Here is a 72089-nt window from a genome sequence, read left to right as displayed (position 1 = left end):
GTCAAGGATATATATTATTATTTATATTGAAGATTTGGAAATTAAGATGTTGGTTAATTTATGAATTTATTAATATTTATTATTAATATATTTTTATTTATTTTATAGCTGCGGTACGACTTAACAAGAATGCTCAAAACTGTACAGATGTTGAAATAATAAATGTTATAAAAGCATGGCTTGTTAGGAGCAAGGATCGATTTAATAATAATAATAAAAATAAAGAAGTTGATGAAGATACAGAAACATTCAATAATGAAGAAAATTCAGATGTATATATTTCAGATGTATATATATATATATATATATATATATATATATATAAGGCAATGTTGGTAAGAAAAATTTATTATATTATATATAAATAGGTAATAGATAGGCTATTCGAACCGTCTTCTTAATATATTCTAATATATTTATATTTTATAATAATTTTAGTGAAAGGAAGAATTTTTCTTACCAACATTGCCTTATTTTCTGCAGAGCTTGTTAGCCAATTTTCTAATTGAGCTAAAGACTCGTCATTTACTGGAAATAGTTCTACAATATCAGGAACTTTATTATTTATAGCTGGATTTTGTGATTCATCTACTTTATTTTTTATTAAGACATTTGTACTTTCTAAAATATCATCAATTTTTAGACTAAGGATATGTAATTCTCTTAAAACTCGTTTTTCAAATTCTGTAATGTATTTAAATATTAGTCATAATTTTATATTATATATACAATAGATACAAATTAGCATTTTAAAGCTTATCCTAACAAATTTGTATGGATGCATAACCATATGCATAAAGAAAATTATCCAATTGCATTTCTATCATAAGAACACGTAAAATACGATTGGATAATATTTTTGTGCATATAATTATGCAGCTATGCAAGTTTGTCTGAATTGGCTCTTAATAGTATATTATATTATACCAAATATATCTTACCAGTATTATGTCCAAGAACCAGAGGAGATTTATGCTGCAGTGTCGCTTTTACTGTAGAAGTAGTACAAGACGAGGTAGAAGCAATTGCTGAATTATTATCAATTTTACTTGTTCTCTCTTAAAAAAAAATATAAATTATAGATATAACTCTTTTCATATAATTAAAATTTTCTTTTATACTAGATAATGTGCAAAAAAGCATAAAAAAGTATTCATAAAAAAATTAATTTTTTGAATTATTTTTCTTTATACATTCTTCTATATTTTCTGTCATAAATTACCTTTATTGTAAACATTAGCCTGATGATTAATAGATTCGAAGTTTTCTTCTATATTTGTCTCCTCTGTGTAATAAAGCAATAATGTATCAATAAATATATTATTTAATATCAATATTAACAATATTATAGAATTGTCTTTGTAATGTAATATAATGTTTTTCAATTCTCTTTTAATATGTATAATAAACACGTACCATTACAATCAACTTTGTAGATAATACTATATAATTACCAATTATTTATCTACTTACTATTACTTAATTGAGTTTCTTCAATATGAGGATATATTGTATCATCTAATGAAGATATCTCTGTCTCAGAAGACAATTCATATTCACTTCCAAATCTTTTATGATGTCTTTTTCTTATCTGTTTCTTACTTCTACTCTTCTGTTTTAAATTTTCGTTGTTGGAAGAAAGATTATTTGTATTCTTCGCTTTATTAGCTTTCTTCTGTGATATTTTATAATCACCTGTAAAAACACAAATCATAAATAAGTAATTCATCCCATTATGTAAATTTATTTACGTATTGTTTTAAATATTCTATTAATACTAAATGTGATCGTTCTAAAGCTCCATTAGCTTGTGGATAAAAGGGTGTAGTTCGATATTGTTTGATTCTAAATTGTTTTGCAAATCTTTTCATTAAATTACTCATAAAATTAGTACCCTGATCAGTTAATATGGCTCTAGGAGCTCCAAATATACAAATAAAATATTTTAATAATGCATCAGCTATACTTACAGTAGTAGTGGATTTTAAAGGTATGGCAAGAGAAATTTGGTTAGGTGATCTTGAATTGTTAATATATGGGAATGTCCTTTTGAGGTTTGAGGTAGTGGTCCTACTATATCCATGGATACTTTTTCAAACGCAGAATATGATGTGTCAGTTATTAACATAGATTGTTTAGTTTTGATTCTGACTAATTTTTTAGTTTGACAAGGTTAACATTGTCTTATAAAATTTTGAATATCAATTTTAAGATTTTCCCAATAGAAATTTTGTCTGATTCTATTATAAGTTTTTGTAATTCCTTTATGTCCCCCAAAAGTTGAACAATGATTTTCTTCTATAATATTTTTCCTTTTCTCAACTTCTGGAATTTTAACTAACCCATGACAAACTATTATTTTTATTTGAAATCCTTTCATTGCCTCTCTGATATGATTTAAAATTTCTTCCCATTTATAATTATCTATTTCTGGAGTTTTTGATACATTTAATATTTTAATTGGATTTTCTGTAATTGTTTTTCTTAATTTAATTGATAAATTTTGTAATGTTTCCTTTTCTAACTTTTCTTCAATACTATTTTTACAAATAAAAATAAAATGAAATTTATTTCCTCTTTTAATTATTACAAAATTTCCTAGTTTAGCATTTTTAATTTGTGGTACTAAATTTCGACTTTTTAATTCTTTTGACCCATTGTCACATGGTTTTCCATTTGCAGTTAAAAAGTATAAATAATTATCTTTTCTCATAAAAATTTTATCACGACTATTTATTATACTATGTTTTTGTGTTCTTGTAATTATTTGTTTTTCACTTGATTTATCTATTTCATCTATATTAATTTCGTTAAATGTTTCATCAATCTCTTTATCAGAATCATTTTCACTATCTTCTTCTTTTTCTGAATTTTCATACTCCTCCTCATCGTCATCATTGAGATCGTTGTTTGGTTCGTCATTTGATGTTTCCTCAATTCTGTAACTTTCATTTCTTTCATTATTATCCACATTTCCTGTGAAATTTTCAAGTATTTGTAAAAGACTAGATGGTATAGTTATTGATTTATGAAAGTTTCATTATTTGAATTATTTCCTACTTCTGAATTCGAAGTTGCATTAATATCATTATTTTCAATATTATTTTCTGAATTTTCTAATATATTTTCATAAGACAAATATTCTGTTTCGTCTTCATTTATAATTGGACAATTATGTATTTCTGCCTCAATTACATGTTCAGTAAATAATGGTTCTTTTAATTCTTTCCTTGTAAAGGGTATACTTTCTCCTTCTGATTTATTTGTATTACGCGTTTGAATTCCTAAAATTGCTGGTTCTAGTTCTTCTGTCATTGTTCCTTGACGTGGTGATACTGGCAAAGATCTTGGATTTGCATTTCTTTGTCTTGCTTCTTCGTCTTCCGGGCATTCCTCAATTTCATCATATAAAGGATAAATTGGATATATATTTGTTGTAGGATTTCGTGATAAAGCATCAGCATTGGCGTTAATTTTTCCTGGTTTATAAATTATTTCATAATCATACTCTGCTAATTTAATTCTCCATCTTGCTAATCGTGAAGTTGGATCTTTTAATTTATGAAGCCAGGTTAGTGGTTTATGATCCGTTATTAAAATAAATTTATTTCCATAAATATATGGACGGAAATGTTGTACAGCATAAACTATCGCTAATAATTCTTTTTCTATCGTTGAATAATTTTTCTCAGCGTCGTTTAATACTCGCGAAGCATAGCTTATTGGATGATCTTTCCCAATTTGTCCTTGACTTAAAATTGCACCGATTGATGTTCCTGATGCGTCTGTTGTTAAAAGAAATGGTTTCGTAAAATCCGGGTATTGTAATATTGGTTCCTCACAAAGTGCATTTTTTAATGTATCAAACGCGTTTTGCTCTTTATCTTCCCATTTAAATTCAACTTCCTTTTTTAATAAATTAGTTAATGGTTTAGCTATCCTTGAAAACCCTTTCAAAAATCTACGATAATATCCCGCCAGTCCTAGAAATTGTTTCACATTTTTCGGGTTTTTAGGTTTTGGAAAATTTTCTACTGCTTCAATCTTTTTAGGATCTGGCCGAACTCCATCTTCTCCTATTATATGTCCCAAATATGTAACTTCTTTTCTCAAAAATTCACACTTATCTGGTTGCAATTTCAAATTTGCTTCCCGTAATCTTGCAATTAATTTTTCAAATTTAATTTCGTGCTCTGTAAGTGAACTAGCATATAATACGATATCATCTAGGTACACAAAAATTTCATTCCCTTGCATTCCGCTTAGTACTAAGTCCATTAATCTTTGGAATGTCGCTGGTGCGTTTTTTAACCCAAAAGGCATACGATCAAATTCATAATGCCCATGAGGTGTTGAAAAGGCTGTTTTATGACTATCTTCTGAATGCATTTTTATCTGATGGAAACCTGAAGCAAGGTCAAATACTGAGAAATATTTCGCACCGCCCAGCTGGTCGAGTATTTCTGTTATGTTTGGAAGTGGATACGCGTCACCTACTGTCTTATCATTTAGGTCACGGAAATCTAACACCATTCTCCATCTCTTATTCCCCTTCGAGTCTGCTTTCTTTGGTACTATCCACAGGCGTATTATACGGAGATTTTTATGGTTTAATCATATCTTGACTTAACAATTCATTTACTTGTTTATTTATCTCTTCCTTATGAATTGTTGGAAATCGGTATTGTCGTGTATGTATTGGTGTTTCATCTGTTGTAATTATTCGATGTTGCAGTACGTTCGTATATTCGAGATTCTCTCCCATTAAATGAAAGCAATCACTTCCTTTTTCAATTAGTCTTTCAACATGAATTTTTTCTTCATTGTTTAAATGCTTTAATCGTAATGCATCAATTATTTTATTTTTCTATCAATTTGTAAATTCAAGTTTGATTCTGAATTTATTGATTCAGTTTTTATAATTTGATTTGCCTTAATATTTAAAACTGAATTCAGTTCTAAATTATTATTAGAGTTTGAGTTTGAATTTGAATTAGTGTTTTGATTTTGATCTGAATTTATTTCAGATAATGATTTTGAGTTTGTATTTAGGTTCAAGTTTGGATTTTGTCTCTGAATTTGATTTTTATTTGTTTCAAAATAGTATATTTTGATATTAGGAATATATACTTCGTGATCTTCTTCATTTGTATTGAATACTTGTAAATATGCTTTTCCGTTCCGAACAGTTACTAAAGCGTTTCCTAAATAAATTCCTTTAATTACATTTAATTGTGGAACATATCCTTCTTTTATTTCAGAATTAATGACATTTATATGCATTTGAGATATACTTCTACCAGGTATAATTAATGTTTCATTTAAATTTTCTTTTGGTTCAAAAAATATTTTAATATCTTTCCATTCTAAACAATTTTGTTGGTAATTTACATTTACTTGAAATTGTTTGAAAAAATCTGAACCAAGAATACCGTTTTGTGGAATTGGAAAATCGTCTTCAACCAAGTGAAAACCGACTGGACATCCTAAGATATCTATCTGTGCCAGTCCTAAGGTGGTCACATGATGCGCCGTGATTCCACTTAATTTCAATATTTCATTTCTATCCACTACGGTTTCTTGTGATAGAGAGTTTGATTTAATTATATTTGGCCCTGATCCACTGTCTACCAAAAACTCTAATTTTCCTTTAAAATCTGAACTGTTTATTTTTACTGTCGGAACTTCTTCTATATGAGCTATATTTACTTTTCTAAATTTTACTCCATCTCCGCAGAAATTATCCGTGTGGGGCGTGAATTTATTTTTCCCGGGGTCGCCCCTGTTCTCTCGGGAGTCTCCCCGTTTCCCTGTGTTAGTGAATTTTGTCGAAGATTATTCTTTTCCTACATTCCTCAATAGTATGACCAAATTTTTTACAATAACGACATGTATTTCCTATATTATTTTGATTTTGTTGAAATTTTGGAGATGCATTATTAAAATTATTATTGTTATTGTTATTATTTGATGATGAGCTGGGATTAAATCGTGAATAATTTTGATTTTTATTTCCTTGAAATTTATTATTATTTATTAATCTGCATCGATCGGCCGTATGACCCTTCTTTTTGCAATATTGACAGCTAACAATTTCTCCCCCAATATGCCGTACTGAACTTTGTTTTTCTTTACTCGGTTCTTTTTCTGCAAGGACTACGCGTCTAATCATATTTATGGTTTCTAATTCTTTTTCAGCATCAATCGCTCGACATTCTATTTCTTCAATTGTTCCTACCTTTGATATTATAATTTCTCTGTTTAATCCGCGTAAGAAACTCGTTTTTAAATGTTCATTTATTGTTTTTCGAAATTCTTATATATTAAGAATCTCGGGCTCAATTTCAACGTCCGAGCCCATTTCAACGTCCGACTCATCTTCTACATCCACTATCACCTCATCATCACTATCATCAATAATTATAACCTCGTGCTCCATTATTAACAGTCTTAATATATATATATATATAGTTAGACAATAATGAATTTTTTTAATGTCAATAGGGACAATTCTCTTATAAAAAAATATACACCAATCGATGTACATTTTGTTATATATTTCATCAACTTCGTATGTATACATATACGTGCTAATGTGCGTATGTGTATAATATGCCGTTGTCGTCATCCGAAAAATATAATGTGTCGTTCGGTATACTATACTGTTGTTGCCGCAATGTGTATACTTTGTATAAAAAAAAAATTAATCTTGTTTACATCCCGAGCTCGATAAAAGTCATCTATATATATATATATATATATATATATATATATATATATATATATATACAGGGTGTTTCAGTAAAGTAAATTTTTACAAAAAATCCGCAATAGTTTCCACGTCACCCATGATGAGGTACAGGCCTATTCCACTAAAAAAAAATTAAGAATAATTTAATAAAAAAATTGTAAAATTGTTACAATGTTTAGTTATTTTTTTACAATTGCATAATTAATATTTATAATTTTATTCGATATAATTTTTTTACTATTATAACGACACACGGTCACAAATATTACGGCATAATGTAGAATGAAAAAAGAATACATCTTTCATTTTTTTACCTATATTATAAAATTGAGATTTTTTTCCGACACGTGCTCTTATACGGAAGAAAAAATATAACACATATACCCGAAATATATTGTCTTTGATATACGTTTAAAAAAATTATATTTTTATCAGTTCTCTCAATAGACTTATTCCACTAAAAAATGTAAAACAAATAAATTATTTAAAAATTATTTATTAAAAATGTGTTAAAATCTTAATATACAATGTTCAAATTTTTCAGCATACATATGAAAATCGGAAATCCTATAGATTCTATTAGTAGGATAACGAGTGAAATTGGACGATATTGAAGCGCTTTGTAATACGCCGTCGAAATCGCTAAATGTAATATCGACAGCAAACATATCTTCTACTTTAGTTATTTCATCATTTGAAATCGTTGTATTTCGATCGTCATAATTTTGCACTAATACTTTACCGCATTTTATATATCGTTTCCCACACACACTTTTGCAACATACTCGCAAAAACAATTTTTCGTTATTAGACCACTTATTACCCCAAACACCAAAAATTAATGAATGTTTATTGTTAAAGACGTGATAAATTTTACGTTCCGGTTGACTCAATACAAGACCTTCTTTTCGTGCAAGTTTTATTAAAGATTGTTTATTCGTTGGTTAATCGATTGGTTATTCGGGTAAATTGTTATACTTATCCAATGATAAATTGCGATAATCTATATAAATAATTTTTCGACCTAATTTCTTTTTTCCTACATATATAATAGTGTCACATTCAAAATTACGATTTAATTGATTATACTTAAAATCATTTTTAAAATCATTTTTAATTCGATTTAATACAGTTTTAGAAATTATCATGACACGATTGTCGCCATTCTGAAACTCTATATTATTATTTTTACAATTATATTTTATCGTGCCTAGTACACCGTTTGGAATCATCGTCGCGTACTTTTTATATACCGAAGTATTAATATATTCTAAACAATTTAATACATATTGTTTAAACACATATTTACATTTTATCAATTTTTGTTTCACATTATCATCATAATGTTTGGCCTTTTTATTATTATCGAGTTGAAGACTGTTCGACGTACTTGTATCATTTTTATTATCGCTCTCGTCGGATTCATTATCGGACGATGAATAAGTATTATCGTTATAACGATCCGCGACACTTTCGACGTTATTTTCTTTTACAAGTGTGACATTTACAACATCATTCGATATAACTTTACAAAATGACGAAAACGTCGAATGTGACGGTTGCGGCGAACCGTTATCGGCATTGCAATTATCTCTGTCGCTGTTCTCGCCATCTTTCTCATTATTTTCTTTTTTTTGCTCACTATTATCATATATTTTACACTCATTAGACGAGATAGAATTTTTATCAATATATTAGTTATATTGTTGGAATATAAATTTGTTGTCGTATTCATTCGCGATAGGTTGATCCGTTGTAAATCGTCCAATGTCTTTTCCCGCTGTGACGGTTGCTGTTGCTGCATCGATAGATTCTTGAAAGACACCACCGGAAGTGTCGAATCCACGCGATGTAAATTCAACATCGGCAGGCCCGGTTTCGGCAATGTAGCTACTACGATTGTCCAGTAAGAATTCGTTTGTAGGAAAAAAATAATCTTTATTTAGTGTTAGCATATTTATTAATATTAAAAAAACAGATATGTCAAATTTTTATTATCATTTATGTTATTTTACAAATTGAAAAAACACATTTTCGCAATATTGACAAATATTTTTTTTAATTTTATTTATTCGCAAGTTTTCAAAAAAGTCTAGATAAATTTATTAATATAAAACAAACAAATATGTCAAATTTTTATTATAATTTACGTTATTTTACAAATTGAAAAAACACATTTTCGCAATATTGACAAATATTTTTTTTAATTTTATTTATTCGCAAGTTTTCAAAAAAGTCTAGATAAATTTATTAATATAAAACAAACAGATATGTCAAATTTTTATTATCATTTATGTTATAACCAATCATACCATATTGATATTACGTTTTAATTTAAGTAGAGCGTTTGAATGATAATTTTCTTTGTCATTTTATTTTCACATTCATTTATGTTATTTTACAAATTGAAAAAACACATTTTCACAATATTAACAAATATTTTTTTAATTTTATTTATTCGCAAGTTTTCAAAAAAATCTCGATAAATCGCGCATATTTGATATACCTGACATACGATATAAAAATTATTATTAAAAATACTTACTACCATTTAACGTTGTTGTCGCTGTCGCGGCTGGTGTTGTGGAATGTTGTAACAACGGTGATAGCGTTGATACCGCAGGATTCATATTCGACGAAGATATAGTAGCGATCGCGGTATTTAATTCATCTATCGATGACTGATTAACGGGCGACGATGAGTTCGAACGTAATTTTTTGGTACACACGTATTCCGACGTATTTACCGATGTTGCTGCTTCGTCCTCTCTTTTTCTCTTAAGCGTTAAACATAATTCATTTTTCACTTTTGACTTGTCAGTAAAGGTGCACTGTTGTGACTGTTGTTGTTGCTGCTGCTGCTGCTGCTCGTTCGACGATTGTTGTTGAAAGTGATTTTTATTTGTTTTTAACCATAACGATGTTTGAATTTCATTAAATATACAATGCAGTTTTTTTCCTCGTTTTTCTAACACTTCGTGACGTTGTTGAACAAATTTATGAAATTGTTGAACATCGTCTCGTAATTTTATACATTCTTCGGATAAGTTGTTTAAATTTTTACAAAGTTGAGAACACTTTTCGTTATCCATTAATAATTCCATCATTACGATAATGTTAATCACAAAAACACTAATCTATGTATTAATTGTGCAAACGAAGAAATTTTAATCACATTGACTCGCTCTGTCACTCGATCGGTACAAATGCTCGTTTTTCATTAAAGGAACTCCTCGCACGTTTTTTAGCAGCGGCGAATCTTTCTATGCGTATACGTAATAGAAAATTTGAGGAAGGGATTATCTTAATGTTTCCTTATCAAGAAACTCCCTCGCGTGTTTTTTAGCAGCGGCGAATCGTTCCATACACAAACGTATCGAATTGCAAAGTGACGAGCGGTGAATTTCTTCATGCGCGCATACATATCAAATGGAGAAGTAATTATCTCAACTGATATAAGTATTTTTTTTCAAGAAACTCCTTCGCGTGTTTTTTAGCAGCGGCGAATCTTTCTATGCGTATACGTATTAGAAAATTTGGGGAAGGGATTATCTTAATGTTTCCTTACCAAGAAACTCCCTCGCGTGTTTTTTAGCAGCGGCGAATCTTTCCATACACAAACGTATCGAATTGCAAAGTGACGAGCGGTGAATTTATTCATGCGCGCATACATATCAAATGGAGAAGTAATTATATCAACTGATATAAGTATTTTTTTTCAAGAAACTTCCTCGCGTGTTTTAGCAGCGGCGAATCTTTCCATACACAGACGTATCAAATTGCAAAGTAACGAGCGGTGAAAGATAAACCGACGATCTGACAGACGAGAGAAACATATCCCGAGACAGTTCCATCGTAAAAGTAAAGAATAAATACAGAACTTGAGAAGCAAACAGAGATCAACTCATAAAATTCAAACTATAACTCATTATATTCTAAGAAGTTAAACTATAGTCGACGGTTCTCTAAACGAAACCGACAGTCGAAGACTAATAAAGATTAAGAAGAAAGATTAACAACGATAACCGAACCTAAACAATTCTCGCCTGACAGTTCGTCGTTACGCGATATCTGCCTGATTGTGAGATAAATTCGAGAGGGTAATAAAAATATCAACCTCACTTGACTACAACAAATTCTTCATTGGTCGAAACCTAGAGTCCTAAACAAAAGCTCTAACCAATCGTGGTAATTGTAAAATTAAAAGAGACGCCTCCGGGACCCAAAGGGGCGTCATTGAAAAATTTCCTATTCGTCAGGAAATGTTAATAAACCAATGGTTAGGAGGAGCAAGAAGGTTGATATACCCGCGACATTCCTCGGGAGAGCAGATTTTACTCCGGACTCTTGAGCATAATTTTCCGCACACGACTTATCCGGGCCTCATACTTAGACCTTTTCAGACTTTTCGAACACGATTCATTTGAAAATTCGGACTCGCTCGAACGCGGATTTCGACGCTCGGTTTGTGTGTGAATAAAAACAGAGAGTTAGTGCAACAGCGACAGTGAACAATAGCGAGTTCAAAAAAACCGGATACGGATCAAGCCAGATCTCCACCTTGGCGCTCGACTAGATGCAACTCCGTTTTTTCGAATATTCCATCAGCGCACCTCATATAAGAAGTAAGTTATCAAGTGTGCTACATTCCCACCTCTATAATTAAAAATAATTCTGGGACTTCAATTAAATTATATTTGTTTTCTTCTTTTTTTATTTATTAATTTATTACTCTCTCTCTCTCTCTCTCTCTCTCTCTCTCTCTCTCTCTCTCTCTCTCTCTCTCTCTCTCTCTCTCTCTCTCTCTCTCTCTCTCTCTCTCTCTCTCTCTCTCTCTCTCTCTCTCTCTCTCTCTCTCTCTCTCTCTCTCTCGAAATCACTCTGGATTTCCCGCGATAGCGGAGCAATCCGTGATTTCTACCATCCCCTCATCTCTCGAAATCACTCTGGATATATATTCCTTATATATTATATTATTAATAACCCATATATACATTCTACAAGAATCTTGAAAAGAGCCATTTTCCTTTTTTTTATTTTTACTTTTTTTTCGTTCTCTCATAGTCACTCGCCCACCGGTTGTAAAATTAAAAAAAGGGGGGATATAGAAAAATGCCGGTATACCATCGCCTCTTGTGGACTCCTGATATAAAAGGAGAAGAATACCACGGACCCATCGATGGAGTAAGACCGAGTGACTATACCGAAGCATACGAGTACCTCATGGAACTCAAATGTATAATTGCGCTAGAAGAAAAGCTTTACCAAAACATTAATAGTAACAACAAAATCTGTACCACGTGTTATGACAAAACACCAGACGAATAGAAGAACACATACGTATTCCTGGCAACACACAATCTAGTACACAAAGACTCAGCCGACGATCAAACTCATTGCGTCTATTGCGATAAAAGAATTGTACAGATAAAATCCGCACACGAATGTAGAGGTTGCATCGAAGAATACCTGCATACTCCCAGAGACTACCTAGACGAAGGATGGGGATCGGAAGTGATTCAACGATGACGAGAAGATATTTGAAAATTCGGCCTCGCTCGAACGCAGATTTCGACGCTCGTTGTGCGACAGCGACAGTGAACAATGGTGAGTTCACAAAACCGAATACTTATCAAGTCAGATCTCCACCTTGAGGCGCTTAACTCGACGCAACTCCGTTTTTCGAATATTTCATCAGCGCATCCCATATGAGAAGTAACTTATCAAGTGTGCTACATTCCCACCTCTATACTTAAAAATAATTCTGGGACTTCAATTAAATTATATTTGCTTTCCTTTTTTTTGATTTATTAATTTATTACCCTTGTTTACTTCTAACTCTGAAAAAATCTTTTCTCCCTCCATCCTTATCTCTCTCTCTTTTGAAATCACTCTGGATTTCCCGCGATAGCGGAGCAATCCGTGATTTCTTTCATCTCCTCGTATCTCGAAATCACTCTGGATTTCCCGCGATAGCGGAGCAATCCGTGCAGACGTATCAAATTGCGAAATTATTCTTATATTTTATAAAATACGTAAAATTTGTATCATTATATTATACACAGACGTATCAAAGAAAGGAAAATTATTTTAATCGGTATAAACATTTTTTCAAAGAATTTCCCTTTCTCCGATACCGCCGGATTTCTCCATACATAAAGACAACAATTTCATTACCACTTCAACATATTAAATATCTACTACAGAAATGGAGATCCAGTACATCGAAACGGAGTTCCTGACTCGCAGTCGCCTAGAAGTGACAATACTGAGAGCGGATTCACCACTCCTCTTCTGGGCACAACTAAAAAACGGCGAAGCAAACCTCCAAGAGATGGAAGAGGAGCTCAAGTTTCGAATGGACAGGAGAGCAAAATCGTTATATATTTTACCCGAAAACCTAAAAGCAGAAATGGAGGTCGCAATCAAAGAAAAAGAAACGTGGAAACGCGGCTTCATCAGAAGCATCGACAAAACTACCTGGATGGTCCAGGTAGTACTAGGCGATTGGGGCAGGATGACCTGGCATCACGCGAATGATGTCTACCTCCTGGAAGATAGATTCAAAGAATTACCATGGCAAGCCATTATCTGCGGGTTAGCCTATACCGAGGCCCTCGCCAACAAAACCATCTGGCCCAGGAGGACACGACACTTATGTCAACTCCTTCTAGAAGAACAACAGGGATGGATTAACATCGTACATCCCTTGAGACAAGGAGCAGCACTCGTAAAACTACACATGAAAGCCGACAGCGAATTCAACAGAGCATACAACGTTAGAGACGTGCTTGTCAAACTAGGACATGCAGAGCTGCATACAAAAATCACAGCCGACGTCGAACCCGCCGTATAAATGAAAACATATATATATATATATATATATATATATATACGCATATATATATTCATCCGTAATCTTAAGTTAAACTATTGTATTTTCTTTATAACCTCGTATACTCTATATTATTCATATGTTATATTTCGTTAAATACCTTCCCTTTATACATATATAAAAACAAAAAAATTATATATAACCTTAAGTACATAAAATATTTTCATAATAATAAAAAAAAGGAGAAGGAATTTACTATATATCATCTTATTATATACATATAATTATATAATATCCACCCTCATGTTTTAGTTTAATATTCCTCATAATCGTGAAGGTGGAATGGTTAACAACGGTAAATTTTATCATATTTTTTTCTGGTTTTTTTATGATCTTAATCGAAGAGAAAGAGAGAGAGAGAGGTAGGGAGAGTTATAAATTGAAGCGTCGCACTGTGTCTATAGCAAACCGGAAATCTAATTCGCGTCGAAAATGTTAAGAGAAAATTTAAAAAAAAAACACGAATTTTTTTATTTTTACAGATAATGATAATCTTCGCTAATAGTATAAAATTTTGCGATCTACAGGAGGATGGATAAATTATCATCGTTGTATCGAAGTAATTTTTCTAATAAGACGCTCTGTGTTCGTAAATCCATTACTTTTCTTTCGCCATCGGGTAAAAGGCTTCTTTTTTTTTCTTCAATATTGTGCTTTAGCGCAGCTATTATAGCGCGAGGCGCGAAGCGAAGCGGAGTGGCCGAAGCTCGGAGCCACGAGGAGGAGCGAGGAGTGAAGCGGCCGCAGGTCCGCGGAACGACCGAGCGACGAGCGAGCGGCGTAGAGCGAAGGCCGACGAAGCGCAGCAGAGGCGCCGAGCGCGATCACATTTTTCTCGTACGTATCACAATTTTGTTAATTTTTATATTATATTTATATACATGGTGATCCCGAACGTTCCAGCCAGACTTTGAGATCTTATAGGAAATTTAATTCTGAACAAAAAATTTCCTATAACATGGGTCGAAAAATGCTTCCTTAAGAAATTATTGTTCAAAAACCTCTGATAAAGGAAGAGCAAAAGGTGAAAAGAAAATGAAATTTAATAAATTTCTTGAAAAAAAACGATCGATATAGAAAATAAAGATCTTTTTCTTTTATGAAAATAAAATAAAATTTTTTAAACTAAAATAGCACGTAATAGTAGAAAATGAATAAAGACGTGAAAAAACTAATTGTTCTCAAAATGCCCCCCTCCCCTAGCTCCAAACACTTTCGGGATCGAGTAATTACCGATCTAGTCGCTTTACGGATTTCCTCCTGATTCAACATTAATCGATCAAAAGTCGTATTTATTTGTTAAATCAGATGTTCACGATGAGACTCGATTGGCGTTGAGTAAACTTTATTTTTCTCCACTCTTCCCCACAAGTAAAAATCTAAATGGAAAAATGTGCTTCACCAATTTTCAAAACTTCCCGACTTACGTAATTCCATTTAAAACTCCCCATTACCTGAACTTATAGAGAATCCTCTGAGGAGGAATAATTGTTGTAAGTATTTCTTTTTAATTTTAAAAATTATTAAAATAATAAAAAATTTTCTATTACGCAGGAGTCCTCGCCCGGTCGCCTCCAGCGCCTCGCAGCAGCCACACCTATACTCTATATTTTTTTAAATTTATATTTATAATATTCTTTTATATTTTATATATTATGTTCATATTTCATATTGTATTCATATTTTATATTTTTATATTATTATATATTGTATTATATTTTTATATTTTATATTTTTACAACATACACACACACATTTTGTAAATACACACACACATACAAATGTATTACACATATATAATTAAAAAGTATTATATTAAAAACATGTGTATTTACTTTAGGATAATTCCTCTCCTCGCATCCCTAATATTAAGAATAGTATAACAAATATTAAATTATTATTAAGAATATTAAGTATAAAAAATTTTTAAAAAATCTCTCTTGCGAACGCCTCTCTCTTTGCGCTCTCCTTCGTTGCGTTACCTCTCTCGCGTTATCTTGTCGCTATCTCTTTCTCTCTTGCGCTCGCATACGTCTCTCTCCTTCGCGAACGCCTCACGTCATCATGTCGCTGCGTTATCTCTCTCTTTACTCGCAACATCTCTCGCTATTGCATATATATATACGCCTTTCTTGCGATATCTCGCTCGCGTGCGCCTCGCGCTCTCCTTCGCGTCATCTTCTCGCTGTGCTACCTCTTCATCTCGTACTATCTCGCGACCGCTATCTCTCTCCTTCGCGTCATCTCTCCCCGCGAACTCCTCACCCATCAAGCTCTACGCGGTCTTTCGCGTTTCTCTCTCCCCGCGGACCCCTCGCCCGTAAAGCTTCACGCGGTTTTTCGCGGATTCCTCTCTCCCCGCGGACCCCTCGCGGACCCTAACATCGCGGACACTTCCCCCCTCCCCGCGCACAAACGAATATTGAATTATGAAATAATGAGAAATAAATTCGAAGAGAGACATAGAATTTACATTATTATTATATATAATATAGGAATGGGGTAGTTGAAATAATAGGATGCCGTAGAATCCTTCCCTAATTGGGGGAGGATTCCGATATTTTCGCATCCTATTTTTTTCATACAAGGGCTCCTATAATATCGCCCGAATTTTGAAAAATATCGTAGCTCGACACAATGGACATTGTGTCAGCATGGAAGCGCATTCAACAAATCGCATGACAGCAAGGTAAAAAAATCATATCTTTCACCTGATCTAAACATACTACGCAACAACAATTTTCGCTTATCTCGATGGTGGAGGAAATAATAGAATTATTCTTGTTAGAAGTATCATTATCGTCGCGTCCTTCCGATCGAATGTTGTTATCGTGACGCCGATCGATACTCGGTTGCACTGTAGGTGGAGGTGGTGACGATACGAATGGAAGACTCAAGGATAGTGGGATTTTTAAAGATGATCTTAACAATTGTAACTGACCGGCTATACAATTGCATTGTAACCGATTCGTGACGTTGACAAAATTTATCTCCATATTTTGTTGATTCCACCACACGGTATCCTCAACTTTTAATATTTTATTCAATTCGTCGTAATATATTGAAATTTTGTCGTTATACTCGAACGATTTCGCATACCGTGCTCGATTCTCCAAATTCTCTACATCGCGCGATAATTGATCTATTAACGTCGTAGCGTCTTTTTGTAAAAATTCATCATCCGCGTAACGCAATATATCCAACTGTTGTCCTACTCGTTGTTCAATTTTACGACAGCGTGATAATAAGCGATGATGATGACGTTGAAATTTTAGAAAATACATTACTAACTGATCAAAGACCAATTGTTCGCGAAAAACAGTTTTTCTCACATCACGATAGCGATTATATATGGCGCACAAGTGAGATGTAGCGCGACACGGCACTACGGTTGTCGTAGGTACAAAATTGTTATATTGAAGAAGAGACGATATTGTGTTGGACGGTAGCTTATTGTTAGATGTTATCGTAATATTCATCGAGGCAAACTCGCTACTTTTACGATGTATAAAACAACATTTGCAATTCCACGCGTAATGTTCCTTTAAAGCATGAGCTACATTTTGCATATTCCAGTCACATAAAGCAAGACCACAGTGATAACAAACTGTAACATTGCGTATACCTATGTGAAAAAATCCAGCACTCGATAATTCGAACGCCATACTCCACGTGTAAAATGTATTTTCGCGAAAACTGTCAAATCGATCGCTCGATTTGATGATAATAAGGATAACGATCAAGCATGATACGTATATTCTTATTTAATCCTTATTATTAATACATTCATACATATAGATGAATAACAATTTTTTATATAAATTGTTTTTTTAAAAATATTTTTAAAAAATATTTATATTTAATAAAGACATTTTTGATGAAAAATATCTGACAATTATTATTAACATTTTAAAATTTAAATACAAAAAACTAATAATGTTCGGCGCTTAAGCTGCGCTTCGTGGGCCTCTGCTCTACGCCACTCGCTCGTCGCTCGGTCGTTCCGCGGACCTGCGGCCGCTTCACTCCTCGCTCCTCCTCGCGGCTCCGAGCTTCGGCCACTCCGCTTCGCTTCGCGCCTCGTGCTAACTGTGGTAGAATAATTTTTTCTGATCGAACGCTTCGTTCATACATCTTTTAATTTAATAAAATTTTGCGCATTCTTAAACTTTTCCAATTTACTCTGGTGCAACTAGCGCGAGGAACAAATTTGTGAATATAAAGCGAAATTTTGCAGGAAACAAAAATGCAGGAAAAAGCGCCAAATATACTCGACAATAAAGAGATACAACTTATAAACAATCTTATATAATTAGTAAATATACGGCAAAAAAAAAACAGTTTCGTATTACGTGGTTATATGTTACACAATAAAAGAGTAAAAAGAGCGATTTATGAAAAGAAGAAAAACAGTGACATTTAAATTGATTAATTTTTTCATAATTAATATCTCATTAATTATTGCAAAAATTGTGAAAAATAGTAAAGTATTTTTTACTAAATTTAAATTGAAACTACATGTATTTAACTAATGGAATGTGAATATCATTTAATTAGTAAAAAATATAATATACTTAATTATTAAGCGGTACATATAATAGTATCAAAAATAATATTTTCACTTATTTTTCACATGTTTAACAATTTTGAATATACATTTATCACAGTATCCAATCTTATATCACCCGTCAAAAAAATGCAACTTTTTAAAAATTATTTTTGCGTATAAAAAACATATTTCTTTACACGATATCACGCATCGTGTATAATTTTTACATTATAAATTTTTTATTTTATATTAAATATAAATAAAATATATGAAAAATTATTAATAAAATACACAGTTTTATTAATTATCAATAAATGTCTTAATTGTTCATATTTACATCATCTTTTCTAGATTTCGTTATATCGTGCCGATATTCGACGATCAATAATATAAAGTAATAATTTTTAATTCCATTTGCACAATTTTTTATTATCTTACATTCACACACACACACATACTCACAAATAAAAAATTAATCGTTATATATTTTTCAATTTCTCAGAAACTTTGACAACTATTTGCGGAGTTTAAAACCTAGAGCGTGGGTACAGATGGAGAGAGATGTCGCGAGAGAGACGTTCACGAAAGAGAGATAGCGGTCGCAAGATGATGCAGCGAAGGAGAGCGCGTGGTGTTGCAGCGAGGTGTATATGCAAGAGCGAGAGAGATAGCGGTCGCGAGATAGTGCGAGGTAGCGCAGCGACAAGATGACGCGAGGCGTTCGCGAAGGAGAGCGCGAGAGGCGTACGCGAGAGAGATGACGCAAGAGCGAGAAAGAGATGTTGCGAGATGACGCGGCGAAGGAGAGCGCGAGAGCTGATGCAGCGAAGGAGAACGCGAGAGGCGGACGCGAGAGAGAATTTTTTTTTAATTAATATTTTTTTTTTCTTTTAATATTTTTTTTTTTTAATATTTTTTTAAATTAATAAGATTTTAATAGGAGGAAAGGAGAGAGGACCTATTCTAAAATAAATACATTTATTTAATATTTAAAATAATTTTTATTTTTAAAATGAGTATGTGTGTGCAATTATACAATTTTATGTGTGTGTGTGTATTTACAAAATGTGTGTGCGTTTGTGTGTGTGTGTGTGTGTAAAAATATAAGAATGATAAAAAATACGAATATAAAATATAAATTAATATAAAATGTAAAATATAATAATACAATAATATAATCAAAAAATAAAAAAAAGTATATAAAATTTACGACAGCAACACATGATTAAGCAAGGCCTGTCTGAACGAGAGTGTCTGGATATGGTGAGGCGGCCGAATGCTAGGTGCTGCGCGAAGCGGAGGTGACGGCTGGGCGGGGACTCCTGCATAACAGAAATTTTTAATTAATTAATTTAATAATTTATAATTAAAAAGAAATACTTACTAGTTCCAATTTTCCACCACAGGTTCTGGTGGATATGGCTCTAGGCCAAACAGCTCCCGAAGAGCATATACATGTTTTCCCATAGCCCATTGTAAATTGCATCCATTTGCCGCGCCTCCGCAGTTTCGCACCACATTTCTGCGAACATTTGCCGATGTTCCCACCTCAACATTCTCACCCACTCTCGTTCAGTTAAGCCTTGCTCCACCATGTGTTGCGGCCGTAAATTTAGCACAATGCTATCGATTATCTGAAAAATATGAATATTTAATATATATATCTAAACATATTGCAATATTCTGTACAATAGTTTTAAATAAATTGTACAACTTACTATTTCGGGGAGCGTACGGCTCAGAAAACCTCCAGTCATTTTTCACTATTTTTTACACTAACTTCGATGACTGCTCGAGACTTTATGACAAACGTCGCGGAGACAGACCCGCTCACGTTAAAAAGAGTAGGGGATGTATGACATAAGAATTAGCTTGAACGCTTACTTGGTACATGAGATAAGAAAACAGATGGTCCGAGACAAAGATGATGAGATGCGATAGGTATATATATTAGATCATATGTGGGATGATACTGAGGAGGCTCGCGAATGGGAGAGAAATAACCCATGGTTTCAGGAAGATACATTCTGTCTTCGTCCACTCTTTCCACTGGAGCCATATCCCGAAGATGTGGTGGAAAATTGGAACTGGTAAGTGTTTTTAATTTTAAAAATTATTAAAATATATAATAGAATAATTAATAATAAAAAAGTTTTGTTATGCAGAAGAGGTCCATCAATCCTCCATCGCCCAGCCGCCTCGCAGCCGACACCTCACCGCTCTATTTATATATAATTTATATTATTTTTAAAATTTATATTCATTTTTTATTATCTTACATTCACACACACACACACATACACGCATATACCCACATATATATACAGGGTGTATTATTTCCATAATTCGCGAACTACCCGTCAGTTGCAGGTAGAGGATGTTGAACTGAATAGAAAAGTCCTCTACCATTTTGCGATTTTCGCAATAATGAATGAGAAATAAATTAAAGAAGATCAGCCAATTCGCGTGACGACGGCGAGAAAAGACAGCCCAGTTTCATATCATTACTAAGCATGCGGCGAAAAGAAACAGTATAATGTTACACGGTTGCTAGGCGCGCGATGAAGCGGGGAGGAGCGCTTTACAAAAGACAGTAACTACATACGAGTAGCGCTAACTCTGGACCCCCGAGTGGGCTGTCTCTTCTCGCTGCACGTTTATCATCGCTCGAATTGGCTGATTTTCTTTAATTTATTTCTCATTAATTATTGAGAAAATCGCAAAATCGCGGCAGAGGACTTTTTTACTCACAATCAGTTTAACCTACTCTACCTGCAACTGACGGGTGGTTCGCGAATTATGGGACACCCTGTATAATTAAAAAATTTCATCATTAAATGTATTTATTTTAAAATTCCTTCCTCTCCTTACATCCCTAATATTAGAATAGCATAAGAATTATTATCATTAAATTATTATTATTAGAAAAAAAACTCTCGTGAACGTTTCTCGCGTACGCCTCGCGTTATCTTGTCGCCTATCTCTCTCACATGCGCTCTCCTTCGCGTTCTTCTCACCCCGCAGACTCCACCCTACGGCTCTCTCGCGGACGCTTTCATCGCCTCGTGTGACGTCATTCCTCGCAGCAAATTTCTCTCGCCCCTCACCCCCCTCTCAGAGGACCTGGATGAGAATTGGCATATTAACATTACTATATTTTAACACTGTAATTTTTATGTGAAACATTTTTTCTAAAATGCATTATAACTATAAGATATTCCGTTTCCGAATTTTTAAATCGCTCCAGATAAGCGAAACAAAATTTAACATATGCCTTGTCGTACATAATATTTTTCTATATGGTACCGTAATACACACACATACATGAATTTGACTGACAATGAGGATCATACGTGTATATTGAGTCAAAATACCTATATTTTTACATGCAGAATCTTCCGGGACTAATGGTAGCACAGAAATGACTCGTATAAAAAATATAATATTACCACTTGTAAGGGTTTCAAGACCGACAGGCATAGGGCCATTCCCACGCACGTAGAGAATCGATGGTCATAGGGTCGCTTGAAACTACGCGTGCGGACAGTATATAACTCGGCGATACTTTAAGTGCGGCGCGTTGTCTCTTCAAGAGGTTCGCGACACTCAAGACGCTGCGTCCCGTCGACCCGGCCTGCGTTTGTTTATGCACTGACGATTTCGGGTGTAGAGTTAGTTAATGATAAAGAGGCAGTTCCACGCCTGCCCTCGAACAGAACAGTTCGACTAAGCTAACAAGTAATCGAACACCCTGTATTATAACAAGTTTTTCAAGAATCTGCCGCATAAAATAGATTGTTACTGTTTATAATCATATCATCGCCTCTACATTTTGTCGAAAACATTCATGAGAGAGAGAGAGAGAGAGAGAGAGAGAGAGAGAGAGAGAGAGAGAGAGAGAGAGAGAGAGAGAGAGAGAGAGAGAGAGAGAGAGAGAGAGAGAGAGAGAGAGAGAGAGAGAGAGAGAGAGAGAGAGAGAGAGAGAGAGAGAGAGAGAGAGAGAGAGAGAGAGAGAGAGAGAGAGAGAGAGAGAGAGAGAGAGAGAGAGAGAGAGAGAGAGAGAGAGAGAGAGAGAGAGAGAGAGAGAGAGAGAGAGAGAGAGAGAGAGAGAGAGAGAGAGAGAGAGAGAGAGAGAGAGAGAGAGAGAGAGAGAGAGAGAGAGAGAGAGAGAGAGAGACAGAGAGAGAGAGAGAGAGATGGATGTCAAACAATTAAATAAATTTATTTTTATTAATTTGTATATATGTATCACATGCGTTATTAAAGATATGTATTTTAACGCTGTAATTTTTATCTGAAACATTTTTTCTAAAATGCATTATAACTATAAGATATTCTGTTCTCTTCCTTCTTCTTCCTTTCACACAGCTTCCTATATTCTAATCTCCTTTTCCTATACTCCACACCTTATTTTCCCATCTTTCTCAATTCTCCCAGTGCTCTCATCACTTTCCTTTTTTCGTTTCTACACTCTTCGTCCCACCAAAAATATTTAATTTTTAATGCCCCGACCCGGGCACGCCAAGTTTTTGTTCGTCATTTTAATTGTTTCAATATCGGGTCTAAATCGTTTTAACTGTGCAAATGCATCATTCTTAAAAAATACAAAGATGATTCTGTGATAATTTTTATATTAGATCAGATAATAATCTGCAAAATACACATTTATATATATATATATATGGCTGAGTAACTTTTTTTTAAATATTTAAAATAATAAAACAAATAAATTTGTTATTAAACATAAATTTTTATTTATTTGGCGCAATTTTTTGATATCATAATTTTTTTTACCTTATTTTTAAAAAACATGCACATTGAGAAGATCGATGACAACGACCAAAACTTGAGTCAATTTTTTAGAAAATCAAACTTTACATTATAATATCTCCGTTTACAAAGCACATAGAAAAAAAGTAACGACATTTTTATTATATAATTTGAACTCAATCTATCGATTGAGCTCAAGTAAGAACTCGATCGCATCGTGTCAGAAATATATATGATACTATCAACTGTCCGACTCGCGTAAATAAATATACATACGGCGTGTCTCGCAGTCGCTACGTAAAAGCTACGCTCAGTTGTATGCGCTCGGTAGAATGGTGCGAGAACAGGCACACTCCGTTCTCATTGCGGATGTGAGTCGACGTTTCCTCAGGGATCCGTACCGTACGAGAGGTAGTGCCCCAGTGCTCATCAAGAAAGCTTACGTGATTCCAGCTATGCAAACGTTACGGGCTCTCTAACTAAGAAGGATGGCCCCATCCTTACATTTTTCCGTAAGCTTTTATTCTTGGCCATCTACAGATGTTCTATGTGTAAGATATGGAAAATTTTATATGGAAACGATACAAATATTTTTGTAATTCCCACCCTCCCTTAATTTTGTACGTTATACAGAGTATTTTAAAAATCTAGAACAATTTTAATTTAAAATTATTTTCAAAAAAGCATTACTTACAAAATATTCGACTGTATCTATAGATTTTAGGTTCACTTCGTTTGTTATACTTTACAATTATATAGATTTTTAGTTTTTACGTAACACATATGTTATTACATTTTCGTAAATTTATCGATTATTTCAAGTAACGTTATTAGTTACGTATAGCGAATCTCAAAACTTTTTGTAAATGCATAGATAAAATTGGAAAACAATATCTATATATACTTTATTACTATATTTTTATCTAAGCTATTTGATAATTTTAAAGTTTAATTGTCTCAATTTTCAAGATTATGTATATATTATGCCACGTATTGTTAAAAGATACTACTATATAAAAAACCGAAAAAGTGAAGTAAAATAACACTTATCTTGGACAAAGATAAAAAAATAATTAGAAGAAAAACAAATGTCCTATCAAATATCGAGAAACACCAAGATTAAAAGATCCATCCTGTTGTCGATCGAGAATCGCTTTTTTAGATAGTTTCTGCAATATATAATAATATTTTGTATGTAAATATATAAGTATTATAAAAGAAAATTCAATATTAATATTTTGTTACGGAAAAAACTGAAAAAGAAAATATTGTTTAACTTACCGACAAGGCATCGAGAAATTTGTGTATTTCTAAATTTTAACGTGTTCCTTCGACCTGACCAAGAGTACCGTACTGCTAATAATTCATTGAACATAAGAAACGCAATGTGGCTCTGGTGAATTTGCAGGGATCAGATCATCCCCCCAATTTATCTCGCGAATCTGTTAAAATAAAGACAAATACATCATTTTTATATTTACAAAACATTCTAAAGAAAAATAAAAGACAAATAAGTTGATGATGGGATAAATTATATGTATAATAAATCGTAATAAAATAAAAACACAAATAACAAAATTAACGCATGTCAACATTTTTTAAGCAAACTTACAGGTTATATTTTCAATGTTAGGCTGTGTCGAAAAGGTCCCGATTTCGAAGGTCCAGATTTTAAAGATCCATTATACGAATCAGATTCTGGTTTCGAAAATTCAGCTCAACTTTTTTGAAGATTCAAATGTAGATTTTGAAGATTCTGGTACCAAATTTTCTTTCAATATTTTCATATCAATACTTTGAACGTTTACGCAATTATTGACATTTTTTTCGAATGTGTCGATGCTGAAACAAAATTATATAATCTAACAGTATCCTACATTGTCCTAATAAATAAGAGTATAATATAATATAATGTAACATAATGTAACGTTATATTATAAAATAATACAATACAATATATAAATAACATTAATTTTTATTTTGTTTTTTGCAAAATGGTAGCGTAGCAGCTTTTCCAGTAAATTCATGTACATACACGTGTCAAATCAAGCACGATTGAGTTTGAGAAAAATGCTCTTCGCAGAATTAAACATGTGTACATAAATATACTGGAAAAACGCCAACATTTTGGAAAAAAACAAAGTAATTTTTTATATCGACTCGTGCAATTTATGCGGGAGTAACATACAATTATATAACAAAAATATATTTCACATATAATCACCTGATACATTATTTGTCTCCCGTTATGTTTACTGCGGTTCCGGCAGTTTACAGCAATAATTGTCGATTCATCTACTGATTCATGTTTATCTGTAAATTAAATTAATAAGAGGAAAGTGTGTGGTAGCACAAAAATCGATTTACTTTTTATTAACATTGCATTATATATAATAGTGTTCTTATATAAGAAATTTTATTTTGTACACTTACCTATATTCCAATGATAACAATACCTTATTCAAACTGATAAATACAAAAATTAATTTTAGCGTAGTAGATTTTTAGATTCACCTTGGAGGGGGGTTTTTCCAATTTGATCACCGGTTAGTGAAATAACGTCTTCAACCTCATATTGAGGGATTCACTTCGGATAAAGAAATAAGGTTATGGCATGTAACATGGCCTCGAACTAGCCTCGAAGAAAGAGAGATAGAGAGGCGACAACTGGTCATCGTATGTGACCAGCTATGGCAGCTATTCAGAAATGCTTATCGCGCTGCAAAATATAACGCGACGACCAAAAAACGAATAATTTTTCCAGAAATCGTAAGTTTATTAACTATCCATCCAAAGAGATATAACGCTGAACAATTTTTTCTAAAATTTAATACAATTTTCATATTATTATTTTTTATATCTTGTTTACAATTTCTTTTTTTACATTTTAAATCTCTAGATAATTCTTATTATTTAATTTTTCTTCTTTATATTCATTATCCTCTTCACGCTTTAATTTTTCTGATTTTTTTTCACATCCATCTCTTCTCTTTTCTTCATTCGCATCCACTTTATGACAATTATTTCTATTCTTTTCCTCAAGAATTCTTTCATAATCTACTGCTGCTTTCATTAATGATTTATCCCAATCATCATTTAACACTGAAATATTTAAATTATAAATTATAATAATAATTTAATTTTTAAAGAATTTAAAATTTATATACAAACAAATAATTAATTTTATTACTTACTATTTCTAATTTCTTCAATATTATTTAATTTATTTAATTCATTTGTATGATTTTCCATTTTATCTATTAATTTTTCAAAATTTAGCCTCTGCAAAAATCTGTCTCGCATCAGTGTATATTTAACATTAGATATATTAAATCAATAAATTATATAATTCTGTAAAATACGACAATAGATTCGCGATTAAAAAACAGACAAACGGAGAAAAGGGGGAAATTATATTAAGAATATATAGATGCGAGAGAAACATTAACGCATATATTTACATAGTGCAGATATATGTGTTCACTTACGAGCGATATAATTTTTTACGTCATTTGTAATCTGCTATCCACTGAACTACTTCTCAGGTATACAATAACAAATAATAAAAAAATAACAGTATATTATAATGTCACAAATATTTTTATACACATGTATTATACTATAAATACATATTACGGTTTTAACTATGTTTAAATTTTAATAATATTTTTAAATATTTATTCAAAATATTACTACAACTAGAATATATATAATTTATATTAATATATCATTAAACTTTAATCATATCTCATGTCGGCTTAATTCGCTGAACGTAGTAGTAATATAATTTTTGAGGTTCTATGAAGATGTGAGATTATTTACAGATTGGTTGAAATAAAAATTATTAAATTTCTTGAATTTGAACAGTTGAGAGGATAAAATTTTAAAAAAACGTTAACTGGAACAGCAAAAGGATATCTATATCCAAAAACATACCAGGCAATAATAGTATTTGGATTGGCATTTGTTAAAAATTGTTGTAGAATATTATAATCAATAGGACCTGGACCAATTGTAAAATAGCCTTCAGGTATTTCTTCAAATATAGGAAATTGATTAAAAAATCGAGCTTTTGATTGTTCATATGATAACTCCGGTTCTTCAGAGCTATCATCACTGATACAAATCATTTCATTCTCCAATTGTTCTACATCTTCGAGAGAAATTGGAGAAGAGGGAGATGAATCTTCTTCAAGAATGATTGTTGAAGGGACAGGAGATGGAGATCTGGGTGAATCGAATTGTTCAGGAGAGTGCGAATGAGGTACGAGTACAGGAGATGGAGATCTGGATGAATCGAATTGATCGAGAGAGTGCGGATGAGGTACGAGTACAGGAGATGGAGATCTGATGGGTGAATCGAATTGGTCGGGAGAGTCCGGATGAGGTACGAGTACAGGAGATAGAGATCTGGGTGAATCAGGTAAATCAAAATGGTCGGGAGAGTGCGGATAATGTACGAGTACAGGAGATGGAAATCTGATGGGTGAATCGAATTGGTCGGGAGAGTGCGGATGAGGTACGAGTACAGAAGATGGAGATCTGGGTGAATCAGGTAAATCCAAATGGTCGGGAGAGTGCGGATGAGGTACGAGTACAGGAGATGGAGATCTGATGGGTGAATCGAATTGGTCGGGAGAGTGCGAATGAGGTACGAGTACAGGAGATGGAGATCTGATGGGTGAATCGAATTGGGTAACGGGAACACTCGAAGAAACGGAAGAAAGCATTTGTTCAGATTCTATGATTTTGGAAAATTTAAGATTCACAACGGACTCATTATCACGTCCATCTGACACCGAACCTCGAAGCAAAGCTTTTTTTAATCGTTTATTTCGACGATTTCGCCAATGTTTCACAGCAGCCCGTGAAATCCATTTTTTACAATTATCCAATATAAAAATAAAATTATTAAGAATAATTTTTTAGATTAATATATACAGAGTGATTAATTTTAATCTTAACAGGCAAATATTTCGAAGAATGTAAGAAATACAAAAAATGTTTCGTATAAAAAAGTTAATTGACTTCGATGGGGGGGCATAAAGCATCGTGAGAGATTGAAATAATTCGAGAGCGATCGAGATGATTCGGAAAGTAATAGAGACAATTCGAGAGCGATCGAGTAATTATAGGCAGGACCAGGCGCGAACATTAGACTTGAGTCGCGTGAGCGCAAAGAACGACGTCAGAATAAGATATATTCTTTTTGTAACGTTTTTATTCATCCACCATTAAAATACGTTAAAAACTCATATATTGGCGATTGATGAAAATCATTATCCTTCATCTCGCTTACTATACAAACTTATTGGGAAGGTGGGGGGTGGCTCAGCCGGAATACGCAAGAGTGAATATAAAAAAGAGAAAAAAACGCACGACGATAAACGACAATAAAAAAAATCTACAATGGTACACAGATGATACGAGGATAGATAATATGACGATATGCCAGTTAAAAGATGAATTAAAACGACGAAAGTTAAAGAGATAACCTGTAATAAGGCGGAATTGAGAGAACAGCTTCAGACGCGGTGATCCATGGAAGAATGGGAAAACAATGAGGATGAGTAACAAAACGACGGTTGCGATGAAAATCGCGAATTTGACGATAATCTTCACGAGCGCTCATGAGAAAGGTAAGCGCGTCAGAATAATCACTAGTACAGGCGGGAATAATATTTATTAACATTTACAAACGTTGAGGAAACTCCATCGATGTATTTATTAGTAACGATGGCGATAAAGATATCAAAGCGTTGAAACAATTTCGAATATATTTAATAGGTATATCACATTTAAAATTGTGACCTATTGCCAGACATTTACGCAAACCATAAAAAAAAAACGCTAATGTTTGCACAAGAATCGCGCGATAGACTTTGTTCCTGCAGCATTTTCACAATACATTGTCAAGCATCGTCCGGGGGAAAGAGTATGCGTCATGTCGATGTACTCAGCCGAAATATTTTGGCCAACCGCAATGCTCATAATGGAATATCAAGAGGATATTCTCGGAAAAACTGCAAAGAAATCAAGCGGAAGACGAAGAGTTATCAAGCATTCAAAAATCAGACGATGTATAATCAAGAAGTCGAGTAGTACGTCGTTAAGAATGAACTACTACATAGAGTGTTGAACGGAAACAATTTAGTTGTTGTTCCAAAGCTAATGCAAAAATAGTATTATACGACAGACTCGCGAACGCGACCATTTCGGTCCAAATAAAACACTGAGAAGTTGCTGAAGATAAACTATTGGTTCAAGGAGATGCGTAAGAAGATTGAGAGGGTCATCCACAATTGTATTAGCTGCATTCTGACTGTGAGAGAAAATCTGGAAAGCAAAAGGGTTGCTTACACCCAATCCCTATAAGGGCGAGAATTCGTTCGATACGTATCACATGGATTACTTAGGTTCTTTTCCATCTACGAAAAAAAAAATATCGCAATTTGCTTATCTCGTCATCGAGGCCTTTACAAAGTTTGTCTGGCTATATTCCACGAAATCCACAAAAGTACAGCCGAAATATTAGATAGATTGATACAACAGAGCGCTGTTTTTCGGAAACCTAAAAAAAATAATTTTCGATCGAGGAACGGCATTTACTACGCATGATTTCGATAATTATTGCACGGATGAAAAACATTGAGCGTATAACCATTTTGTTACTGGAATTCCACGAGAAAAACAGACAAGTCGAGATTGATGTAAGCACCGAATCCCGCTGAATGGCATAAATATGTGACACCCCAGGTAGAACATAAAACTCATAATGACGTCATTATGACGTCACTAAAATGTCATTTTGAAAAAATCATAATGATCTCATTTAATACATTTTTAGCAATGTTTAGATGACTTATTTTTGATTTCATATTGACTTTAATATGACCTTTAAAAAGAAGAATATTATGTAAAATTGAATGGTACACGAAACTGTAGCTTTATTTGCATTACAAATTACATAATTATATATTATTGTAAATCATAAATAAACATTGCACAAAATGTTAGCACTTTAAGAGAACACATCATGTTAATTGTAAAAATAAACGCCTATTATTATTATTTTCTAATTAAAAAACAATACAAATTTTAAAAAAGACTGCTTAACGGAAAATAAAACTTTTAAATCTCTTTAAAATAAACAAAACACTCAAAATGAAAATCCTGACGCAGAAAGACAATATTATAATAATAGAAGTATATCATATTAACATAAAAATAAATTCTCTGATATTGTTTTTTAACTGGAATGTAATACACATTAAAAAAAAGACTGCATAACAGAAAATAAAACTTTTAAATCTCTCTAAAACAAACAAAAAACTCAAAATAAAAATCCTGACGCAGAAAGACAATATTATAATAATAGAAGTATATCATATTAACATAAAAATAAATTCTCTGATATTGTTTTTTAACTGGAATGTAATACAAATTAAAAAAAGACTGCATAACAGAAAATAAAACTTTTAAATCTCTCTAAAACAAACAAAAAACTCAAAATAAAAATCCTGACGCAGAAAGACAATATTATAATAATAGAAGTATATCATATTAACATAAAAATAAATTCTCTGATATTGTTTTTTAACTGGAATGTAATACAAATTAAAAAAAGACTGCATAACAGAAAATAAAACTTTTAAATCTCTCTAAAACAAACAAAAAACTCAAAATGAAAATCCTGACACAGAAGAACAATATTATAGTTATTGTAACATAAATATTAGATTCCAATTTCGGCTACTACAAAAATCCGTAACTAGATTTTTCGCTGGTTACTTGTGTGTAACCAACGCAACATTTTTCTTTCCGCTTGTGCCAAATTGCTATCAGGGAACATCTTTAAAACAGCATCTATATGTATAAAATAGAGATCAGTGTGTTACTTAAAAATAAAAAATATTTTTTAAAAAGCTAAATTTAAACTTACAATTAATTGCTTCATGAAGTTTAGTATTTTGAAATTTGAGTTTTACTAAACCTGACCCTGCATAATTTATCATGCGAGCCAAAGGATTTGTAATAAGTTTAGGAAGAATACGTCCCACAGCTGCATATTCATTGGTCTGTTTATCGACTTTCATCAATGTACAAAAATAATCTACCTTCAAAAAATAAATTTAATTTTAGAACACAAACTACATATATTCGATTATTAAATTAACAGATTATTGATAAATCAAACTTTTTTGTATTGTAGTAAAAAAAGAAATGCAAAGAAATTTAATATTTCCACAATTACATTATATACTTTCATATGCATTTAATGTCGTTTATTAAGTAACTGAATATCCAAGAACAAGAAATTTCTTCATTGAGATAGCGACAAATTTTTAAACTTATTTGTAAATATATAAGATGCAATAAAATAATAATAATAACTACAAAAAAAATGTAAAATATAGTTTCAATTTTAATAAAAATAATCTACACAAATGAAATAAAATGTAGCTATTAAATTTAACTTGCAAACTGTGTCACTATATATACTATGAATAATGAAACTTCTACTTACTACAGGGTAAAAATTATCACCAGATATAAGAAACTTTTGGAACTCTGAGAAGGCATCTTCATCATTTAAAGGGAGTGTAGGGAGTCCTTTCGGTTTAATAATTTTTCCTTCTTCTGGGGCTAACTTGCGATGAATCCTATGAAGCATCAAAATTACGTGTTCCATTTTACCATTCAATTCCTCTTGCCTATCCACTAAAATTTGAAGGACAGCAGCAACATGAGGCTCTGAAATAAAGTAACATATAATAAATAATAATTTCGAAGTTGCGAATAAACATTAATAAAGAAATAATGAGGTTAAAGATTATTCATTCATATGCATAAATTATGTGTTGATGGGCAATAAAATCATAAACTTTATACAAGAAACAACGTACCCAATTTCATTTGTACATTTTTCATCAATGACGGCAAAGAAGCTGAAACGTGTAGTTAAGTCAAAAAATATCAGTATAATTAATTATGGAAATGGACTTAATATAAGGCAAAAAATTTGTTACAGCCCAAAAATAACATTATAACCTTACACTTATGACATGGTTGAGAAGTCACAGATTTACAAGATATAGAAGTATCTTTTTTTGTAGAGGCTTCACTAAAAGACATTATTTTTTCGGAAAACGAGGACGACGTTCCATGTTGTATTGGTAATTTCTTTCGTAGAGGTGAAGCATTAAAACATGATGGATTGTTATATGCTATAACAAATAATCAATTAAAAGCAAATATTTCATAAAATTGTAAGCTGAGCAATGAATATGCTCTTTAAACATTGATTATATCATGCATGTAAGCTACAAAATAAAGTAAAAATTAAAGAGGAAAATCAAGCGAGTAATAGGTTAGGGTTAGATTAGGTTACATTAAGAAATTAAAAAAGGGATTATTTTGCGATAAAATTAGTTCTTACCTTTTTATTATTATTTCCAGACATAATGATTTTCGGTTTCTACGTTTGGAAAAAATTTATTGTTATGTTGCACTGTTGCGTTGCACTCTAGCTTGTTGTGTTGCACACGCGAACACGTTTACGTTAAATAACCGCGAATTATATTCAATGGATTGGCCAGATCGCAAAGTGGCAAACAAATGACGTAATTCCCTACTTGTAACCAACTTTACGTAGCCAAACAGAATACTTCCCGCCTGAAGCTGTGTGATAGATGGAGGTTATAAAATTGTGCGATTCCAGCGAACTCTCTATGTTGGCCCTCGTATCATCTATGTACCATTGTAGATTTTTTTATTGTCGTTTATCGCCGTATCGTCGTGCGTCTTTTTCTCTTTTTTATATTCACTCTTGCGTATATTCCGGCTGAGCCCCCCCCCCCCACCTTCCCAATAAGTTTGTATAGTAAGCGAGATAAAGGATAATGATTTTCATCAATCGCCAATGAGTTTTTAACGTAGTTTAATCGTGGATGAATAAAAACGTTACAAAAAGAATATATCTTATTCTGACGTCGTTCTTTACGCTCACGCGACTTAAGTCTAATGTTCGCGCCTGGTCCTGCCTATAATTGCTCGATCGCTCTCGAATTGTCTCTATTACTTTCCGAATCATCTCGATCGCTCTCGAATTATTTCGATCTCTCACGACGTCTACGTGTGTCTCACCGGTAAGGAAAAAAAAAAAAAATGCATAAATAAGCTTGAATTTCTCGCAATAGTGGCGAGATTCGCTGTTTCTTTCCTCTCCTCTTCTTTAAAGATTATTGTTAATTTTTTGTAAAAATTAAATTTAATGAAATATATAATGAAATATTTAATAATATTAAATAAAAATATCTCACTTTTATTATAGTTTTTTTCATGAGAAATAGTTGAGGATTTTTCACAATAACGGCGAGATTGGCTGTTTTTTTTCCCCACTATTTAGAAATTATTGAGGATTTCTCGCAGTAGCGGAGAGATTCGCGGTTTCTTTTTACATCCTTCAGAAATGGTTGAGAATTTTTCGCAATAACAGTGAGATTCACTGTTTTCTTTCTCTTTATTCTTTAGAAATTGTTGAGAATTTCTCGCATTGGTGGAAAGATTCGTGATTTTTTTTCTGTTCTTTTCCTAATTCTGGACTCATTCTCAAAAAGATTGTTAAGGATTTCTCGCAGTAGCGAAAAGATTCATGGTTTATTTTTTTAAATTTGTTAAATCGTTTATTTGTTGCAACAATGACAACTTAAAAATTAATTTTTTCCAGGATATCTAATTGAATAATAATATACGTAGTAACTTTTCTCTGTGTAATAATAACTCAAAAATATTGAATTTAGAATTATATTATTGTTGCGTTAAATAAACGATATACATGGTGATTTATTTTAATCTTAACAGATAAATATTTTGAAAAATATGAGAGATACGAAAAAAATGTTTCATACAAAAGTTTTTTTGACTTCGATGGAAACATAAGATGGTGTAATTGATTTGATTTTGAATAGTTATTTAAAAATTACACGAAGGTCATCAATGTTTTCTTAAATGAAATCCTCTATTTTTTGTATATTCTCGTAATTCTTGTCGAAACGTTTTTCAAAACACTACTCTTACGTAGTCACTCTTACGCAAATCGTTCCCAAGATACGAAGCTTCTGTCGCGGATAGCGCGAGATGAGATAAGCGAGAAGGCGCTGCGTAAGAGTGTGTGTGCGAGCGTAGGAGCGATGAGAGTGTGGGGAGAAGTCGAGCTTTGAGAGGCGAGGGACCGACAGTATGTACGTACGAAAGATTGAGTACGGAAGGAGAGCCCTAAGCGAGAGCGAGAGCCCTAAAATAGGTCACATCCATTGTATACAGAAATAAAGTTCTACATATCAGAATACCAGTGTGGACTATAGATCGAGACCTAATCCTGTTCCCGACAAAGTGGCGACCGTGACAGGACAGACGAAGAAATCGGGAACATAATTTCGTGGTTCGATATATGAGCAAAGATGGATGCCATAAAGAAACAAAGAAGGGCTCTTCGTATGACCTTTACAAAGGCACTCAATGCCTTCACGACGAGGATGGAAAGCGACTGTACCAGGGAAGAAAAAATGGTGGCCTTCCAATTCCTCGAGACGAAGATGACAGAGCTCGATGCCGTGCACGCCGCATATAACCAGGTGCTTTTCCAATCAGATATGGACGAAGCAGACATCAACAAGGAGTTAGAATCGGACGATACATACAAGACTCAATATTTGACGGCGAAGATGAAGATAGCGAAGGTGACGACATCGATGACAGAGAATGCCGCGAGAACGGTCTCGACGCACGCGGTAAAGACATCGAAGCTACCTAAGCTTGAATTGCCGAAATTCAGCGGTTTCATCAAAGACTGGCTCCCTTTCTGGAGCCAATTTAAGAAGATAAATGACGACTTGTCAATCAGTAACGAAGATAAGATGCAATATCTACAGCAGGCCACAGTTCCGGATTCGCGCGCAAACGAGCTGGTGAAAAGTTTCCCGCCTACGGGAGAAAACTACGAGAAAGCGGTCACTAGCTTGAAGAATCGTTTCGGACGAGACGAAATGATTGTGGAATTTTACGTGCGCGAGTTACTGGGTCTCGTGTTACAGAATGCCGTGAGGGGAAACAAAAAATCGTCCCTTGCGAGCATATATGACAAAGTCGAGTGCTATATACGTGCGCTAGAGACTCTAGGCGTGACGACTGACAAATGTGCCGCCATGTTGTACCCTCTCGTCGAGTCGTCTCTACCAAAAGAAGTCCTTCGAGCATGGCAACGCAGCGGACAACGGGAGATGGTGGAGGCCGATGGATCAAGAAAAACTACCGATCGACTGGAGAAATTACTTAGATTTTTGCAATTGGAGGTGGAAAACGAGGAGCGCATCGATATGGCGTTGACGGGATTCGGGCTATCGGCAGACCAGGAGAAGACAAAGAAGCACAAAGGTAAAACCGATTCATCAAAAGAGACCGCCAGCGCGAGCGTTCTTTTCGTGTCGAAGGATCAAAAGAAACCGGAATGCATATTTTGTAAATCGAGTCACGATAGTACAAACTGTGAAGCGGCGCGGAAATTAACATTAGACGAGCGAAAAGAGATTGTAAAGAAAGAAGGCGGCTGTTTCAATTGTTTAAAGCGGGGTCACGTTTCACTGAGATGTAAAGTTAGATTGAAATGCGATTGGTGCTCGAAACGGCACGTTCTCTTGATGTGCCCGTTCATATCTCGAAAAGATAACGTTCCTGTAAATAAACTGGATGATAGCGGGAAAAAGATCGACGAGCACAACCTAGCTTCGTTTTGTGAGACGCACGAGGTCTGTTTACAAACACTTCGGGTGAAACTGTACTCTTCGACGCGTGAAAAAATTGTAAGAGCGATTGTTGACACGGCCTCCCAACGTTCGTATATCCGTACCAATATCGCGCGAGAATTAGGCTATAGTCCTCTCGGTGAATTAGAGGTTTCGCACTCTTTGTTCGGCGGAATTCGATCTGAATGCGAGACTCATAATATGTTTAAGATACACGTAAAAAGCCTAGACGATTCATATGCATGCAATTGGTTGGCGATGAATCAAGATATTATCTGCAGCCCTATTTCGAGCGTTAAAAATGATACGTGGACCGACGAGTTGAGGAATAAGAATATTAATTTGACAGACGTCGGAAATAAAAATAATATTATAGATATTCTTATTGGCGCAGACGTAGCGGGTAAACCCGCCGTTAATAACCGGTAGAAAATACGATTTGGAAAACGGTCTAACGGTTTTAGAAACACATTTAGGATGGACGGTGCTAGGAAAATTGCCGAAAAAGTCCAAAGAATTCGATACCGCAACGATAATCACAACAATGGTCGTGCAGGAGGCCAGCGTATGCGATCTATGGCGTTTAGATGCTATCGGCATTACTGATCCGATTGAAAAAGCCGACAAGACGATAAAAGATACACAAACACGAGAGTTTTTGATAAGGACGGCTAAATTGAACGCGGATAGTCGATACGAAGTTAGATTACCGTGGGCAGAAAATCATGTGCCTGTATCGAACAATTACGATATCGCGAGTAATCGATTGAAAAAATGTATTGACAAACTCGACACAGGAAATTTGTTAGAAGCGTATGACAACGTTTTCAAGGAATAGCTCGCGGAGGGTATTATCGAGAGGGTGCCCGATAATGAAATCGGAAATCGGGGTCATTATTTACCACATCGCCCGGTGATAAAAAATAATAGCACTACTAAAATAAGACCGGTGTTCGACGCCTCGGCTTCTAAAAGGGGTTACCCGTCTTTAAATCAGTGTTTAGAAAAGGGCCCCAATTTAATGGAACTAATACCGTCGTCCTTGAATAGATTTCGCGAAAGAAACATTGGAGTGGTATCCGACATAAAAAAGGCGTTTTTACAAATAGTCATAAACAAATTGGATCGCGATTATCTCCGTTTCTTTTGGATTATAAACAATGAAATGGTGGTTTTACGACATTGTAGGGTAGTATTCGGTTTGATCTGTAGTCCCTTCTTGTTAGCGGCGATCATTGAGCTACATTTGTCGTTACTTCCAGATCTGGCAGATGAAAGAAAAGGGATAACCGAAAAGCTAAAAGAATCTTTTTACGTAGATAATTGCGTTACGAGCGTAGATTCAGAAGAAGAATTAAGAAAGTTTGTGACGGAAGCGACGTCGATCATGGCGGCGGGCGGATTTGAACTACGCGGTTGGGAAAACACGCGCGATTCTAATGAAAACGAAACGACGCTGGTCCTAGGAATTTTATGGAATAAACGAAAGGATACAATATCGGTTAATCCGACCGTGTTAAATTTAGATAATCCAGTCGTCGTAACGAAGAGAACGATTCTATCCGCGGCGCATAAGATTTTCGATCCCATCGGCTTCACGTGTCCTACGTCTTTGCTACCGAAATTGCTGCTCAAAGAATTATGGACGGAAAAAAAGGATTGGGACACCAGGGTTACTAATGATCAAGCTAACAAATTCATAGGCTGGTTAAACGATTTAGATATGTTAAATCAGATCGAAATTCCGCGGAGTCTCGAAGAAGGAGAGTTGACATTACATACTTTCAGCGACGCGAGCGGTTCGGCTTATGCCGCGGTGGTCTTCGCGAGGACAGAATACAGAAACAAAGTAAGCATTCGACTCCTAGGCGCGAGATCTCATCTAGCGCCCGAACGGGCTACGATCCCGCGTCTCGAACTAATGGCGGCCACGATAGCCGTCAGGCTTACAGTCGCAACCACCAAGGCTTTAACGCGAAATATTTCTAAAATAACGTATTGGTCAGACTCCACCACGGTGTTAGCTTGGATTAAACGCGATATACAGTGGGGTACGTTTGTATGGAATCGAATCAAGGAAATACGCGCATTTAGTAAATCGGAGGAATGGAATTATGTGCCGGGAGATTTGAATCCCGCCGACCTCCCATCACGTGGTTGTAGTCCCACGCAACTAGTACAATCAGTGTTCCGATTAGGGACCGGCTGGCCGCGCATGCGTGCTTTTGCGCATGCGCGGCCAGAAAGATACAGTGACGTACATATGTACGCATGTAGTATCTTGGCGCTTGGCGGGGGCGGGATGCGGGATCGTGAACGACAGTTAGGGATCGGACGATCGGACGATTACGATAATTAATAATTATAATTTTTGTTTATTAATGAATACTGGTAAGGTTTTTGGCAGTTTTCCTTACCCTTGCAACAAATGTTGGTATTCTTTGTAGTTTCTGCCAAATTAAAGATTTTTATTTTATTGATGTAAAAAGTGTTTTATTTAATGATATCACCTTTTTCCCTTCCTTTTTATTTTTTATTATAATTAATATTTATAAAATAATTAAATTTTAAATATTATTTTAATACTCTAAACTCTAAATGTAACCGGGAGAGTAACGGTGCCTCTTTTCCCTAGTACAAAATACTTCACTGATGCCGCATGCTCGCACATGCGCGGCCAGCCGGTCCCTAATCGGAACACTGAGTACAATCCGAGTGGTGGTTGGGCTCACCATGGCTTTACAAGTCCGAAGCATACTGGCCAAAGGAAAAAACTAATTTCGTTGAGGAAGAAATAGGAAGCGAAATGAAAAAATCGTCCTTGATACACATGATTAACGCGGAAACGGCTACATTCGAAGTCGGCAGTTATTTTTCATCTTACAATAAACTAATACGGTTCTTGGCCTGGATGAATAGATTTTTTCTAAATCGGAAGAAGGAAATCAATCGAGAAAAAAAATTTAACGACGGCGATCATAAAATGCGCGAAACATCCCAAGTATCGTATTTATCCGAAAAGGAACGTAAAACATGTGCCGTGTACCGAGCAGTGCATTTTGAATTGGCATTGACACTATCCACTCAGGGTTTTCTAGAATGCCTACGTAGATTTATAGCAAGACGCGGACGCCCACGTAACATATATAGCGATAACGGAACTAATTTTACCGGCGCCGTCAATGCACTGAATAAATTAGACTGGGAAAAAATAGCGAAGCATAGTTCGGCATCTCAGATCGAATGGCATTTTAATCCGCCAGCAGCACCGTGGTGGGGTGGCTGGTGGGAAAGATTGATAGGAATCCTAAAAACGCTATTACCAAAAATATTAGGAAAGGCAAGCCTTTCATACGAGAGTCTGAACACTATCTTGTGCGACGCGGAAGCGATAATCAATGCTCGCCCATTAACGTATATTTCAGAAGATCCCGAGGATCTCAAACCGTTGTCACCGTCGATGTTTTTGCAAGAGAATCGGGAATACGGTGTCCCAGACTGCGACATGCTATATCGCGGAAAACTAGAACAGAAGTTTAAACACAGATAGAAAATTCTAGAAGATCTTCGGAAAAGATTCCGTATTGAATACCTAGGCCAATTATTACTAAAAGGCGGAAAGAAAACCGAAACTCGAAGGATAAAAATCGGTGATGTTGTATTGATTGGAGATGATATGCATCGACGCATATGTTGGCCGCTTGCACGCGTGGTGAATTCTATACCGGGCCGCGACGGCCAAGAACGAGTATTCGTGTTAAAAACTAAAAAAGGTTTAATTAAAAGACCCGTGCAAAAGATTTACCCGCTAGAGATCACTCAAAACGAACTAGAAAGTTCCGCGAAGAATTTGCGTGAGCATGCGAGCGGCTCCAAAAAACTTAGTGATAAGGCAAATAATTGTAAGAAGATAAATCGACTTGACGATGAACGGAGCAATTACAAACCAAAGATTATAACCACACGCAGTGGACGTATTATCAAAAAACCGGATTACTTTAAGTACTAATGTATTAGTAATGTAAGAAATAACTTTAAGCAAATTTTGAAGAATATTGTCATAATTTTGGTTTTCTTTTTCTGTGCGAATGTTTTGCTACTTTTAGTTAAAAGTTCACTTGTCTTCGGATAATACCTTTATTAGAAAATAGTTTCTTGATATTTGGCAAAGTCAAGATATATCCTTCTAACCAAAAGGGGGGAGGATGTCGCGTATAGCGCGAGATGAGATAAGCGAGAGGGCGCTGCGTAAAAGTGTGTGTGCGAGCGTAGGAGCGATGAGAGAGTGGGGAGAAGTCGAGCCTTGAGAGGCGAGGGACCGACAGTATGTACGCACGAAAGATTGAGTACGGAAGGACGAGAGCGAGAGCCCTAAAATAGGTCACATCCATTGTATACAGAAATAAAGTTCTACATATCAGAATACCAGTGTGGACTATAGATCGAGACCTAATCCTGTTCCCGACAGATTCAAAGTTGACATGTCATCGACATTATTATATTGTCCGATTATCATATTATTCGATGTACACCATACAAAGATTGTTTAGTCGCATTTATATACGTCAAGTGACTTTAAAAAAAAGCAGACTTTGTACGTGTGTATATGTTTGTGTGTGTGTGCTTCTTTAGTAAACCTTTTTTTCTCTCTTTTTTTACTTTATTTTCTTCTCCTTTTTCCTTACATTAAAATAATAATTAGAGAAAAGAGTTTTACTAAATAACCACACATATACATATATATATATATATATATATATATATATATATATACAAAATCTGCATTTTTGGAGTCACATGGATGTACAAAATTTAACTGAACCAACTTCCCCGCGATGTACATCGGATAATGTGAATTCCAATATGATATGTCAACTTTGAATTTTCGTATCTTGGGAAACTACTTACATAAAAGAGCCTCACATGGTAATGTTTTGAAAAAACGTCGATAACACCATCTTATACTTTCTGCCCCCCCCCCCTCTCGAAGTCAAATAACTTTTTATATGAAACATTTTTCGTATCTCCTATATTCTTCGAAATATTTGCCTGTTAAGATTAAAATTAATCACTCTGTATAAATTAATCTAAAAAATTATTCTTAATAATTTTATTTTTATAGTGGATAATTGTAAAAAATGGATTTCACGGGCTGCTGTAAGACATTGGCGGAATCGTCGAAATAAACGATTAAAAAAAGCTTTGCTTCGATGTTCAGTGTCAGATGGACGTGATAATGAGTCCATTGTGAACCTCAATTTTTCCAAAATCATAGAATCTGAACAAATGCTTTCTTCCGTTTCTTCGAGTGTTCCCGTTACCCAATTCAATTCACCCATCAGATCTCCATCTCCTGTTCTCGTACCTCATCCGCACTCTCCCGACCAATTCGATTCACCCATCAGATCTCCATCTCCTGTATTCGTACCTCATCCGCACTCTCCCGACCAATTCGATTCACCCATCAGATCTCCATCTCCTGTACTCGTACCACTGTACTCTCCTGAACAATTCGATTCACCCAGATCTCCATCTACTGTACTCGTACCTCATCCGCACTCTCCCGACCAATTCGATTCACCCATCAGATCTCTATCTCCTGTACTCGTACATCATCCGCACTCTCCCGACCAATTCGATTCACCCGATTCACCCAGATCTCCATCTCCTGTACTCGTACCTCATCCGCACTCTCCCGACCAATTCGATTCACCCAGATCTCCATCTCCTGTACTCGTACCTCATCCGCACTCTCCCGACCATTTGGATTTACCTGATTCACCCAGATCTCCATCTTCTGTACTCGTACCTCATCCGCACTCTCCCGACCAATTCGATTCACCCATCAGATTTCCATCTCCTGTACTCGTACATTATCCGCACTCTCCCGACCATTTTGATTTACCTGATTCACCCAGATCTCTATCTCCTGTACTCGTACCTCATCCGGACTCTCCCGACCAATTCGATTCACCCATCAGATCTCCATCTCCTGTACTCGTACCTCATCCGCACTCTCTCGATCAATTCGATTCATTCAGATCTCCATCTCCTGTACTCGTACCTCATTCGCACTCTCCTGAACAATTCGATTCACCCAGATCTCCATCTCCTGTCCCTTCAACAATCATTCTTGAAGAAGATTCATCTCCCTCTTCTCCAATTTCTCTCGAAGATGTAGAACAATTGGAGAATGAAATGATTTGTATCAGTGATGATAGCTCTGAAGAACCGGAGTTATCATATGAACAATCAAAAGCTCGATTTTTTAATCAATTTCCTATATTTGAAGAAATACCTGAAGGCTATTTTACAATTGGTCCAGGTCCTATTGATTATAATATTCTACAACAATTTTTAACAAATGCCAATCCAAATACTATTATTGCCTGGTATGTTTTTGGATATAGATATCCTTTTGCTGTTCCAGTTAACGTTTTTTTAAAATTTTATCCTCTCAACTGTTCAAATTCAAGAAATTTAATAATTTTTATTTCAACCAATCTGTAAATAATCTCACATCTTCATAGAACCTCAAAAATTATATTACTACTACGTTCAGCGAATTAAGCCGACATGAGATATGATTAAAGTTTAATGATATATTAATATAAATTATATATATTCTAGTTGTAGTAATATTTTGAATAAATATTTAAAAATATTATTAAAATTTAAACATAGTTAAAACCGTAATATGTATTTATAGTATAATACATGTGTATAAAAATATTTGTGACATTATAATATACTGTTATTTTTTTATTATTTGTTATTGTATACCTGAGAAGTAGTTCAGTGGATAGCAGATTACAAATGACGTAAAAAATTATATCGCTCGTAAGTGAACACATATATCTGCACTATGTAAATATATGCGTTAATGTTTCTCTCGCATCTATATATTCTTAATATAATTTCCCCCTTTTCTCCGTTTGTCTGTTTTTTAATCGCGAATCTATTGTCGTATTTTACAGAATTATATAATTTATTGATTTAATATATCTAATGTTAAATATACACTGATGCGAGACAGATTTTTGCAGAGGCTAAATTTTGAAAAATTAATAGATAAAATGGAAAATCATACAAATGAATTAAATAAATTAAATAATATTGAAGAAATTAGAAATAGTAAGTAATAAAATTAATTATTTGTTTGTATATAAATTTTAAATTCTTTAAAAATTAAATTATTATTATAATTTATAATTTAAATATTTCAGTGTTAAATGATGATTGGGATAAATCATTAATGAAAGCAGCAGTAGATTATGAAAGAATTCTTGAGGAAAAGAATAGAAATAATTGTCATAAAGTGGATGCGAATGAAGAAAAGAGAAGAGATGGATGTGAAAAAAAATCAGAAAAATTAAAGCGTGAAGAGGATAATGAATATAAAGAAGAAAAATTAAATAATAAGAATTATCTAGAGATTTAAAATGTAAAAAAAGAAATTGTAAACAAGATATAAAAAATAATAATATGAAAATTGTATTAAATTTTAGAAAAAATTGTTCAGCGTTATATCTCTTTGGATGGATAGTTAATAAACTTACGATTTCTGGAAAAATTATTCGTTTTTTGGTCGTCGCGTTATATTTTGCAGCGCGATAAGCATTTCTGAATAGCTGCCATAGCTGGTCACATACGATGACCAGTTGTCGCCTCTCTATCTCTCTTTCTTCGAGGCTAGTTCGAGGCCATGTTACATGCCATAACCTTATTTCTTTATCCGAAGTGAATCCCTCAATATGAGGTTGAAGACGTTATTTCACTAACCGGTGATCAAATTGGAAAAACCCCCCTCCAAGGTGAATCTAAAAATCTACTACGCTAAAATTAATTTTTGTATTTATCAGTTTGAATAAGGTATTGTTATCATTGGAATATAGGTAAGTGTACAAAATAAAATTTCTTATATAAGAACACTATTATATATAATGCAATGTTAATAAAAAGTAAATCGATTTTTGTGCTACCACACACTTTCCTCTTATTAATTTAATTTACAGATAAACATGAATCAGTAGATGAATCGACAATTATTGCTGTAAACTGCCGGAACCGCAGTAAACATAACGGGAGACAAATAATGTATCAGGTGATTATATGTGAAATATATTTTTGTTATATAATTGTATGTTACTCCCGCATAAATTGCACGAGTCGATATAAAAAATTACTTTGTTTTTTTCCAAAATGTTGGCGTTTTTCCAGTATATTTATGTACACATGTTTAATTCTGCGAAGAGCATTTTTCTCAAACTCAATCGTGCTTGATTTGACACGTGTATGTACATGAATTTACTGGAAAAGCTGCTACGCTACCATTTTGCAAAAAACAAAATAAAAATTAATGTTATTTATATATTGTATTGTATTATTTTATAATATAACGTTACATTATGTTACATTATATTATATTATACTCTTATTTATTAGGACAATGTAGGATACTGTTAGATTATATAATTTTGTTTCAGCATCGACACATTCGAAAAAAATGTCAATAATTGCGTAAACGTTCAAAGTATTGATATGAAAATATTGAAAGAAAATTTGGTACCAGAATCTTCAAAATCTACATTTGAATCTTCAAAAAAGTTGAGCTGAATTTTCGAAACCAGAATCTGATTCGTATAATGGATCTTTAAAATCTGGACCTTCGAAATCGGGACCTTTTCGACACAGCCTAACATTGAAAATATAACCTGTAAGTTTGCTTAAAAAATGTTGACATGCGTTAATTTTGTTATTTGTGTTTTTATTTTATTACGATTTATTATACATATAATTTATCCCATCATCAACTTATTTGTCTTTTATTTTTCTTTAGAATGTTTTGTAAATATAAAAATGATGTATTTGTCTTTATTTTAACAGATTCGCGAGATAAATTGGGGGGATGATCTGATCCCTGCAAATTCACCAGAGCCACATTGCGTTTCTTATGTTCAATGAATTATTAGCAGTACGGTACTCTTGGTCAGGTCGAAGGAACACGTTAAAATTTAGAAATACACAAATTTCTCGATGCCTTGTCGGTAAGTTAAACAATATTTTCTTTTTCAGTTTTTTCCGTAACAAAATATTAATATTGAATTTTCTTTTATAATACTTATATATTTACATACAAAATATTATTATATATTGCAGAAACTATCTAAAAAAGCGATTCTCGATCGACAACAGGATGGATCTTTTAATCTTGGTGTTTCTCGATATTTGATAGGACATTTGTTTTTCTTCTAATTATTTTTTTATCTTTGTCCAAGATAAGTGTTATTTTACTTCACTTTTTCGGTTTTTTATATAGTAGTATCTTTTAACAATACGTGGCATAATATATACATAATCTTGAAAATTGAGACAATTAAACTTTAAAATTATCAAATAGCTTAGATAAAAATATAGTAATAAAGTATATATAGATATTGTTTTCCAATTTTATCTATGCATTTACAAAAAGTTTTGAGATTCGCTATACGTAACTAATAACGTTACTTGAAATAATCGATAAATTTACGAAAATGTAATAACATATGTGTTACGTAAAAACTAAAAATCTATATAATTGTAAAGTATAACAAACGAAGTGAACCTAAAATCTATAGATACAGTCGAATATTTTGTAAGTAATGCTTTTTTGAAAATAATTTTAAATTAAAATTGTTCTAGATTTTTAAAATACTCTGTATAACGTACAAAATTAAGGGAGGGTGGGAATTACAAAAATATTTGTATCGTTTCCATATAAAATTTTCCATATCTTACACATAGAACATCTGTAGATGGCCAAGAATAAAAGCTTACGGAAAAATGTAAGGATGGGGCCATCCTTCTTAGTTAGAGAGCCCGTAACGTTTGCATAGCTGGAATCACGTAAGCTTTCTTGATGAGCACTGGGGCACTACCTCTCGTACGGTACGGATCCCTGAGGAAACGTCGACTCACATCCGCAATGAGAACGGAGTGTGCCTGTTCTCGCACCATTCTACCGAGCGCATACAACTGAGCGTAGCTTTTACGTAGCGACTGCGAGACACGCCGTATGTATATTTATTTACGCGAGTCGGACAGTTGATAGTATCATATATATTTCTGACACGATGCGATCGAGTTCTTACTTGAGCTCAATCGATAGATTGAGTTCAAATTATATAATAAAAATGTCGTTACTTTTTTTCTATGTGCTTTGTAAACGGAGATATTATAATGTAAAGTTTGATTTTCTAAAAAATTGACTCAAGTTTTGGTCGTTGTCATCGATCTTCTCAATGTGCATGTTTTTTAAAAATAAGGTAAAAAAAATTATGATATCAAAAAATTGCGCCAAATAAATAAAAATTTATGTTTAATAACAAATTTATTTGTTTTATTATTTTAAATATTTAAAAAAAAGTTACTCAGCCATATATATATATATATAAATGTGTATTTTGCAGATTATTATCTGATCTAATATAAAAATTATCACAGAATCATCTTTGTATTTTTTAAGAATGATGCATTTGCACAGTTAAAACGATTTAGACCCGATATTGAAACAATTAAAATGACGAACAAAAACTTGGCGTGCCCGGGTCGGGGCATTAAAAATTAAATATTTTTGGTGGGACGAAGAGTGTAGAAACGAAAAAAGGAAAGTGATGAGAGCACTGGGAGAATTGAGAAAGATGGGAAAATAAGGTGTGGAGTATAGGAAAAGGAGATTAGAATATAGGAAGCTGTGTGAAAGGAAGAAGAAGGAAGAGAACAGAATATCTTATAGTTATAATGCATTTTAGAAAAAATGTTTCAGATAAAAATTACAGCGTTAAAATACATATCTTTAATAACGCATGTGATACATATACACAAACTAATAAAAATAAATTTATTTAGTTGTTTGACATCTCTCTCTCTCTCTCTCTCTCTCTCTCTCTCTCTCTCTCTCTCTCTCTCTCTCTCTCTCTCTCTCTCTCTCTCTCTCTCTTATGAATGTTTTCGACAAAATGTAGAGGCGACGATATGATTATAAACAGTAACAATCTATTTTATGCGGCAGATTCTTGAAAATCTTGTTATAATACAGGGTGTTCGATTACCTGCGAAATTATTTTCATGTGAGTTAATAGAGTTAAACTGAATAGAAAAGTTTTTTTACTATTTTTACTATTTCTTATAATAATAAATGAAAAATTAATTGAAACAAAGATTGTAGCCAATCCGCACGATGATACCACGCGCTGACGGCCGATGATATACGGACAATAATACATTACGCCGTGTTACGGTTTAAGTGTTCATTTAATATTAAATAAAAAGTTAATATAGTAAAAACATTAGTGATAATATTATATTTTTTATACGAGTCATTTCTGTGCTACCATTAGTCCCGGAAGATTCTGCATGTAAAAATATAGGTATTTCGACTCAATATACACGTATGATCCTCATTGTCAGATCCCAATTCTCATCCAGGTCTTCTGTGAGGGGGATGAGGGGCGAGGGAAATCTGCTGCGAGGAATGACGTCACACGGGGCGATGGAAGCGTCCGCGAGGGGTCTATGGGAAGGAGGAAGCATCCGCGAGAGATCCGCAGGGTGGAGTCCGCGGGGTGAGGAGAACGCGAAGGAGAGCGCATGTGAGAGAGATAGGCGACAAAATAACGCGAGGCGTACGCGAGAAACTAATTCGAGATAATAATTCTTATGCTATTCTAATATTAGGGATGTAAGGAGAGGAAGGAATTTTAAAATAAATACATTTAATGATAAAATTTTTTAATTATATATATATGTGGGTATATGCGTGTATATATATGTGTGTGTGTGTGTGTGTGTGTGTGTGTGTGTGTGTGTGTGTGTGTGTGTGTGTGTGTGTGTGTGTGTGTGTGTGTGTGTGTGTGTGTGTGTGTGTGTGTGTGTGTGTGTGTGTGTGTGTGTGTGTGTGTGTGTGTGTGTGTGAATGTAAGATAATAAAAAATGAATATAAATTTTAAAAATAATATAAATTATATATAAATAGAACGGTGAGGTGTCGGCGCTAATAACGATATTCGCAATATACTTTATCATTTTTCGCATATACTCGTTCATGTACTATATACCGCGAATTCGTGCTATCGAGCGACAAATTGCCAAATTTGACGAGACTGGTGTCGAAATGAAAGATAATGTTTCGTTTGCGACATAAGATAGGACTCAATATTGACTCGTTGCCTACGGTGAAATTTCAGTCCACGAACGATACGCGCGACAAACGTAACAACGATGACGAGAATGCGGACGATACACAACTTCGTCACATTCAACGCGAGTGTCTCACTACTGGCATTTTTCTTTCCGAACACGACGATTACGTGGATTGTCGCACCGTTTGTTACATCTCCGATGGCGTAGAGTACAAATACTTCGATCAAATAGGTCGCATAATCGACGGGCGCAAAGGTCGCAAAGGCTCATATTGTCTTCCGAACGATGCCGCGATATGCAACGAGAATACCTCGATAGCCGTTTACGGACGCGACGGTTGGCAATGTTTCCCGCAAACTCGTGCGTTCAACGGCGAAGGGGGTAACCGCGTCGTCGCGTGTAACGGCTCCATTTTAGATCGCGCCACCGGCAATATTTGGCACAATTACATCGACTCGAGTTTACGCTTTGCCGACATCGACGAGCGATTGAACACTAACGGCGAATATCGTTTCGTGTGTCCGCCTAATCAATTGGATCGTCTAGGCAACTCTATGGTCGAGGCACCATTCGATAGATTAACGCTCATCGACAATCATTGCGCCTCGATGATTCCATACGCCGGTAAATACATTCGCCCGGATTTCAAAAATAATACATGTATATGTCGAGAGCATGATGATCAACCCGATATAAAATACGATTCTACGTTGAAAACTTGCGTACCGTACGCACCGAATTTTACAAACTTCGAGGCGACTATTCGCACCAATCCGTGCATCGAAACTTGGTCGTTGTATCTTACTTTCGAGACTCGCGAACTATACTACCAGTACCGTGTGGTATAGAAAATAATGATCCCGATATCTCGTATCCCGCGTGCGTACAAACTCAAGCATTAATATATGATCGAGTAGTACGAGTAGTTTTTAAATAGTATCGACTTGTCTAATCATCGTCCAATTATTCGAACGTACATAAATTTATGTAACTTATGTCGCAATGTATCACGCTTGTGTAAAATTATGTTAAAACGTTAGATTTAATACTAAAAAAATATGTGTCTTCTACTGAAAGAAAAAACAAGTTGACGGAACCGTATATAAAAAGTCTGTATTCGATCGAGTAATTCACATTTTAAGTGTATCATTGTGTCAAAACATTCGAGTGATATTACCACGAGTCGCATTTAAATTCAACACACCATGAACGCGACGCAACATTTTGCTGCTAATACAATCTGTAATCAAAGTCACCGCGTATATCCGACTTTTCTCGATTTACAAGGATACCGGCCGAATAACGGTAAAATATATATACTCAAATCTATCGCGGGAGTTCGGTATGGTGTAAATAACGTATCGAGTTTTAAGCATATGTTTTTAGCACCATTTCCCTCTTGGAAATTACAATCACAAAATGACAAATTTGTACAAAATGTGGAGTCGAAAATACATGGATTTTCAGGGAATTGTGACGATATTATCGAACGTAACAATGTTCGTCAAATTGTTGATGATACTGTGAAAAAATATTATGCACTTTTATCTCCATTACTTCATCAAAAATATATTGATAAAAAGATGATTATCTTTGTGAAAGGATCGAGTAAACGATATTTGTTTCTATCTTTGCTGGATAAGAAACTGCACGAATGCGTACAAGTTTACGATATGAGTTGTGTGTGGCCTAATATGCCAAAACTGAGCAGTTTTGCACAGTGTGACGAAAATAAGGCATTGAATAACGTATTGAATATGTCTCGATGGTGGTTTCGTATTTCACACTACAGTACCGGCCAAAATTATATCACCTTTTGATTTTTTCAGCATAACTTGTTTTAAAGTGCACGGATCTCTATCAAATCATAACATGTTTTGAAGGTTGGTATAACATTGAATTATAATTCAATATATGTTATACCGTCCTTCAAAATATGTTATGATTCGTGTAGAGATCCGTGCACTTTAAAACAAGTTATGCTGAAAAAATCAAAAGGTGATATAATTTTGGCCAGTACTGTATATGAAATGCACATGTGACTCGACACGATTGGAAGATTGTCCCAACGAATGTGCCTGCGACGGCTGTATTTGGGGAATTTTTTCCTAAAAGCATTTCATTGCATAAATACTCTCTCCATGATACTCCCGCGTCATTCACAATACGAAGAATTCCTCAAACGTCTTTGGCGCTGCGGAAAAACTGACGCGCGATCTGCATTTTTGGTACTCGACGATGACAGACTTGCTATTTTTCGCAATATATCAAATATTAATGTGAAAAACAGCGACGTATTTGGCGCGATTATCGAGAAATTACCACTTCGATCAAAAATGTAGAAACTGATCGCGTTATCCCTCGATATGCGTGAAACGATGATACGTTTCGTAATCGTGAATCGCGAATATATTACTCTGACACGCATGTACGGATACGACGGGACAAGTGTCGATTCATCCGCGCCGGTTGACAATGATTTTGTCGATATTATTGAAATTACGCAATCTACGTTGGTAGACAATGAGATTACGCTGCGCGACATCGTGAAAGAACGTATATCCATTTTACGTAATCGAGTCTCTGTCAATGAAAGAATTATATCACGATTGAAGGAAGAATTGCAATTTCTTCGCGAACAAAATGATCGGAAGTATGCAGCTATGCGACAGCATGAAGTCGATATTGCTCGTACACATGATCAGATATTTGCTCAACGGTATATTCTAGCGACTAAACAGGCGGATGTGAAACGCTTGCTAGACGAGTACGACGATATCACTTCCGATCTATCGACAAGCGCCAGCGTACAGAAAGTTACATCAGCTATCGCGGTAAAGTATGCCGAACTGGAACGCGAAGAGGATGAGCGACACGCGCAAACTTTACTCGAGAATCAGAATAACGTCGACGAAGCGAAAAAGCGTTTGCTCGACGCACAGCGATACGCTAATGACATACACGATACGGAAAAAACTTTAAATACAGCAATTCGTACGATATCCGAACGTTTGCAAATTCTATTAAGTAAAATAAACGAAGAAGCTACACACGCGAAAAAAGGTACGGAAAATATTTCAGAAGTGCTCGATACATATTCGACGACGAAACGCGAATTAGCAAACTATGTACGTGACGCTAAATTGCGCTATCCGGCGATATTGAATACGCAACAGATGTCTGTAATGTGTCATCAAGTATCTCGCGCATTATCGAATTTGTTGTGTTCCTTTACAGAAACTTCGTTAACATTGAAAAATCAAACGATTGAACCTCGGTTTGCCGTAGCAATTTTAATCGCATTGCTATACAAATATCGAGATCAATATAATGCATCATTTTCAGGCCTGCGAGAGGCTGTGAGAAACGGGAATTTTTACAACGATATTAATCTTATTCCGCGATATCTTGACGACGATTATCATTTTTATTCGGAACTAAGTCATTATTATCAAATATTTCAAAAAATCGATCAGACAACATTTGTCTATATTCTCGATCAATTCTAACAATCTTTCTGAAAGATTGAAAAGAAAACAGCGAAAAAAGGCAATGACGTTTCCACAATCGCGGAAATTGCGACATGTCATGCGATCCGAATGGATCGAGTTTTACAATTTAGCATACGCGAGACCTTTGGACACTGCCTATTCGACCGCGTTCGAAATCGCCATGGTGACTACTACGGAAACTCGAGACGTGTTTGCTAGTAGTAGTGAAATATTTTGACTGATGGACGAAATGATATGCGATACGCGCGGTAAAACGCCCGATGTTATTAGCTAATCGCGCGTTCGACTTCGATGAGTTTTTGCAAAGTGTGCGTGAATCGCGTCGCGTAATGGAAGAATCTGTTAGCTCCGACGAGGATTGCTATCGTGAAATTGTCAAAGTGTTCGCGCAGCGACGAGACGAGGAGAATAAGAGCGTCGAACCGCATTTACATTCTCAATATACATCCGGTCAAATTAACTTGATGCGCGATACGTTTTATCGTATCGATAAATTCAATAATTTACCGCTACTGACAAATATATCGGGCAGTGTAAAATATATACGCCGCACAGTGGGTCCAAATCGATATTAATCGGCCAAAAATTAAAAAAAATGAAATTTTTAATTTTGATGAAACATGTCTTTTTCTTGTTTCCTAATAAGTGAATAAACATGAAAATAAAAATTTTAATGAAATATGTAATTGTTCGAAAGAAATATCAATAATTAAACTCAGTTTATAATTTAGCATTGTTTAAGCAATCAAAAAAATAATCCAAATATACAGTAATTACTTAAAGTTAATGTTGACATGATCAATAAAACATTTTTTCCTATAATCTACGAACTAATAAATTTCCGAAAAATTGCTTATCATTATTTAATTAACTCAGTTAATTTAATATTTGAGATTCTGCGACCACTAATGAAAATTCAAGAACAGATCATATATTATGCTGTAGAAAAAAATTTCCATCGACTTCCGTGCTGGGGCTTTTCGTACATTTAGCGTATAATCATAATAACTGATGTACAAAAGGAGATTAAGCGATTCCCAGCGCTTTTTAATATAGAGCAGATTGTGTTGGTACGCATGGTGGCGCTACCATGCGTACCAACACAAGGCGAATCGCTCAACTCATTAACAAGGCTATTTCTTTAAACTTGTATTTTTTTGTTACTTATAAGTATATCTTTTATATATATCTTTTTATATATATCTTCTTCTTAAATATATCGACTGATTTAAATTGAAAATATCTAGACATGGTTTCTTTCACACGACTTGAGCTATATAAAGCAATGGAAGATGTTGAATCGTCTTCCCGTGTAGAATTTTTGAAAGGCTTTATTTTGAATAAGATAGGTCTTTCAGAATGTTTGCCTTCTACTGGTTGTGAGAAGGATTTAAATAATTGTATTCACATCTTTCTTAATAAAATTACGCAACGAAAATCGAAATTACGGAAAAATTCGGATGCGTTTGTTGAAAAATTTAAATCATGGTTAGAAAAGGAATTTGTTATTCCACATTCATTACTTTCTCTCTGTAGAAATAATAATGAAGTTGAAAGAGAACCTGCTTCTAATAAACGTGGACGTCGAAAAGTTTTATTCAAAGTTGCAAGTCAAAGAACGAAGAGACGAAGATGTTCGGAACTGTTATCTTTTCATCCTTTTGAAGAAATCGCATCGACTACAACTATGGGTTTACGTAAGATGGGTAAAAGGCAGGTTGCTGGTTTCATCGAAAATGTTATATCATCTGCGTCCATTCCAAAGCAAGAAGAGAAACATCAATATTCGGAAGATCAGGCATTATCATTATTAATAGAAGGGAAATTTACAAAATCTTAATATAATTTGATGCGTTTGCAAGCAAAGGAGCTGGGCAGTAATTTGTATCCTAGTTATAAACGGATATTTGAGGCAAAGAAACAGTGCTATCCTGATGGAATTAAAGTTACTGACGATTCTGCAGAAGTTCATTTGCAGTCTCTTTTGAATCATACGGCTTCTCGATTGCTTCAAGTATGTGAGACAGTTTTAATTCATTTGGATAAATCAAGACAAACATTCGAATTGATCGTAAAATAGGGCTTTGACGGTTCATCTGGACAATCCCAGTATAAGCAAAACGCTTCTTCTGGTTTGGAAGTTTCAGATCACTATCTTTTCGTGACATGGCTCGTTCCATTACAACTTCGATATGCATCTCCAAATGGGAACATGTCTGTATTGTGGAGCAATCCTCATCCATCTTCAGTGAGATACTGTAGACCTTTGCGTTTTCAGTTTCTGAAAGAAACTGTGGCTGTTATCAAAACTGAAGAAAAGTACGTGACTTCGCAGATAAGTCAATTGGTTCCGCTGAAATTAAAAGATCCATTCGAAATTGTAGTAAATTTTAAAATGTTATTGACAATGGCTAACGGAAAGATATGGAACGCGTTGAAGGACACTTCCAGCATGACGTGTTACATTTGCAAAGCAACACCTAAAGATATGAAACAACTTGACCTATCAAATCGTCATATAGATGAATCTGCTCTATCATTTGGTATTTCTCCACTCCATTGTTTGATAAGATGTTTCGAGTGCCTGATTCATATTACTTACAGAATTACGCTAAAAAAATGGTACATCACGGGCATCAATAAAGCAGAATTTGAGAAACAAAAAAAAATTATTCAAAATCAGCTCCGACAGCGACTAGGATTAATCGTAGATATCCCAAAACAAGGAAATGGGAACACGAATGACGGCAACACTGCTCGTAGATTCTTCGAAAATCCAGCAGTGTCCAGTCAAATTACTGGCATTGACGAAGAGCTTATCGGTCGATTTTCTACTTTATTGAGAGCCATCTCCTCCGGTTTTGAAATCAATTCCATTAAATTCGGTGAATATTGCAAAGAAACTGCAGATCTGTACAGGAAGCTTTACAATTGGTACCCAATGCCTCCAACTGTACATAAATTATTGGATCATGGTGATAGTATCAACAGCTATTCTTCCACTTGGACTCCTCTCCGAAGAAGCTCAAGAAGCAAGGAATAAGGATTGTCGGTACTTCAGAGAGCACCACACAAGAAAATGTGCGAGGATAGCAACAAATGAGGATTTGTTCAAAAGATTGTTTGCTTCATCTGATCCTTATATCACATCTTTAAGACGAATATCTCCAAGAAAAAGTGGAACTATTTCTGCAGATGTTTTAAACCTATTGAAGCAACCTGAAGTTGTTAATGAGGAAGATGAGTCTGATGATAACAATGACGATGATTGAAAAATGCTCAAACAGAAAATAAACAAAACAAAACTACAATGTATTTATAATATTGTATTTATTATATTGTATTTATAATAATGTATTTATAATATTTATAAAAAAAGATTAGAATATATAATAAAATAATAAAACAATTCAACAAGATTTTAAAAAACAAAAGAATAGGACCAAAAAATAAAAAATAAAAATAAAAAACAAAAAACATTAAATAACAACATAAAACATTTAAAAAAACATAAAAACAAAAAGCATAAAAACATTTAGAAAACAAACAAAACTGGGGCTACATTTCTTCCAACGTTCTTGTCGCGTCGTTAGTCCTGGGCGATGCTAATGGGAAGACAAATTATTAAATAATTAAATTACGTAAATAAGTTTATACTTGATCTTCATTCATTATATCATATATTTTAGATATTTTATTATGAAAATATTAAATATTAAAAGCTTTGAAGAAGTTCAGGATATATGATAATTTAGAATATGATTATAAAATATAAATTTTTTGGGAAGTTGGGAATTTTGGCCGGCTAATATTGATTTAGACCCACTGTGCGCCGGTTAAATCATAGTTATAACAATTACGATTTCTATCGCGACGACGTTCCTGTTTCTCAAACATATTCCGCGGTGAACGACTTGCCGAATAGCGAGCCGACTGCGACATCTCTCAACAGTATCGATACGCGTACGATTGACGCTAGTAATAATACTTTTACAAGTAATACTGTATCAACCGACGAATACAATCGCGAATGGAGTTTAGTAGAAATGTACTTGCGTTACGCGCCATCTCTTTATCGATTTGAGTCTATGCGACACATGATTCAACGTATCGAAGATTCACGCGGTATTCGTCTCTTTCCGATATTCTTACCGAGTGCTGGAATATGGTAAAACGGATTGTCACAAATTCTCTGGTTCGTTCTACATACGCTGGATTCGTTGTGTCGCGTATGACGTGGATTGTACGCTTCGCGATTGCTCGTCGTACTACAAAATATGGAATTTTTCCTCTTGTGTTCAAATTGTTACGCACATTGGCGCGCTTCATTCGGTCGCGAGTATTTCGAATGGATCGATCGTTGCGATCGCATATATCGTCGACGATATGAAAACGCTGATACAGCCGAGTCCAGATGTGTCTTTCCCATCGACGTACTTGTGGCACGATGTCACAATTCGATCGCTCGAAATATAAATCCGAATCGCGAACTCAGTGAATGGACACTCAGTAACGTGATATTGGATTATCGACAATTCGCGACTCGTTTCATAGACTTGGCAATACTCAGCGTGGACACGCGTCCCCGAACAATGGAGTACTTTGAACAGAAAGTTGAGATCGAGCGAGCGATCGTGACAGAAATCGAACAACGATTTAACATTCTACGCGCTATAATTTCGCAATTTCATCAAGATTTTCGTAATTATCTATTCGCTAAAGATGCGATAAATAATCGTAATGACGAGTTTAAAACAATTTTCAAAAAATTTAATATTACGCGAAATAATGTTGATGTTACAACGAATGTTGTAGCCGATATTTTGCTACCATTGATGCGAATTCGTATTCTCGATGATCCGTTCCGACAGTGCGTCGGAGATCTGCTTATGCGTACGTTTATCTCGACAATTTCGCCAAGCGACGAACATATCGAGTCTACAACGAACGAACGTCCGTACAATTCAGCCAATTCGATAACGACTATTCCTATCGGATGGAGATAAACAGAGAGACGATAGTAGTAGAGAACGAAGTATATGTTACGAATAAGAGTTTACGAGGAAAGAAGAATAGCAGCAAGCGCACACGATGTGAAAATGCTGTTGAGCAAAGTACGAGCGATGATGTCGATATAAAGTTCAAGAAACGACAAACTATTATTACTGCTACGAATAATAATGACGAGAGGAACGTGATGAAGCGGTTCTTGGCTTTTGAAAATTCTATTCTATTTTCGCCCGAATATGATTATACGAAAGCATCACACGACACCATAATGCGTAATATTTTTAATAATTTTCGCGCTTTTTTATCGCAATCTACGGCACTATCGTGCACACATATCGGTGCTAAACGAATCGAGTATCGACAAACTCGCGCCAACGACGAATCTGTAACACCTATTGTAATTTGCGAAGATTGCGGACGAACTATATGACTGTATACGCATATACGTACGTGTATAATGATTTCAAATATTATAGAATGTCAAATTTAACGAGTCTTCGCATTGTGCGTTATTCAACACGCTGATCGACCAATATCAGCCACGACGCGCAATTTATACGTGTAAATTAGTTAAAAAACCAAAGCGAAATGTATGCTTGAAGCTGACAAAGATGCGAGAATTTCACATATATTAAAAATTTTTTATACAAAAATTCAACATAATATTTTGTATAATATATTTATACTAGAAAATCATGATTGCCTCGCTCTCGTATGTGTATGCGCAGACTCAATCATGAGAGAGACAACCATGATTTTCTTTCTCACTTTCTTGAGACATGTTTTTCTGTCGAGAACAATGGGTATTCCCCTTCCAGGTATATATGTATTAAAGCTACAAAGTGACAACTGCGCCGGCGCAGCATAACTCTTACAGGCTCTTGGTCTCTCACCATCTCATTGTCAGTCAGTCGACATCAACTGAGTGAACTCAGTCACTCATCAGTATTTCTTTAAAGATTGTGAATTGAACCTATGATCTTAGTCCTTGGAATAATGCACTCTCATCCATGCTGGAAAGTGGATTTTGATCGATTGTGACTCCGCTACCAGTTTTTGGCTTGATGGATGAATCATTCTTGTCATCCTGTTGCCGTTAAATTTTAAGAAGAAGAATAATAAGACTCAGCAGTATTCAACAGGTGACATAAATTATTCTTGCGACTTACAGCGTTATTTATCGTTTTTAAAGAGTCATTTATCGTTTTTTTGTACAGTGTTTCTATTTTTTTAAAATAATTGTTATAGTGTTAAAATATATCGAAGGTTCTCATTTTGTTATAATAGTTTTATATGTAAAAGCAAATATTTATTTTATTTCAATATCTGTCAAACAGTGTGTTTTCATTCTTGTTAGTTAGGCTAAATTCAATTTGTTTTATCAATCGGCTTTTATATGTATAATGCCGTTTATGCTCTGGTTTCCGTGTCGAGCTTTTAACAATAGTCTGAAATTAAAGGCGGCTTTAAAAAAGGAAAACAAAATAATCATACGAATATGTCTGAAAGAAACAGTATTAGTACATAAAGAAATAATAAACAATTATAACTTTAAAAAGCATGGAACATAAATGAAAGTGTATTTGTGAGAACATACAGAATTTGTTGGAATAATTAGCAAATAAACCTCTTGTATTTAAACATGTAAAACAATACTGGATGTAAAACAATACAATTATAATGCTGATAAAGTAACTATTTTTAGCGTAATCAATTCGAATCAATCTCTTCTCAAGTAACTAATTAATATTTATAATAAGGTACATCCAATTTTAAATAAGTAATGTAATGAATGAACATAAGCTCATCAAATCCTTTAATTAAAATAATAATGTTAAGCCTTGGCAAACCTTATAGATAATTAAAACATATAATAAATGAGAGCGAAGCTCAATATGTGTAATAAATCATATAATAAATGAGTAAAGTTCAACATGCGTAATAAAATCATATAATGAATGAGAGCGAAGCTCAATATGTGAGACAAAACATATAATAAATAAGAGCGAGGCTCAACATGTGTAATAAAATCATATAATAAGTGAGAGCGAAGCTCAATATGTGTAACAAACATATAATAAATAAGAGCGAGGCTCAACTTGTGTAATATACATATAATAAATAAGAGCGAGGCTCAACATGTGTAACAAAATCATATAATGAGTGAGAGCGAAGCTCAATATGTGTAACAAACATAATAAATAAGAGCGAGGCTCAACTTGTGTAATAAAATCATATAATAAATGAAATCAAGACTTAATATATGACAAATCAGAAAGAATAATAATAAGAAAAGTTATATATGGTTAATCAAAAGGTGTCTCAACAGATTCTGACTTTCTAATACATACTAAAACAATAGATATGAGATAAAAAACAAGATTTATAATGAAATAACTTTCTATGAACAATGAACCAAAAGATTAATCAAATAAATGTGAATATTTCCTTGAGACAGTTGAAGCTCGAACAATATCCATCTTCGTTGCCTTAGTAACCATATTTACAAGGACAACTATTTTCTTTATGATGAATTTGTTACCTGGAGATGAAGAGAAACCGTTCGGCTTGATCAGAGCCGAACGAAAGTTGCTGCCCAATCACGGTAACCAAAGTTAACCAGTGATAGCAAGTATTATTTGTTGCTGGCACTCAGAAAATACGCCGTAACAGGCACTGCCAATGGCGGACACTAAGGTCGCCCCTTTGAAGCTCGAAAGCTTCCCTTTGGTATGTTGCTGCCCTCAATGTATAGGATCTCAAAGATCGAAAATGGCAAGAATTTGGCACCGAAGGAATCATCCAAAGATGATGTCTTATTTTTGTTGCTGCCCTTTAGGAATCTTATGGCACTTAAAGCTACTTAAAGCGGAGAGCGAAAGAAAACACGTCCGTACTTCTTATTGCCAGGAAGAAGACGGAAAACGGAAGCCAGCCGCTCGCTTGTCTTTACAGCGACAGCGCCACTACGAGGTAGCACTGTCGGTAATTTTGACCGACTGATGAACCATGGCGTGATCGGAGTCGGTATTGTCCTATGATTCCGTAACACAATTCGATATATATATATAAATATTATTATTAATATATATTTAATTACAGTCTCAATTATCGTTTTTTTATACAGTGTTTCTATTTTTTAAAAATAATTGTTATAGTGTTAAAATATATCGAAGGTTCTCATTTTGTTATAATAATTTTATATGTAAAAGCAAATATTTATTTTATTTCGATACCTGTCAAACAGTGAGTTTTTATTCTTATTAGTTAGGCTAAATTCAATTCAACATATATATAATATAAAATATATAATTAAAGCGTCATTTATCGTTTTTTTGTAGTGTTTCTATTTTTTAAAAATAATTGTTATAGTGTTAAAATATATCGAAGGTTCTCATTTTGTTATAATAATTTTATATGTAAAAGGAAATATTTATTTTATTTCGATACCTGTCAAACAGTGAATTTTCATTCTTGTTAATTAGGCTAAATTCAATTCAATATATATATAATATATAATATATAAAATATAATATAAAATATATGTATATAAATTATATATATATAATTACAGCGTCGCATTTATCGTTTTTTTTGTACATTGTTTCTGAGTAGTTTCAAAAGTTTTTTAAAATAATTGTTATAGTGTTGATATATATCGAAGGTTCTCATTTTGTTATAATAATTTTTCGATACCTGTCAAACAGTAAGTTTTCATCCTTATTAGTTAGGCTAAATTCACTTCGATATATATATATATATATATATATATATCGAAGTGAATTTAGCCTAACTAATAAGGATATATATATATATATATATATATATATTATAATATATTTATCGATTATCTAAACAAAAGGAGAGTTTTCGGTGTATTTTACAAGTCGGTTTTATCGATTACAAACACTATTTTATTGAAAAACATTTTTTTCTCGTTTCTGACATTATCAATATAAAATGGCTGCTGCAGTGAGTATGCCAATTATAAATGCGTGACGAGAAGAGACAGCCTACTTGGGAGGTCCGGCGATAGAGTATGCATTATTCGTGCATACTACCTTTTGTCTTTTGTGAAACGCTCCTTCCTCCCCCGTTTTATCGCGCGCTTACCAATCGTGTAACATTAAAAAATATTAGACCCGTATTTTTTTGTTAGCAGTATTTATGATTTTTAATGTTCTTTAATTAAAATCATATATAATTAAGGATTGAACGAACTTACCTAAGTGAAGTTCAATCATGATTGTATGAGGCGCCTCTTCCGAAGAGATCATAGTTGTAGTACCTCCCACTTTCACAGTGTCGCCACAAGTCTTCAAAGCACGGGAAAGTCAAATTCCCTATGTGGCGCGGTCCACGCGCCCCTTGCGTATTCGCATCTATCTTCATTCTTTAAAGCTCTGCCGTAACGTAGAATCTGGGTATCTCCCTCGAGATGGATGGGAGGGAGGGACTGATCTCTTCGGAAGAGGCGCCTCATACAATCATGATTGAACTTCACTTAGGTAAGTTCGTTCAATCTTTAATTGTATTTCGCGCCTCTTCCTCGAGATCATAGTTGTAGTCCTTTAAAGCCAGTTACGGCAGCAGTATTACTATAGAAAAAAACTTTATTTTAGTTAATGCCGTACAAGAGCAAAAAAGGAAAAGGGGTTCTATCCTATTAACTTGTCGTAGCCAACTGTAATGTTAACCATGTTACAATCTATGTTAATATTTATTTATTTTATTTTATTTTATTTTTTTTTTTTTGGCTATGTTAGTACTTAGGTTTCTAATACCGCTTCTGCAAATTGCGCGTTTTCCGCGGTGACGCAACGATCATAAAATCGCGCAAAAGTTTCAGAGTCTTTTGACCAGCCGGCAGTTTTTCGTATTAAGTCGATATTAACGCCCTGTCGTTTTGCTGCCGACGTCGATGCATGGCGTGTACTATACGCCGAAAAAATATTGACATCTATACCGCTTTTGAACATAACTTTCTTTATCCACCGACTAAGCGTCTGTGTGCCTACCGCTTTATATGGTCTTTTAAATGATATAAATAATTTCTTCACCGATCCGCGTATATCTTGGGTTTTTTTTAAATATACTAATAATACTGTAGCTGCGCAGACGGATTTGTCTCGAGTGAAAAACGGTAACCTTAGACCGGTTGTTTCTTATTGGGACCGGATGTCTTTATTGTATCCGGAATTTTTATCTCCAACGAATTCTCGTTCGCTTGGTAAATATTTCTTATATCAATCAGCGCGAAGGTTTGTATACGATGTCCTGTAACTAGGGCCAACAAAGTCACTAGTTTCAGCGTTAAACATTCCAAATTCAGTTTTTCGTTTGGGTACCAACTCGATAAATATTTTTAAACAATCTGAGGATCTCAAGTCGAGTCATATCTGGGAGCAGCCGGTCTCAATTTTGCTACACCTCTAAAAAATCGCTGGACTTTTTCGTTTTTCCCCAACTCCGGTCCTACAATTAAAGAAATCGCTGACCTGTAGCAGTTCAATGAACTGAGTGATGCACTCTTTTTGAACTCTTCCGTGAGGAACAACAATATGTTGTTCGTAGAGCCAGAAAAAGGGTCAACTTTTTTGTTTGTGCAAAAAATCCACCATTTTTGAGACCGGACTCGTACTGCTGGAGCGATGATTCTGATAAAGACGCTATTAAAATATCCACCGATTCCAGTGGAACTTCTTTTCGGATGAAGACTTCCCGGATAGCTTGCCGGCCACCAATGAAAGACGATGCCACAAAGGGTGTGCCTCTTTGTAAGAAGATCGTATCAAATTTTTATTCGGCTGGAAAATAATGGGCTCAGCATCGAGTAAGGACAAAAACAGAGGAAACCACGGTTGGGCCTCCCAGTATGGCACGACCACTATGCCATTTGAGCCTTTATTTTCAATTTTTCTTAAGACTTTTAAAATTACAGAGAAAGGAGGGAAGGCGTAAAAAAACCACCGTTTCCATTCCAGTGTAAAAGCGTCGATGGCGATAGAGTCGGGATCTCTCTGCCATGACACGTATCGATGACATTTCGTATTCGCCCTTGAGGCGAATAAATCAATCTTCGGTTGTCCAAAAATTTTGACGATCTTTTGGAAGGCGTTATCGGAAAGCTCGAATTCTGTTTCCGGCTGCAATTTCCGTGACTCATGATCTGCCTCAACGTTCTCGCTAGAGCGGATATATGACGCCGTAATCCAAATTTCTCTCCGTTCACACCACTGCCAAATTTCTCTGGCAAGGGAGCTAAGATCTTCAAAACGACTGTCCCTCATGCGGTTGATATATGCAATTGCCGTTGTGTTATCCATACGTAACATGATATTACTACGTCGTCTGTCAATTGCGAAGCATTTCAGACCAAAAAACGCCGCCATTAGTTCTAGTACGTTGATGTGTGAGTCCAAATCTTCAGCCTTCCAGTACCCATGACTACGTTGATTCTCGCAAAAAACGCCCCATCCTGTGCGAGACGCATCAGAGAAAATTTCGAGCTCATACTTAGGTTCGGTTATTGGTGCGCTCGCGAACTGAATATTCTTTTTCCACCACGCAAAATCTTCGCCTAAATCTGCTGAGAGGGTCATCGTTGCATCGAAATTATTATGATTAATCTCCAGCGCGCGAGATCTTTCCTTTTCAAAGCCTCTCACATGAAACAACCCGTACTTCAAAGCCGGACACCGAGAGACCAACGTGCCCACGAAGGCTGCAAATTCTCTTATCGTGCAACGTGATGTTTTACTGAATTTATTCAATAAATCCACGGTTCGACGTATTTTTTCTTCCGGTAATTCTATAGACATCTTTTTTGAATCAAAAATTAATCCTAAATATTTGCACCGCTGAGTTGGGACTGTAAGGCTCTTTTTTTTTGTTAATTATAAACCCGAGCTCTTGTAACAGCGTGGTCGTCTCTCGAATATTATTAACGCATTTCTCGTAAGATCATCCAATAAGTAAAATATCATCTAGATAAAAAACAGAAGTTAGACCGCGTTTTCTCAAATATGCTGCCACCGGTTTCAAAAGTTTTGTAAAAACACACGGTGCTACGTTTAGACCGAAAGGTAAGCAGGTGAATTCAAACAATTCGCCTCTGTGATGGAAACGCAAAAATTTTCTATTTTCCTTTTCGATGGGTACGAGATAGTACGCGTCCTTCAAATCTAATGTTGCCATATAGTCATGGGGACTGATTAGCCTCTTTGCGACTTTCCAGTCTTCGATTTTGAAATGCTCCGCTGTAACAAACTGGTTAAGTTTTTTAAGATTCAATATTAATCTATGTGTTCCATCCGGCTTAGGGACCACAAAAATCTTTGATAGAAATTGGCCCTCTGACGAAGAACATTTCTCAATCGCTCCCTTAACAATTAACTTATTAATTTGCTTTTCAATCAATGATTTCTCATGATCGGACCACGTGCGTTCGACCGGACAATTCACTTGACTCGGCGGTGATTCGAAGGAGATTTCGTAACCCTGAATCCATTCTAGGATCACCGGGTCGTTGGTTACTTTTGACCACGCTCTAAAAAAGAATTTTAGTCTACCAGCTGGTCTACCTACGTTTGTCGATGCGTCTAATGACGTCTCCTGTAGTGACGGGTCAGCTCCCTGCGATAAGATGACTTCCTCACGTCCGAGCTGTTGGAAGATGTTTTGCGTTGCCCGCCTGACGTCGCCGTTTGACTCTTGTATGTTGATTGGCGTGGCGGGCCTTTCAAGTTTTTTGTATTTTTCTGCGGGTTTCTCTGTTGCAACGGCTTTGTCGGAGGTTTCAAGACTTTTGATGTCTTTTCTAGATTTTGAGCCAATTTTATTTTTTCCTCCAAATCACCTCCGAATAACCACTCGTCGACCGACGTGTTTGAGAGTGTGGTTTTCATAGATAAATTTAGATTAGCTAGAATAATATTTTTTCTAGCGAGAGACTCTTCCCTGTGGATTGAGGCAAGAAGCCTACACCGTCGCTTAATTTTTCGAGCAATTCGAGTTTTTCTGGAATATCCATCTTGAGCGTGATTGAAATTGCTTTTCCCACTGCACCAAGACCTGCAGCAATATGTTCCTGTTTTTCGACGATGCGTTTGTCTCTCTTAATTGCAGCTTCTTGTATAGCCGCAGTGATCTCTGCGTTTAACTTTGGGACAGAGATAAAACTACAATTCTCTGGAATCGGATATTTTTCCAAAAGTGACTTGACTTCCTCTGGCGGGAGTCCTTTCTTTAAAATTTCCGACCAGCGAAGAGCTACATCCTTATGGACCGCAGCAGCGGTCTTCTTGTCCGATTCCAGACGAGCCCCAATCACGCTTACTATTTCCTGTTGAAATTCGATTTCATGTTCTGGTATCGTTTGCGAAACGTCGTTCGACGGCCCTGCCGGTATTGTTTCAGGCTCCTTCTGTTCTAACGGTTTGGCGGATGCCAGAACCTGTGCTGCGTCGTCCACGCTCGCCTTATCGAGAGTATTTTCCAGTATGATGCTTGGCGTCGCGTGTCTCGATATAGATCGAGATGCCGCACGATCTCCCGATTTTGAACGTCTAGTGGACGAGTAGCTTGATGGGGATCGAGCTGGTGAGCGCCTGAACGATCGGGACGGTGAGCAATCTCGATACTGCGAATATTCCGACGAGTATCTGGTCGGTGAGCGTCCTCGAGACGCCGAGCGTCTCGGCGAAAGTCGAGACAACGAGCGTTTACCTGTAGAGCAACAGTACAATTACCAATTTTTTTTTTTTGCATTAAAAACAAACGAGCTACAAGGGTCAAACCCAAGTCTGCTGTCTTTTTTCGTCAAACGAAAGTATGCATTCTGTTAAGGGCCAGAAATAACAAGCTCTGCGGGTCAAACCCGAGCCGTCATAATAGCATATTGTTTTTTCTTCGTCAAACGAAGACTTGCTTTCTGATCAAACCAGAATCGCAGTGCATAACGATAAAATCGTTAGCACAACCACTGTATTGATACGTGGTATGTGAACTTTCAAAAAGTTCAGGCGTCTAAGTCTCGTTTGCCCCGCGGGCGTTAAAGTGAGGTTAGTTCCTTTACTTACGCCGCTTTTCCTTCTCTCGATCCAGTTTCTCCTCCAATCGTCGAATTTTTCGTCGTAGCTCCCGGTTCTCCTTATCCTCTTCGACCGATGATATTCTCCTTTTTTCCTTCTTTTCCATGATTAGTTTCTTATGCAATCTGTAAGTGACGATACTGACACAAAGCGAAAGAATGAAGATAGATGCGAATACGCAAGGGGCGCGTGGACCGCGCCACATAGGGAATTTGACTTTCCCTAGCTTTGAAGACTTGTGGCGACACTGTGAAAGTGGGAGGTACTACAACTATGATCTCGAGGAAGAGGCGCGAAATACAATTTATATTTTTATGCGATATTTTTTAAATCCACAATAATCACGATTGTAAACATCGTATACATAAAAATTAAAACTTTTAATTTGGATTTTATCGGTTTGGAAATAATTTTAATAAATTAATAAGACTCTTGTGATTAAAATGACACCAAACACGACATAAATCGAATAATTTTTAATTAGAGATAGATAATTAAAATTTGGATTACATATATAAAAATCATCCGATTTATGTCCGACGTCGTGTGATATCTTTTTAATTTAGTAAAATTATATATATATATATATATATATATATATTACTTTTTCTACTTTAATTTTTTATACATATATAACATATATTTATCCGTGTGCATGTAGTATATATATTGTTAAAATGAAAAATATCGCATAAAAATATAAAATATATATATATTTTAATTAATTTATATACAAGATGTCCAATAACTCGCGAACCACCTTTCGTGGGCGGGTAGAGCATGTTATCGCGCGACGATATAAGCGCGCGGCGAGAAGAGACAGCCCACTCGGGGATCCAGCGTTAGCGCTACTCGTATGTAGTTTTGTCTTTTGTAAAGCGCTCTTCCCCGCTTCATCGCGCGCCTAGCAACCGTGTAACATTATACTGTTTCTTTTCGCCGCATGCTTAGTAACGACATATAACTGGGCTGTCTCTTCTCGCCGCGCGCTTATATCGTCGTGCGAACTGGCTGATTTTCTTTAATTTATTTCTCAGAATAGAGGACTTTTTCTATTCAGTTTAACATGCTCTACCTGCCCACGAAAGGTGGTTCGCGAGTTATCGGACACCCTGTATAAATAAAAATGTATTTTTTATATATAATTTATGGATATAAAATGTGTAGATACATATGCGTCGAACAATGATTTTAGATTTTAATCGAAAAGTGGATGTAGTACGGGCATGAATCAATTAGTTGTTTTACCATAGGATCGAAAGTGGATGTGGCCATGTAGTTCCAAGCGGCCGTAAAATGGATATACGTGACGCCTAGTGTACTGCAGAGAAAAAGCGTTTGACGAAAAAACGACGGCGTGGGTTCTCTCATTCTTCTCTCTGGTAATATTAGGTACGTATCTTCCTAGAAAACAATATGTTATCAAAACGATTTCCTAAAAGGTATCACATTTCTGAACCTAATAACTTAAAGAGGCTTCTGAATAAGGATCATGTAAAGATAAAGACATAAAGATATCACGAAAATTATATCTAAAAGATTTCTCAAATCGGATGTCTTTAATAAGATATCTAAATTATGTCAACATATGGAGTTTTTATTTATGATATCTAAAAGATATCTGACAAATGTTAACATATGAGTTTCTTATTTCTGATATTTAAAAAATAATATTGTAAGGACTAATTGTTCCAACTTCTTGATAAATTTTATCCGACAGATAAAGCCATATGTTCGTCTTTTTTTTTAACTTATCTGAAAAGAGACTACGCGTATTCCGATATATATTTTAAATATTTTGAAATTTATTATTTTTATTATTATTGCACAAAAATAAAAATAAAAATTGATTTAAAAATCTAATATTTTTAATAATTAATTTTCAAAATTAAGAACAAAACATTTCAAACTCAAAGAAAATAATTCATTAACACAAAAATAGTTATTTATGTAACAAAACTGATAAAATGCTCCTATTACGTCCGGCGGACTCCACGATTCTTTTCTTTCCCACGACCAAGGCGAAGTTTGTTGTTAGGTAAATAAAAAAGGTAGAAAAGAGATAATAATAATCTAAGCGGCATGTATATAATAAAACGAAAACGTGCCCAGCGAAACGGACAGCTGCAGATATCGTGAGCGACCGATAAATATTACAAAATCGGTAAATAAAAAAAGACCGGGCGGAAAGATTCCGAAAAGCGAATTCTAGCCGACACCCTCGCGAATAATAAGTTAAAATCACACATCGGCAAAACACAAAGACGGCGAGAGCGGGCCGAAAGCGAGCCCACCTTTGAGGGGAAAACTAGAACAACGAATTGATAAAATTAAACGTACCGAGCGAAGCGGCACCGCAGCGGAAACTCTCGCGAGAAACCGACAAACATTGTAAATCGGGAAAACACAACGACGGCGAGAACGCGCCGAAAGCAAATCCTTCCCTAGTAAGATTAGGGGAAAACAAATAATGAAAACGAAAGTGTGCAAAATAAGATAGCACACCTGCGGGTATTCTCGCGAGAAAGCGGCGAAAAATATAAAGATTAAAAAGATGCCACACGCATCGCCTCTCAGCAAACAAGTTCTAAGCCGCACGTGAGGGCAATAAAGCGAGAACCCGCCGATAAAAGCGGCACTAACAAACGACAAATATCGCGATATAGGAAAAACTAACAACAAACACCGCCGCCGATATCGAAATCTCGAGACATCCCCGTTTTTGGGAAGCGAGCTCCGATTCGTAAACGACTGCAATAAACTTCCGATTCGTGGATCCTTGCAACGCACCCCATAGAAGGGGAAAGGAAAAAATATTAAAAAATGCAATTACGAGTTTCTATTCGCGGGATTTTGTTAAGAGGTCGGAACGGAGGGCGTGAACCAAAAAACTGAATATAAACGCGAATCTCACAGCGGAGCGACACTTACCGTGTTCGTGCAAGCACCGACAAGTTCTATTCACGTACAGCTCGAAAATCGTAATTCGCGAGTGGTAATAAGTGCGATTGACCACCTACAAAACCAGCCAGTCAGAGCCAGAGCCAGAAACAGACGAAAAGAAGAAATATATTACGCTCACTACAAGTAGTAAGTCTATTTTTATTCTCACCCTACTAAAAGGAGTTCTTGGACAAATAATATTATTTAATGTCCAACAGACGTTATAGAGAAGTTCGCATTAAACCCCCTCGTCCTCAAGCTCTCCTTATCACCGTCGGGTTCCCTGCATAATAGCAGTGAGAGCTCCTGATCTCACGGGTTCCCTGCGTAATTGCAGTGCGAGCTCCTGACTTTGCGGGTTCCCTGCGTAACTGCAGAGTGAGCCCCACGACCTCTCCTTATCTCGCGGGTTCCCTGCGTAACTGCAGAGTGAGCCCCACGACTTCCCCCACCATACTAACGAACAAAATTATAGAGGTGCAAACTTTTCAATAATATATATGTATATATATATATATATATATATATATATATATATATATATATATTAAATAAATATTGAAGTTATAAAAAACATATATTGACCAAATATTATATCCATGAACTCCCTCGAAGACTCGCTTCTTATCATTGTCATTATTTAGTAAAAACCCAGCAGCACTCAAAAAGGGTTATAAAACACTCGCGGAATCGGCGGAATCGACGCTTGAGGCGAGAAGTGGCTCGGGCTACGGCCGACTCATTCCCGGACGATAGTCCAACCCAGGAATTATTAGAGCGCTTAATTACAGAACACATTCATATAATAAATAAACACAGCAGAAATAGGAACCCTAACACTCCCCTTGACCCTCTGATTTCCTCTCCAGAGCCATCGCACATTCCATTTTCTGCACCTCAGAACCACCCTCCCTCTCCTTGTCACAATCATTCTCCCTCCCCCTCCCAACTTAATATAGAGTGTGAGGAAGGTTGCACTTGTCAAGAGGTAGAAGAAATCCCCTTTATTTATAACGAGGCCTACTCCTTTTTAAGGAGACACATCGGGCAAATACCATTCCAACACGAAGACGAATGTTATAGATGGCTCTTTTCTAATTTCCCTATACTAGAGCTCCCACTCCCAGAAGGTGTTTACACCTGCGGGCCAGACGATCCCGATGAAGAGCAGTTCATGAGAATTGTAGCGGGAACTCTCCCCGGCGCCCTCATCCCTATGTTTACCCCTATACATCCCAACCCTATCGGATTCCCCGTCGATATCCTCCGCGCCTTCCTTTTCCCTTCCACCGTCGAAATTACCGAACTCTCATAAACTAGCATTCCCTCTCACACGCACACACATGGACACTATTTTTATATATCTATTATCGTTTAAATTATTGTAACCACCAATCGGGACCCTAAAATTTAAACAATAACTCTCCCCCCCCCCCTTTATGTCCCGATTGATGACCTCCGTACTTATGTAACACCCGCGAAACACACACACACAGCTATTTATAGATTAAATCCCGCGCGCGAGTTAATTGTTACTTATGTATCCGTCTTTTTACCGTTTTTATTTATATGAATAAAACGTAATTTTATTATGAACTCGCGTTTAATTAATCATTAAAAAAACTTACCTTTTTGAAAAAAGATAAAAAAAGGGCGCCAAGTCCACACGCCATGTGAAAAAGTGTTATACAAAAAACAGTGTTTTTAAATTATTGTAAAAAAACTTAATTCTAAAAAAAATAATGATATCAAAAAATTGCGCCAAATATAATAAATAAAAATTTATGTTTTATAAAAAATTTATTTGTTTTATTATTTTAAATATTTAAAAGAAGTTACTCAGCCAAATATAAATGTGTATTTTGCAGATTATTATCTGATCTGATATAACATTTATCACAGAATCATCTTTGTATTTTTAAGAATGATGCATCTGCACAGTCAAAACGATTTAGACCCGGTATTGAAACAATTAAAATGACGAACAAAAACTTGACGTGCCCGGGTCGGGGCACTAAAATGACATAAATTTCGTAATAAGATTGCTTAAAAATTAATTTATAAAATTTGTTTTTTAAAGTAATAATTTGTAAAGTAATATAATTAAAGTAAGATTTCTTAAATTTTTTAAAAATATTCCACATTGAACGATGTAATTGCGCTACTCGTCTCTTATAATTTTATATTTCAAACTTTATTTGTTAAGCTTGAAATACATTCTTACATTAAATTCTAGAATTTTAATTAATTTGTTGATATTTTACATTTTATGCTATATTATGCTAAGATTATTTGTTTCACATTATCATCATAACGTTTGGCCTTTTTATTATTATCGAGTTGAAGACTGTTCGACGTACTTGTATCATTTTTATTATCGCTCTCGTCGGATTCATTATCGGACGATGAATAAGTATTATCGTTATAACGATCCGCGACACTTTCGACTTTATTTTCTTTTACAAGTGTGACATTTACAACATCATTCGATATAACTTTACAAAATGACGAAAACGTCGAATGTGACGGTTGCGGCGAACTGTTATCGGCATTGCAATTATCTCTGTCGCTGTTCTCGCCATCTTTCTCATTATTTCCTTTTTTTCGTTCACTATTATCATATATTTTACACTCATTAGACGCGATAGAATTTTTATCAATAGTTATATTGTTGGAATATAAATTTGTTGTCGTATTCATTCGCGATAGGTTGATCCGTTGTAAATCGTCCAATGTCTTTTCCCGCTGTGACGGTTGCTGTTGCTGCATCGATAGATTCTTGAAAGACACCACCGGAAGTGTCGAATCCACGCGATGTAAATTCAACATCGGCAGGCCCGGTTTCGGCAATGTAGCTACTACGATTATCCAGTAAGAATTCGTTTGTAGGAAAAAAATAATCTTTATTTAGTGTTAGCATATTTATTAATATTAAAAAACAGATATGTCAAATTTTTATTATCATTTATGTTATTTTACAAATTGAAAAAACACATGTTCGCAATATTGACAAATATTTTTTTAAATTTTATTTATTCGCAAGTTTTCAAAAAAGTCTAGATAAATTTATTAATATAAAACAAACAGATATGTCAAATTTTTATTATAATTTACGTTATTTTACAAATTGAAAAAACACATTTTCGCAATATTGACAAATATTTTTTTTAATTTTATTTATTCGCAAGTTTTCAAAAAAGTCTAGATAAATTTATTAATATAAAACAAACAGATATGTCAAATTTTTATTATCATTTATGTTATAGCCAATCATACCATATTGATATTACGTTTTAATTTAAGTAGAGCGTTTGAATGATAATTTTCTTTGTCATTTTATTTTCACATTCATTTATGTTATTTTACAAATTGAAAAAACACATTTTCACAATATTAACAAATATTTTTTTAATTTTATTTATTCGCAAGTTTTCAAAAAAATCTCGATAAATCGCGCATATTTGATATACCTGACATACGATATAAAAATTATTATTAAAAATACTTACTACCATTTAACGTTGTTGTCGCTGTCGCGGCTGGTGTTGTGGAATGTTGTAACAACGGTGATAGCGTTGATACCG

The 72089-nt window shown here is 34.7% G+C and overlaps 3 protein-coding genes, 1 long non-coding RNA gene and 1 pseudogene across 4 annotated transcripts; 3 read left to right on the top strand and 2 right to left on the bottom strand.

Moving 5' to 3' along the window:
* Positions 1-19407: 19407 nt before the first annotated feature.
* On the bottom strand, positions 19408-19992 carry LOC145947804 (uncharacterized). Its single transcript, XR_014427240.1, has 3 exons — positions 19914-19992; positions 19580-19829; positions 19408-19517 (listed from the first exon to the last, which is right to left on the bottom strand). It is a non-coding gene; the product is annotated as an uncharacterized LOC145947804 (long non-coding RNA).
* A 14435-nt stretch (positions 19993-34427) lies between these two features.
* On the top strand, positions 34428-36606 carry LOC145947808 (uncharacterized). The gene is made up of 2 exons (XM_083057586.1): positions 34428-36171; positions 36233-36606. Exons 1-2 carry the CDS (start codon positions 34428-34430, stop codon positions 36604-36606), a joined length of 2118 nt encoding a protein of 705 aa, XP_082913712.1.
* A 183-nt stretch (positions 36607-36789) lies between these two features.
* On the top strand, positions 36790-37862 carry LOC145947807 (uncharacterized; annotated as a pseudogene).
* Positions 37863-38751: 889 nt separating this feature from the next.
* LOC145947806 (uncharacterized) lies at positions 38752-39318 on the top strand. Its single transcript, XM_083057585.1, has one exon. The coding sequence runs from the start codon at positions 38752-38754 to the stop codon at positions 39316-39318; it is 567 nt and encodes a 188-aa protein (XP_082913711.1).
* A 22824-nt stretch (positions 39319-62142) lies between these two features.
* Positions 62143-63291, bottom strand: LOC145947805 (uncharacterized). The gene has a single exon (XM_083057584.1). The coding sequence runs from the start codon at positions 63289-63291 to the stop codon at positions 62143-62145; it is 1149 nt and encodes a 382-aa protein (XP_082913710.1).
* Between the last annotated feature and the right edge of the window lie 8798 nt (positions 63292-72089).

This window comes from Prenolepis imparis, unplaced genomic scaffold (assembly GCF_030444845.1).
Source record: "Prenolepis imparis isolate NDT839.2.m4 unplaced genomic scaffold, iyPreImpa1.0 SCAF_150, whole genome shotgun sequence".
NCBI classification, from domain to species: Eukaryota; Metazoa; Arthropoda; class Insecta; order Hymenoptera; family Formicidae; genus Prenolepis; species Prenolepis imparis.
The sequence above is the reverse complement of the archived record's forward strand: the minus strand, read 5'-3'. Positions and strand labels throughout refer to the sequence as shown.

Bases quoted from the DNA above. Each gene is read 5' to 3' on its own strand.
- LOC145947808 (XM_083057586.1), top strand. From the start codon at position 34,428: ATGGATGCCATAAAGAAACAAAGAAGGGCTCTTCGTATGACCTTTACA. The intron at 36,172-36,232 runs GTAAACCCGCCG...TAACGGTTTTAG, and splicing joins TATTGGCGCAGACGTAGCGG to AAACACATTTAGGATGGACG.
- LOC145947806 (XM_083057585.1), top strand. From the start codon at position 38,752: ATGCGCGAAACATCCCAAGTATCGTATTTATCCGAAAAGGAACGTAAA.
- LOC145947805 (XM_083057584.1), bottom strand. From the start codon at position 63,291: ATGTCTATAGAATTACCGGAAGAAAAAATACGTCGAACCGTGGATTTA.